We start from the raw sequence: 60,948 nt of genomic DNA on the forward strand, positions 1-60,948 counted from the left end.
GGAATTCCTCTCGAAGTTCATGCCCCTAGTATCGTCACTTAGGGTATAATTAGATGTCGACGATTCTTCAAAGTCCTTTCTACGAACTTCCTCTATGAGAATGGTGTCCTGAACATCATTAAAGAACAAATTCTTGTTGCCTACAGAAGTCTTCCGCAACTCTCATAGGCTCCCAACAATTAGGTAGAGACGCCAAAAGAATTAAAGCACGAACCTCATCATCAAATTTAATTTGAACGGATGTTAATTCCAACACTTTTATATTGAGGAGATTCCACTCATCATCTTTCATACCTTATGGTTTCATATCCAGAAGTGGTGTGTGCAGCTTTGTACGGTACAAATAATCTTAGATTTGTATCCTCTAGAACGCAAAATCCATACCAACAAACTTGTTGATCCCCAGTTTTGATCTTTCTCTGCTAACCATTGCTCTCAATCACGAACCAAAGATTTGATTCCAGTTGTTCCAAACTAATGAGAGTAATAGTAATAAATGCGAAAGAAGGGAAAAACAAGCATGGAAAAACACAACAAAATTTATACAGGTTCGCCTCAAGGTGAGACTACGTCTTGTCTTCTGTTGTTGTTGTAATTCAATATGAAGATGAAATACTGTACAAAAGAAATCACACACTTACAAGTGTTTCTCTCTAACCTCTCAGGTTGCAACTCGATATGCTCCTCGATTTAAGATCATAAAACCCTAATAACGGCGCCCTCCAATTTAAAGAGAAAGCTAGGGCAACCGCATGCCAATTCAACGTAGGGCATTAATTAGGCTCCACAACTTAACAAGTTGAAGTGTGGGTTTACAATCCAAAAGAAAAGAAGTTGAAGCCTAAGACTATTTGTACCTATTTTATTGGTTATATTGGAAAATTCAAGGGATATACATAATATTGTCCTTCCCATACCACTAGGTTTATCGAATCTAGAAATTCTGAATTCTTTGAGAATGATCGTGTGGATAGTGGGAGTGATCAATTTCAAAACATAGTTTTTGAGGAAGGTCAACTAGAATAAGAAAACCAGTCATTTATTGTGACTATATGGAGTAGCTTAAAATTTTTAAGTATGATATTGACATTGAAAATGATCTTGGAACATTTTCACAAGTTGTGAATAGTAATAAATCTAATGTATAGTATGATGCTATGAGGATTGAGATTATTTTTGTGGCAGAAAATCGAGTCTAGGACATTGTTGAGTTGCCTAATGGGGTGAGGACCGTTGGTTGTAAATGGGTTTATAAGATAAAAAAAGACTCATTAGGCAACACTTATCGATACAAGGCCCGACTCGTTACTAAAGGATTCACATAGAGGGGAATTGATTATCGAAAGACATTCTCTCATATTTCATAGAAAGATTCTTTCGGTGTCATCATGGCATTACTTGCCCATTTTCATTTACATTTACAACAAATGGATGTGAAAATAACATTCCTCAATGGAGATTAGAGGAAGAGGTTTGTATGAAACACCTGGAAGGTTTAATTTCTAAATTGAAGAAATCCATATATGGGTTAAAGCAAATTTCTCGTCAATGGAAATTGGAATTTTATGATGTCATCTCTTCATTTGGTTTGATGAAAATCTTATAGATCAATGCATATACCACAAAGTTAGTGGGAGTAAAATCATCTTTTTAGTTTTTCACGTGGATGATATTTTACTTACAACCAATGATATGGGTTTGCTACAAGAGGAAAAAGTTTTTCTCTCTTAACATTTTGATGTGGAAGATATGTGCAAGATATTTTATATCATTGACATTAAAATTTATAGACAAATTTCAGAATGTCTTAGACCTATATCAATAAGGTACTTGAGATATTCAAAATGTCAAATTGTTCACTGAATTTAACACCCATTGTAAAACAAGACTCGTTCAATTTGAACTGATGCCCATATAATGACCTAGAAAGGAATAGATGAAAGACATTCCTTATAATGCTTCAGCTGTTAGAAGCGTTATGTATTCCCAAATCTATACCAGATTGGACATTTTATTTGTAATTGGAATGTTGGACATGTATCAAAGTAACCTTGGTATGGATCATTGAAGAACTTCAGAGAAGATTATGTAATATCTTCAAGGGACCAAGAATTTCATTCCTACATATTGATGATTTGATAACTTGACATGACATAAAGTGTTTAGCCACCTAGCATGTCAAATCCAATGAAGTGCTCATGGAACATATGCATATATGCATAGTGAAGAATACTTGTAGATCTATTGATGAAAGACATGCCACCATAGTTTATTTGATAACTTGACATAACATAAAATATTTAATCATCAAGGAGCATGTAAAATCCAATGAAGTGATCATGGAACACATGCATACTGAATAGATACTTGCAGATCTATTGATGAAAGACATGCCACCATAGTTATTTAAGGATCATGAAACTCAAATGAGACTTTGTTTAGACTAGTCACTTTACGTTTGATCACAATAGTTTTATTTTATAATATCTTCCTCCATCCTGTTCCTCTTCTTCAATCAATATTTTGTCCTTAAATTGTATGTTTTTTGTTGTTATTTCCTATAAATATGTGTATATCCACCTATCTTCACCTTTGGATTGCTAGAAAGAGATATCTTGCAACCGGAATTAAGTATGGCTCAAGCTTCGAGAGTTTGCTCTTCAAGAAGATGTTTCTATTGGAAGAAGATCCCCTCCTGTAAGAAGAACTCTAGATGGTTCTCTTGCAGACCACCTCCACACATTGCAATCTTGCAAGGAGACACCAATTTCACCGTTGAGCATTTGGATCAAGAACCAAGGACACACTTGACTGTGATCCAGACGTGTTGAAGGAACTACTTTAGGCTAAGAAGAAGAAGAAAGAAACTTTCACTAGGAGTAATGAGCCAAGGAGAAACTCCTTTACACTTGTGTGTGAAACATAAACAGGTCGAGGCAGCTAAGTTTTTAATTAAAAAAACGAGGAGCTTGTGAACTTGCAGGTTGACAAAGGGAACACTGCTTTGCACCTAGTAGTGGTTAGGAAACAAACTTAGATGAAGTTTTTCTCTTTGGTTCATTACTTCTTATATTCGAGGTTTAACTTGGAAAATCAATAAAAAAAACAACAAACGGACTTGCAAAATACAACTAGAATTGATTACTGCAATATAGAATAACAACTGAAATATAAGTAGGTTAATTGAAGACCCATGACTAATTAAAACATGAAATTAAGCTCCTTAAACCACTCATTTACAACCAAAATACATGCACCACAAACAAACTACTAACTAATAACCCACTAACTAACAACCAATTAACCCACTCTCCTAAAAGTATGCATTCAATTTCTAACATCTCCCTTTGATGCAAACCCATCCATGCCACAAAAATTGCTTGACATGTAACCGATGTGGCAATAATGTGTTATGCTTTTGATGAAGACAGAGCAATAGTGGCTAACTTTTTTATGCCTAAGAGACAACACCGGATTGAAGACTAAAATAATAGTCTGATGTATTTTTCCTATCATTTATAGATCGTACCCAATCACTATCAGTATAACCAATCATGTTGATGTATCTAAAAACCCACTTGATTAATCTCATATGATACTTCGGAGGTTTATGTATGAATCTACATATCAAGCTCACAACAAACATTAGATTTGGACTAGTGTGGGTCAAATACATTAACCCTCTAACCATACTTTTGAAAATGTTTCTAATCAACCCCCTCAATCTCATAATTGAGTATAGTTTTCTTTTGTTGCATTCATAGGTGTGTTGGTAACCTTATAATTATCTATGTTAAAATTCTCAAGAAGATCAAAATCAAACTTCTCTTGAGAATTAAAAATACCCCCTTTTGCCTCTTTAATTGTATGCTCCAAAAAATAAGAACAAGCCCCAAATCAGTCATCTCCAACTCATGCATCATCATTTGTTCTTTAAACTCTGCAATCAACATATACTCTCATATATGTATTATATCTGCATATAGGGACAAATAAGAAAATATGAATTTCTTACCGTTGTATATAAAGTTGGTTCAGTTGCACTTCCTGAAATCTTTTTTTGAGAAAGTAGGCATCAATTCTGTTGTACCAAGATCTTTTTTTATTCAATTTTGTTGTCTTTTAATGATGTGGCATCTTATTTGGCTGTTGACGGTCGGAATGGTGATGTGGCAGTCGATGTATTTATCTACTCATGCAGTGCTGATGATGTGGCGACACATAATCAAACAAAGTTTAAGTGTTACATTTGACTGTACACATGTACAGTGGACCGGTCAAACTTGGGTATTTTTTAAAATAAGTTCAAAGTGACATCATTTATCCAAATAAGTTTTTAAAAATGGGTAATTTGGTAAAAAAAACCTTTTTTCTTTAAAAATAAAACAGAGGGATAAGTTTTTTGTCAAGTTCCTTTTAGTTTCTAAGATATATTGAAGATCTGTATATTTAAATCTTTGTTAATCTATTTATTAGGTACGTTCCGAGTGCAGTCGAAAGGAGAATTCTGACCGTAGTTCAGTATTCTTGTTCTCTTCTCAGAGCTAAAGCTTCTGCTGGCAGCGCCATTAATTAACTTGAATGCCAGGAATGGATGCAAATTGTCACCTCTCGATATCTCCAAGCAATTCAATGACGAAAACATCGGTACAATGCTTAGAGAAGCGGGAACCAGCTCCTGGACATGGAGAAGCCTGTTACCTCCAGGCAACTGGGATCTCTGGTACAAGAGGGACGACACCTGGTTAAGAGAGATGCATAACACACTGATGGTGGTGGCCACACTCATTGCGACAGTAACCTTCCAGGTGGGCCTCAACCCTCCCGGAGCCTTCTCGGACGGTTCGACTATGTCACTGCCTTCAATGCCTGATCCTTCAACAGGGAAGAGCACCGTACATGAACACATCAAGACAAAGTGCTTCGAGCTGTTCATGTACATCGACATGATCGGGGCTGGTGGCTTACTTAACCATAATCCTCTCTCTGGTAAGCGCAGCTACATGGCACCTGGTGATCACCGTGTGGTTTGCAGTCTCCTCCATGACCATGGCGTTTGTATTCGGCACCGAAGAGATTACAGTTTCTGATTCCATTTTGAGGAAGTGCTCGAAAATAATGTTTAGCTGGTTGGGACTAATGGTTGTAATTCTGTTATGCCATTGTGTGAATTTGATTGCTCGTCTCTGGTGCAAGCTAAAGCGGACCAGGGATCGGATGACAGTAAGGAGAGCAAAATCGAGACAAAAAGAAGAGGAGACCGGAGATCACGATAACAGTGCAAATATCGGATGGGACTCCGATTACAAAAAAGAGTGTTGCAAAAAAATATACAGAAAATTACATCACTCGCAACTAGCAAGTGTCTGGGTGGTTTCTCTGTAATTTCTTTTGCTGTACGTCTCTGCTTGCCAATGTGGAAGCTCTTAAAACGGTGCCAGTGCGCATCAAACATGGAGAATTCTAAGTCTAGCTGCAAAAGCAACAAAAAATCGGTAGAGACAGTGATCGGACAGGTAAAGGCATCCCATGCTCAAAGTCTGTATTAAATGACAGAATCAGTAAATAGATATTCTACATCTCTCATTTGTACCTCTCGAGAAAAAATAAAAAATATAATATATTAGAAAAAAAGAAATAGTTTATTGATAGTATAAAAATATTATTTAAACAATTACATAGTAAAACAAATATATTGTGATAATAGAACCCATGGTCATGTACAAGATGGTTGGGGTTGGATTTGAAGAATATTTGATCCAAACAATCTGCCCCTCCTATTCAATATTGCCTTCCTAATTTAAAATAATTTAAAGTAAAACAAAACCCATTTTATAAAGTAGATTGTATACTTATTTATACCTTGGGTTAAATTATACTTTAAGAGTAACCCCTTTTTCGTTTTAATATTGTAAGGTTTTTTAAAGAAACCATCTCTGGCCTCAAGGGGGTAAATGAAAAACCCATCCTTGTTTTAAGCAAGTTGGGTTCATTGAACCCCTTTGCTAGAGGTGGCACTAAACTAAATCAACTCACAAGTTGCTTGGGCTCGGCTAGAAAAGAGCTTGACTCAATTCAATTTTTATTTGAATTTGGCTTGAGCCCAAACTTTGGAATAAGGCTCGTTAAGTATAAAAAATCGAGTTCAAGATTTTTTAAGTTAAGCTTATCAACTAGTGAACTAACTCGTTATCATAAATTTTCTTATGAAAATACCCTTTGCATGAATTGCTTGGTTGATGATTACTTTTATTTACCCCAAACCTCAAAGATGATTGGCCAGCCCTTTCAGGATTCACAACATTCGATGTTGTTATATGCCAATAGAATAAACACTATTGATGGAGAAGTTTGCTCTTTCTATTAGGTCTATTAAGTTGGCTATTGTATATTAGTATGCTCCATTACAAAGTCTTGAACTCCTCTACAATAACATACAATTCAATGGTATCAAGTTTATCACCAAATGCTTTCTATTTATTTTTGTAGTTTTAAATGTTTATTAAGCTTGAACTTGGCTCAAGTTTGAACTTTTACTCATTTAAAAATTTCAAGTTCAAGCTTGAGTTCAATTTAAGGATCAATACTTAGCTCAAGCACGAGCTAGAAGAAGTCTTAAGGTCAAGCCAAGCTCAAACCTGCACAAGGGCTTGACCCGATGCCACCCCTACCCTTGCCATGCCAATATAGAAGTGCCACTCCCTTGTTGAGACATACAATGGAGGTCAAAGTGAAACTTAATTATTTCACACATTTAAATAGGTCACTAGTAATTGATCTACAACTACTTTGGTAAATCAGGTTATTCACAAAGAAAGGCTTAAAAGTTAAAACTCCAACAAATGCATGTTCTTCCCCAGCATGCAAGTAGGTCAAGGTTTAGCAACTTCCGACAATAGAAGTGGGACGTATGAAGAGGGTTCTAAAGAAAAAACTATCTTGACTCTGTAAACTAATCAGTTGAATCATCCATAAGAATATGACTCCTCTGACTCCTCTAAATCACCCTTATGTTTAGGTGATTTCTAGTCTAAAATTGTATATAAATACCACTCTAAATCAATATAAAATCGTGGTTCAGTTTAGTCTCTTATATGGTATCAAAGCATCCCGTTAAATCCTTTGTAATTACCTTTTTCTAAATTTTTATTTTTTTAAATTACTTCCTTTTCCTCTCCGCATGTAACACCCTCTCTGCAACAGCCACTGGCACCGGCACCGGTGCCTACAACTTGTGGTTCTTTAACAACCCGTTCAAACCTCTATCGCCATCAATTGTTCCTCCTCTATCGCATACACTTTCTTTCCCAGTATGACGAGAAGGCATCAACAATAAAAAAAAAGAGAAAATATGCCTCGACGAAACTTTTACCAACTGAGCTTTCGTGCACCTCCAACGACTCTGGCTAAACCTTTGGAATGGTGTTCCGACGTATCATAACAATCACCCAGGCACTAAAGTGCAACCGCCTTCCTGACTTTGTTAGCCCAAAGTTTAAGATGAAGCACACGAATGTAAGTGAGTCACACCTGCGGAGAAAAAAAACTCATAGTCGACGACTGCCTACTCATTGTTTCTTAGTTCCAACTCATTGTCCGCTTTATGTACGTCGATTCAACCAGATCGATCACCATGTCACTACAAACCAAGCTCCAAATGCTCTAGTGCACTCAATAGTGCTAAAAACCAAAAAAATTCATCTCATTACCATCAACATTTCTGCATAAGCTCCTCTCAAACTCACCTCTACCAACTATCTCTCATGTAAGCTTCAATTTGAAACTCTCTTTATCGGGTATGATCTCCTTGGGTACATTGATGGCTTCAAACCCTGTCCATCAAAGACCCTCAGTGTAAATCTCTCTCCAAATCCAACTTAAAATATTATGATCTGACAAGATCAACTGATTCTTAATGCCCTCATCGGCTCTCTGTATCCTACAACTATCTCATTCATTGCTCAAGCCACCACCTCTAGAGAAACATGGGCTATTCTTAAAAATACGTACACCAAACCATCTTGTGGTCGCATCAAACAAGTCAAGAATATTCTAAAAAAATCCCACCAAAGATACTATGAATATCATTGATTTTCATCAATACATTAAATTATATGCAAATGAGCTTGCCATATTCGGAGCACCAATGGATGAGGAAGATCTTAAAGAAAAGGTCTTGGATGGACTGGAGATAACTAAAAATAGCTTGTTCATGTTGTTCAAGTTCAAGACACACCCATCACCGTTGATGAGCTTCATGACAAACTTCTATCCTTTGAAGTAACCATTCATGCAAACATAACACCTGATGCACATCTTCCATCACTTCAAATCCAATGAATTGAACGAATATCATTTGGCGCCTACCAAAGTCCAACAACAACTGGCAACCACCCTCTCAATATCGTACTAGTCATGCGAGCTAGAACATGTCGCCTAACAACCTTGGCCGACCACCCATGGCTACCAACTCAGGTGCTCCAACTTACAATAGCCAACCTCAACCTCGTCCACAACTAGGGTTTTGTCAAATTTGTGGCATCCAAAAGCACTTAGCTAAGTGATGTCGATCATTTCAACTCGTACCAATCCAGTCAACCAACACATGATTTCCACCTTCTCATACTTCAACAACACCATGGCAGTCACAAGCTCATTATGCTGCTAATGGTACCTCCACCAATACCGCTTGGTTACTTGATAGTGGAACACCTCACCATGTCACAACAGACTTGAACAACTTATCTCTTCATGCGCCCTATACTAGCTCTGATAATGTTATGATTGGTGATGGCACTGTTCTCTCCATCACTCACACTAGTTCTATATCTCTTCCAACTCACACCACTACCTTTACTTTGAATGATGCCCTTTGCGTACCAACCATGCAAAAGAACTTAATCTCTATCTCACAATTTTGAGTACTAATAATGCTTCCATTGAATTTTTACCATCTTCCTTTCATGTCAAAGATCTTCACACGGGAGAAGTTCTTTTAACGAGAAGCACTAGAGATGGAGTGTATGAGTGGTCGGCTAGTAAAACCGTGTCATCTCCAATCCTTGCCTTCTCTCAAGTCAAAACCACATCATCCAATTGGCATCACCAATTAGGTAATCTCGCTCTTCCCATTTTGAAACACATTCTTTCTAGTTATCATTTAATGTTTTTCTTTTTATATGCCAAATGAGTTTTCATGTAATGCATATTTTAGCAATAAAAGTCATAAGATCTCTTTCTCTACTTCATCTCTTATCACTACACAACCACTTGAAAATATTTTTTCTGATGTATGAACTTCTCCTATTTTGTCACACGATGGTTTCAAATACTATGTCATTTTCGTTGATCACTTTACCAAATACATATGGTTTTACTCACTTAAAATAAATTTTGAAGTTTAGGAAGTTTTTCATCATTATAAAGCCATTGTGGAAAATTACTTCAAAAGAAAAATTATCACACTCTATTCAGACAATGGGGGAGAATATATAAGCCTCAAAGATTACTCCCCCCCCCCCCCCCCATACTCCTTGTTAGAAGGTGGGACCAAACCCACCATGCCCTCACGAGGTGGCATGATGAGTCATCACACGTGGTGGAAACCTCATCACATGAGGTGGAGGATTTAGTAAGCTACCCTGATTAATGTAATTGATTGATCTTCCTTTTATTTGTTTAATTTAGCTAATCATGATTGATGTAATTAGGGATCCTAATTGATTGAGGAGTTTCCCTAAATATGTAATGGAAATAGTATAAATAGGGTTCTTGGTTGAAGGCTTCAATCAAAATTTCCTCTTCTCAAATTCATGGAAGAATCTCTGTCCTAGCCTAAAGTCTCTATTCTCTCCTCACTACCCAAACTCTCTCTCTCTCTCTCTCTCTCTCTCTCTCTCTCTCTCTCTCTCTCTCTCTCTCTTTGCTTTTTTCTTCTCTTCTCCCTCTCATCTTATGCAAGGTTTCAAGCATGGGGTCCTAAAATCAACACTCATGAACACAATGGCTACTCAAAAAGACGACAATGTCACATAGTTAAAACTGGTTACACCTTACTTTCTCATGCCTCCCTTCCAATTACCTTTTGGTCCCATTCCTTTGCCACTATCGTCTATTTAATAAACAGGATCTGAACCACTATACTCAATCTATCATCTCCCTATGAATAAGTTTTTCACAAGATGCCAAATTATTCTAAACTAAAGATTTAGTTGTTTATGTTATCCTTGACTTCATCCATATACATCTCACAAACTTGATCAAAGGTCTAAAGCATGTGTATTTCTTGGATACTCGTTATCTCAAAGTGCTTACTTATGTTTTGAACCATCTACTTCAAAAATATTTGTTTCTCGTCATGCAAGTTTGTAGAGTCAGTCTTCCTATATAGCTCCATTAATAATCCCACCTCCACCACCATAGGTACTTGGATTCTGCCTGTGCTTACATTTCATCAACATCATCACCACAATTGACTTCTAACATTCCACCTCTAGGATGCCATCAAGCCATGCATCCTTCTAATGATAAGTCACAAACCTCTGAGACACCAACACATCAAACAGAAACTGAGCAGCAACCACGACCCATCCAACCATCACCAAATGTTATCCATCCATCCATCAAAACACAATCTACTAACCAACATCGCATGACCACTCGGGGCAAAAAAATTATTTATAAACCAATTCAAAAACTCAACCTTCACACTCATCTACATCCCAACCCAATATTGAACCTACTTCTATGACTCACAGTCTGACCTTGAACCTACTTCCATGACTCAAAGCCTTAAACATCATAATTGGCATTGAGCTATGTCTGAAGAGTAAGATGTTATTGCTTGTAATGGGACGTGGGAGCTAGTTCCTCCTGATGGTATCAATAATCTTGTTGGTTGTAAGTGGAGTTTCAAATCGAAAGGCACTTTGATGGATCTATTGACAGATTCAACATACGTCTTGTTGCCAAAGGATTTCATCAATGACCAGGTGTGGATTAATGTGAGACTTTTAGCCTGGTTTTTAAGCACACCACTGTGAGACTTGTACTTAGTATTGCAGTTAGCAATGGTTAGTCCCTTCGTCAACTCGATATCAACAATGCATTTCTTTAAGGCCAACTCTGAAAAAATATTTATATGGCACAACTTCCGGGCTTTGTTAATTTAGAACATCCAACTTATGTCTGCAAACTTCGTAAAACTATTTATGGTCTCAAACAGACTCCACAAGCTTGGTATCATGAATTGCGTCAATTTCCTTGTGGGTTCAAGTTTCAAGAATTCGCACTCTGATAATTCCCTATTTACTCTCAATACTGATAAACATATAGTGTATGTCGATGATATTATTATAACTAGTGTATGTCAATGTTATTATTATTAATGGTAATAGTGATGACCATATTTCTCAATTTTTTGATTGCCTCGTTCAACATTTCACTCTAAAAGATCTTGGCCCTCTTTCTATCATCTTGGAGTTGAGGTTGCTCCGAATTGCAATTGCATATTACTCTCTCAACACAGATACATCCAAGACTTGCTCAAAAGGACTCATATGGAAGAAGCTAAACTTATTCTCACCCTATTGTCGACGAACTTTTCATTACTCACCATGACCTCAAGCTCTTCTCTATCTGATTCATCTTAATTTTGTGAAGTAGTTGGCAGACTACAATAACTCTCTCATACTCAACCTGATATTTCCTTTGTTTTCAATAAGATATCCCAGTTTATGCATCAACAGATTGATGGGCATTGGGTTACTTGTTAAATGAATTTTATGGTATTTAAGTGGCACATTGAATAAAGGGTTTCTTCTACATCGTAAGTCTCCTATATTTCTGCATGGATTCTTGGAAGCCGTATGGGCTGACAATAAAGATAATTACTCTTCCACTAGTGCCTACCTTATCTATCTTGGGCATAATCTTATTTCCTGGAGTTCAAAGAAGTAACACACTGTTGTTCGTTCTTCTACTGAGGTTGAGTATCGATCAGTTGTTGATAGTACTACTGAACTTCGTGTAACTATACAATCTTCTCCTATTGTCTATTGTAATAATATTAGTGCCACTCAGGTAAGCTCCAATCTCGTGTTTTACTCCATAATGAAACATGTAGCAATTGATTATCACTTCATCTATGATCAGGTTTAATCTGGTCTACTTTATGTTGTTAAACCATTACCATGTTCAAAGTTTCAGTTGCTAAGAGACAAGAATGGCCTCTCCAATCGTGGCCTATCTTGAGGAAGCATGAAGAACATATTATCTTGACCTTGTAAACTAATCAACTAAGTTGTCCATCAAAATATAACTCCTCTAAATCGCCCTTCTATTTAAGTGATTTCTATTGTAAAATTGTATATAAATATCATTCTAAATCAATACAAAATCATGATTCATTTCAGTCTCTTATAGGTCCGACTTTGATTCGATGGTCTGAATCGCCTTAAGGGGGGTTAGTCCAAAATGAAGTGAGATGAATTACTCCTGTATTACTTAGTTCATTAGATTTAGGGGTTAGTGTCGAATGAATTTCAGTACAACTGAATCACATCAATTCATTCACTCAGGCAAAAAATGGGGAATTTACATTCAGATGTTTTCCGAATCAATCACTTGATGCGTGTTGCTCCCCCCCCATTGCGAAAAAATTTCCTCCCGATCGGCCAAGTACTCTTCTCCCTCCCCCTCCGTTGGCCTTCCTCCCTCTCCTCTCCCTCTCAACCTCCGTTCCAGAGCACGGCCAAGCCTCTCGGCCTCCCTCTCTTCTCCCTCTCGACGTACCGTCAGAGAACCACCTCCGTTGTCGTTGCCTGCTAGCCTGCTGTAGTCTCCCGCCACTAAGGAAGGCGATGTGCGCTGTGAGGAAGATGATGGTTTAATTTTTCCTAAGTTAGGAAAAATTTAAAATATCGTCAAAAAAATAATTTATATTTTTATTTATAAAATAATTATTTTTATTCATTTAATATATTCATTTTATATTTAATATATTAAATTAGTGATTTAATAGTCATAATTAAAATAATGTTAAAATAAATATTTGATAAATTCTTTTGTTTTAATTATCCCATTGGTATAATTAATTAAACCAATGGTTTTAAATTTTGTGACAATATATTATTAATTAATAATACATAAAAATATATATTATGTTATAGATAAATAAATTTATTTATTTATTATATTAATTGTTTTATTTATTATATTAATTGTTTTATTATTGTATTAAATTAGTTGTTTTTAATGTTAAAACATATCTTATGTTATTAAAAAATAATTTATTTATTTATTATATTCGCTTATGTTTTTTTATTAATTTATTCTAGTCACACGTAATTATTGTATTAATTTATAATAAACTATAATCGTTATAATATAGTTTTTCATTAATTAGGATATTAATATATTTTAATACTACACGTTAAATCACTTATAAGTGTAGTAACCATGTTTATTTTGGTTAATTATTTGTTTAGGTATATGTTTCATTTAATTATATTATAAAAGGTTACTCATTCTCTTGTTTATATCATACTTTTCATTCGGGGGCACTAACACTGGAATCTGTTGTCCAGTGCACTTGAACTCGTCTATACTTACACTCAAGGATGAGTTGAAGTTGAATCAATTCATTTAAGCTGAATTGAATTCTTCGCTTCATTTCAAGTTCATTGTGGACAAACCCCCGCCTTAGTGTTACCCAAAAATCAAGGCATTGAAACGATATTAGTTTCTCCTAAATCGGATGTCTTTCCTTACATGTGAGTAGGTGAAGGTTTAGCGATCTCAAACAATGGAAATGGGAGGTACGAAGAGGGTCCGTCTTGGATTTGATGATCAAAATCTCCCTAGAGTCATTTAGAAAATCGAGGATACAAAACGATGTTGGTTTCTCCTCAATCCGGACAATCTTGCAACCGAGCTCCTATCCCAATGGCGGCGTTCTCTTTGTAAGTACTCAACAATTAAAATATGAGGTTAAAGGATGACAACCAGAAGCCCTACGATCATCAAAAAATAAATAAATTGTCTTCAAACTCCAACATCATTATTTTGCTTCCATCTTATCCTGATTTATGCTACACTCTGATTCACTGCAATTGAGTTTAATTGAAATCCCTTCCAACTTGATTAAATCCAAACTAAATTCTCTATAGTCATTATCTCATCAAACCAATTCCCAATTCGATTAACTGATTTTGTTCTTATCTCATTCCTTTAGTTGAAGATCCAAAATCGATATAATTTTTTGTTATCTTTACTATTTTCACTCAACTCCCAATCGATATGATTTTTTATTATCTCAACTCCCGCTGCTAGGGGTGGCATCGAACCAAGCCGGTTTGTGAGGGCTCAAGCTCGGTTTAGTTCGATTCAGTTTATCTAGATCTCGAACCGAGTTCAAGATCCAAAAGAGGTTCATTTAAGTTATATACCCAAAATGACTAGCCACCTTAAGAAACCTCTTTTCCTACTAATAAACTCAAGATCTTTGATTTCATTAATCCATGTGGGATTATGCCTTAACACTCCCCTTCACATGTTGGCACGTGGATAATTTGGGTAGAGACCCACATACGAGTACTTGCTCTAATACCATGTTAAATTGAGTCCAAGGCCTATCCCAAAATGACTAGCCACCTTATGAAACCTCTTTTCACACTAATAAACTCAAGATGTTTGATCTCACTTATCCATGTCGGACTAATGCTTAACAAGTTAACGAGTCGAGCTCGACCGAACCATAGTTCGGTTCGAAAGCTTGCAAGCTGACTCTTTAACTTAACAAGCGGCCCAAGAGGCGCAGCCGGGAGCGGGAATCGTCTTCGACTTTGACCCTTCGTTCGAGTTCGATATTAAGTTATCAAACTCTTCGTCTTTCGTTTTGGCTTCTCAAGAATCAAGGGGAAGAGGGAAATGGAGTTCGGTAAGCGGCAATTGAGCAAAAATGTGGGGAATTACGTTTTTCAATTTTTCATTCTCCCTCTTCGATTTCTTACTCTCAATCTATCTTCTCCGATTTCTTCCTCCAAACTTCTTCCTTGCCGATGGAAGTAACAGAACAGAAGTAAGTTATTTTATTGTTGATCTTCTGGGTTTTTTTCGTTGTCGACATAGCAATGATTTTTTTTCATTTTTATCTTCTGTATTCCATTATTCATCTTCGATCGGCGCCTCATGTTGTTTTAGGAGTTCTTCCTACTCATTTCTCAGAGATAATGGCTCTCACCATATTATTGATTTTTACGTTTTTAGCTCTTACCATTCAGTTGTGTTTGATAAAAGGGGGTTTTAGTTTCAGTCATATATCAAATAAAAGGGGGTTTTAGTTTCAGTCACATATCAGATAAAAGGGGGTTTTAGTGTTTGATTTTTAGCAACGTGATAAGAGGTAGGGCTTCATTTGGCCTGGTATAAAACCTCCTGTTTGATTTTTATGCTCATTTGGCAGCTCTTTCTGTAGAGGATTCCTTTAAAAGCCTTTAGACTTGAAACATTATTTGTTACTAGGGGTGGCACAAATTATGGTTGTCAATGAACTTAATCAAAGGAATCTGGTTGTCGTTATTTGCAAATCTAATAGCCAAAGTATGGTTAGAATTAACTCCAAAGTAATAACTACATAATCGAAACACAAAATCAAAACAAGTGACCACAATAACAACATTCTGAAGCTTTTGTACAATTTTTAGTTTCAAAAATTTTGAGGAAATCAATGACCTTCTTCAAAATTATTTATTTCTATTTATTCACAGATGAATAATTAGTAAGGAAAACAAAACAAAAAAAAACCTCAAGGGTACCATTGAAATAGAACAACAATAAGAAATATACCTAAAGGGATTGTTAAAACAATCAATCCAGACCCTAACATTAGAATATATGCCATATTGTGGTAATGCCTAAAAAATAGTGATCAACCACTAAGGATGATTGAAAAAGTATTTAGGATAAGCTCACATGACTAAAAATAGGGAAATTGCCAAAGAGGAATTTATAATTTACTATTTGATTTGATGAATGCTCATGGCACAAAGTCCTGCCACAACATCGACAATGATATTGCATGGATAAAGGAAATCCATTTTAGAAACCTAAGCCATTTTTTTATGGCAATAACCCCCCCACAAAGACTCCTCCTGGCTCTCTCTTTCGATTGCATGTATGAAGGGAGTATCAGGCAGATCACCACCCCAAAATCGAATTGATTAGGGAGTACTAGACAGATTATTTTTTGGAATGCCTTGGTCCCCATGGAGAGGAGGTATTGAGGCCACTGATTTATTAACTACATTTTATTTTTATGTTTTAGGGCAAGCACCTGATTTGTCAATAAGTTGGTTTATTGGAAGAAAGGCAGGCAACCTATCGGATTTTTTGTTTTGCTGGTGGTGTTTTAGCATTGGAGATATCGGGGCAGAGGTGGCGGAAGGCGGAAGTTTTTGTATTCTTGAATTTGTTGGTTGAAGCTTCAAAGCTGAATTACCACTCGCATTACCTCGCTTGAAGGTACTGACTAAGATTTTGGATAGTGTGCACTTAGGAATTTAAACTAGGAAGAATAACTAGCAATTTTAGGTACTGATCGATTTTTTTATATCTATCCGGTGCAATTGGGGCTTAAATCAAGTTTGCATGGAACTACTAATGTTGTTTGAATTTATATTTGTTATTTGGATTGATTTTTTTTATGTTTTTAATATGTAATTTTTTTTTAGAAGTAAGAATATCAACACTCGTGCTAGTTGGAAGATGGGCCCAACTGCTCAATTGACATCAATAGTTAACACTAGTTCTAGTGTGGCCATAGATAGTAACTCAACTCCGCCAGAGTCATATCCCTCTAGAACTACTAATGTAATGGAAGTGAGCCTAGATGAAGGTACCCCAAATGAGGAAGAAGGTGACCCTACCCATAGTTCAAAAATACAAAAAATGTCTCATATGTAGTTGGTATTCAAAAAGTATCACTTATAGATGGTACAAAAAAGGCTCAATGTGTTCATTGTAAAACCAATTTGAGTGTTATTAGTAGAGTGATCACACATATGAATCGACATTTGAAATGTCGTCTTAGTAGAAAAGTGTCAATGAGAAAACAAAAATCCATAAACTTTTAACTAATGGGGTCTAATGTTGATCAGAGTCCATCTGGATTTTGGAGGCAAATATGATCAAGCTAAAATGAGAGTACTCATTGTTTATTGGATTCTTATGCATGAGCATCCATTCATGATAGTAGAAGAGAAAGGATTTAATTTTGTAATGAAAATGACAAATGTGAATTATGAAAAAATATCTTGTAAGACCATTAAGAAGGAGTGTATGGAGGTGTACGAGCTAGAGAAAAAAAATTAAAAATTATTTTTAAAGAGATTAACAAGATTAGTCATACTACAGATCTTTAGAAGTCCATAAATCAAAAGATTGAATACGTGGTAATTACTGGGCATTTTATAGATTGTAATTGGAAGCTATAAAAATGAGTCTTGAGTTTGTGCATGTTCCTCCTCCTCCTCATGGTCTTGACATAGCAGATGCTATTTACAAGTGTTTGAAAATTTAGAAAATAAAAAAATAAAGTATTTAGTATCTAAGTTGATAATGCTGCATCATTATGTTTGTCTGAGAGTTTTGAAAGAAGATTTTTCAAGAAAAAAGAAATTGATTCTTGGTGGGAAGTTATTTCGTGTGTATTATTGTGCTCATATTGTGAACTTATTAGTCCAAGATGATTTTGTTCAGATTAAGGATATCATTGAGAATGTGTGTGAGAGTGTCAAATTTATAAATCTGTCTGAGGTTAGACTTTGCATTTTTTTGAAATTCTAAACAACTACAACTAGGTGAAAATAGGCTGGTTATTGATTGTCCAACTCATTGGAACTCCACTTATGATATGTTGTCTTTTGCATTAAAATTCAAAGATGTATGTCTTAGATTTCAAGATAGAGAACCAACTTATGATTGTTTGACAAATTTTGATGAATGGTAAAAGGTTCAAATGGTATTTGAGATTATAGAAGTTTTTAATGTAGTCACTAATATAATTTCTGGGAGTGACTACCCTACTTCTAATTTGTACCTTAGTGAGGTATATAAGGTAAAAGAAGTTCTAAATTTTCATTCTACAAATGAAAATATTTTCATTAGGACAATGATTAGTAGAATGAAAGAGAAATTTGATAAGCACTAGGGTGAATGCAATTTGTTGATGGTTGTTGCTTCAGTTTGGGATCTAAGGGTCAAATTAAGTTTGATTGAAATGTGTTTTCCAAAGATATATTTTGAGGAGGAAGCTACGATGAATATAAACAAAGTTCGACGAACCTTATATGAGATTTACGATGAATATGTATCCATATATAATGTGGATATTAGTAATGAAGGGATTGGTTCAAATACTAGCTCTACGGGTGTTTACACTAGTTGTAGGTCACATTCTTCATCAAGTTCAGGTTGGTCAAAGTTAATGACTTATGTGAAACAAGTAGAAGTAGATAATTCACTAAGGTCAGAATTGGAAAATTATCTTGAAGAAGGTGTGTATATTTGTGAGGAAACTTAACAATATGATTTTGATGTTTTAAAATGGTGGAAAGTGAATCATATGAAATTTTGGGTATTATCTAAGATGACAGTAGACATCCTTATAATTCCCATATCCATAGCAACTTTAGAGTATACCTTTAGTGTTGGTGGTAGAGTAATAGACCCATATCGTTTTTCCTTGGCACCAAATACAGCTCAAGCTTTGATTTGTGATAGTGATTGGGTTCGGGCTCTTCACGGTATCAAGAAAAATCAAAAGGTAAACTTCTTTTGAATAATTATTTATTATGATATTTTTTAGTATTATTTATTAAAAAAAATTTTATGATTACAGCTTGAGAAGAAGATTGTGGAGATAATGCTACCAGTTACTTGATTTTTCATGTTTTTCTCATCTTAGTAATTTTAATATTTTAACTACAATAAGTAATTTTTAGTAGAAGGGTATTTTTTTATCAAACAATAATAAGTTTTTTTCTTTTGTTTTTGTCATAGGTGGAGATTTTGCTCATGCGAAGGGGACTTCGTATATTGTTTCCTTAGTTAAAAAAGAAAGAGCTAGAGTTTATAAATTTATATTGGATGTATAGTTTTTATTTGGGTGATTGAAAATTAATATTGATAATTCAATAATATTTTTGTGTTTTATTATTGAATAAATTTTATACATAATTATGCAGTTTTTATGAATACTTTTATGCAGAGTGTATAAATAATTTTATATACAATTTATTTGACATGTATTTTATGCAAAGTTTTAAATATAGGTAGAAGCTCAAACTCAGTTAAAATTATTGGTCTCAAGTTCAATTGCAATTTTAGGCTTGCGGCTAGGCTCGGCTCAAGCTCAAGTTCGAAATAGTTAAATCAACCCCGGCTCAAACATAGGCAGGTTCAGGCTCGGCTCGATTCGATACCACCCCTACCCGCCTACTATATTAAATGTATAATGGGAACCAACCTGAGTGTGATTCACACGAGAAAAAACATAAAGAAATAGTGTATTAGATATAAATATTTTATGATTATAGAACCGTTGCCGTATGTATAAGAGTTAGGATAACATAGGTTTAGTCCATTGAGGTTGGATTTGGGACAAATCTGATATGAGACAATCCGCCTCACTTATCTAATGTTGATTTTTCAGTTGAATAGAAGATCAAAAAACTCTCTTAGGGTATATATAGATTACAATATAGAAGATGACAATAAGAGTGATAGGATTTTTACCTAAGTGACCAGATGTTACATAAGGAATATTAGCTTGTAGCTCAAGCAATAAAGCAATCTGACAACGTCAATGGTGATTAAATTATGTTGCCTTACTCCCACAACTTTCCCCTGATTGATTGAGTAATCAAAATAAAAACTCTTTAAGAACATAGAACACTTGTACAAGAAACCCTTTTGAGGGAAGCCTAAAAAGGGCAGAAAGCCGAGCAGAGTCCACCATGCAAGGAGGGCCCGTCGTCCGCCCGCCGTATAAAACCCACAAGCAGAGCCGGCTCTCGCAAAATCAGTCAAGATGCTCGACACAGAAGAATCCAACTGCGTGGGATTCTAAAAGAACCCACGCCCCCTTCTACTCTGACCTTCCGATGAGTCTACTTCTCTTCTTCTTCCTTCTCCTATTCGTCTTGTTCGATGATGCCGCAGCTCAACCCAGCCAGGCCATCGCACCCGACGACCCTAAGTTGGATGTCCCCAGATCGTTCCGTCCGAGCATTGCGATTGTCATTGGTGTCCTCTCGATCATGTTTTCTTTGACCTTCCTCCTCCTCATGTACGCCAAGTTCTGCCACGCAGCCGCGGCCGAGCTCTTCAACAACGTCTCTGACCAGCAGAATCATGGGCTCGTTCACCCCAGAGCCAGATTCTCCGGTATCGACAAAACCATCATAGAGTCCCTCCCCTTCTTCCGATTCTCCTCTCTCAAAGGATCCAAAGAAGGCCTGGAGTGTGCGGTTTGTCTATCCAGATTCGAAGACACGGAGGTGCTTCGGCTGTTGCCCAAGTGCAAGCATGCCTTTCATATCAACTGCGTTGATCGGTGGCTGGAGAACCATTCCAGTTGTCCGCTCTGTCGGTACAAGGTTGATCCGGAAGACCTCACCATCTTCAAGTATTCCAACAGTCTGAGATTCTCCCGGGACCCGTCGGACTTGAGAGAGGACACGAATGTCGAGCTGTTCGTTCAGAGAGAGCCAGACGAGGGCGGTTCTTCGAGGTTCAGTGTTGGTGGGAGTTTTAGGAAGATCGACAAGGCAAAGAAGGACGAATTGTTGATTCCCGAAGGAGGTGAGAAGCAGCAATTCTTGCATAAACATAAACACAAGATCATAGTTTCGGATGTGATGTTCAAGAACAGGTGGAGCGATGTGAACTCTTCCGACCTCATGTTTCTGAATTCGGAGATGCTTAGTCTCGTTTCCAGCAAGAGGTTTTCTCTAGAATCAAGGAGCGAGAGGTTCACGGCTAAACCGGTGCCCATGGATTTCGAAACATCGAACGACGAGAAAAAAGAAGAGAAAGAGAAGAAAAGGCAGCTCGAGAGCAAGGTGATCAACCTCAGCAGAAGCAACTCTGCATCAGCTTCTGCAGGGCTGCCCTCGTCGTCTAATTTAGATGACAATTCCAGTAAAGCATCCACTAATTGGGATCCATCAGCCAAGCGATCGATGTCCGAAATTACGAACTTGGCTAGAATTCCAGATTTTAAGAGTAAAGTTAGAGAACCTGCAAGCGCTCCCAATGATTCTGAAGAGGAGAGGGTGCGGAAGCTGTGGTTGCCAATTGCAAGACGGACCCTTCAATGGTTGGCTGGTAGGGAAAGAAGATCACGACCTCCCCATTCGAGACAGGATTTGAATGTCTAAAGTTACAGGTCCGAAAGATGTAAAATTTTGCCCTTCATAGATCAAATAGATGTTCGCATCAACCTATAATTTGTTCTGATAAATCAAAGAAACTCGCTTATCTTATGCATGAGACTGAATCTCCATGTCCGCATAACTTACTAACAAACAAGTCTAATCAAAGTTAATGATTCATTGAATGCAGAACCAGACAGATATGCTCCAATATTTTTCTTCTGGGTACATCTCGGAATTCATTAAAGTACAGGCGAAGTTTCTATATATCTTCTCCGCACTTATGACATTGTCATGGTTCTTTTTGTGCCGTTGAATTTACCCTTTCTGGGTTGTGAAGTAGTATTATACCCAAATCCAAATGTCTGAAATCTGAACTAATCAAAGAATAAAAACAACCCAGAAACCAAAATTTCATAGCCCAACTTGTTCGTTAATCGAAGCAATGTCTGGACGAACCTTTCTGCCCTTAATCACGTGTAGTTTTCGTGCTCCCCATGATACTTCAGAAATGGTTTTTGGGGAAGCATCACGGAAATTCCCTGAATTACGTGGTTTTTAGAGGAGTTGTTACTTGTGGCAGATTCTGAATTTGTTGATTTTGCTTGTTTTGTGCAGGAAACTCTGCGTTTCGATGACTTTATTCCCGCTGGGTCCCCATCTTCCCCACCCCCACCGGAGGAATCCACTGATTTGTAGTTTCTATACCAGACTTCGCCTTCTCCGATTCGCTCTGTTTAATTTCGACCACAGAAGAGATCAAAAGGCACCTTTCCTCTTCCAAAGCACGAGAATATCGCTCTGGAGTTGCTTCTCAGGAGCCACCCATCAATATCCACAAAAAAAAAAAAAAAAAAATTCCGATGCTTGATCGATTCCGTGTATCAGATTTCAACTCCCTTGAAAGGGGTAATATATCGTTGAAAAAAGAGAAAGCTGGCGTTTTCACGTCGAGAAAAGTAACAAAATTGGACCGTTGCTCAACCTCCCCATCTGGATCTCTCTCCAGTCTCCCTCATTCATGATTCGCAGGTTCTCTTCTCCAACTTCCTTTTGAAATTAAAACCTCCAAATATTATTTAAGAAACTCAGGATCACATTCATGACGTTTAACACTTTTAAGGGTATATTATATTATCAACTCCTTGATTAGTTTAATCAGATGAGATGTTAATATCAAGGATTATGTATTTAATACTGAAATGAAACAGGAATAAAGACACATAACAAGTGTTAGGAGGTAGAGCCAACACCCTGCTTTTTTTTAAATATGTAACAGACATGTTTGTGGGAATACTGGGACCATCGATGACATGTTCATTCATGCTCCGGATTTCCCTTTTTTTATTCTCCAAATTAAGGAAGATGAAGATGAATCACGTTAATGAAAACATTGCAAGAAACTGCACACATCTGGTTTCACGGCATTTGTTTCACAGTCATGGGTGGCATTGCTTGTGGAAAACTAATTTGTATTAAGCATATTATTTTTTGGTTTGATTGTTGATCACATGAATATACACGTTTGAAGCTTCATAGTCGGGTTTACTATAATCCAATCCCTGACCTCGAAACCTGAATCTAAAGAAATATAATAAAAAAATAATTGCTTTAACATTTTTAAGAATGAATAATGAAGGCATATTAGATAGAAAACGAGCCATAATATTAATTAAAGGCAAAAAAATAAAATTGGTACAACAAACTAAAACGGACTTAAGTTTATGTTCTTTTTTGTTTGGTTGAGGTCATAAGGTATGATAATAATTTGAGCATAACAAACTATTATATATGTTTTTTTCACAATCATGACCACAATAATTATATTACTTCATCATAACAATTTAAATATGAGATTATATTTACTAATAATGCATAATAAATATGTGTAATAACTAAAATGCTTAGTCGAGCTTCACCTTAAGCTCTTGGTAGTGGTAGGAGGGTTAGAGAGTCCATTTGGTTATAAGTATTAGATTGATCAATGTTGACACTAATATCAATAAATTGAGATGGAAGGGGATCATGCATTCTCTGCAATCTAATAGGTGTTGTTAAATATTTTTCACATGCTATTGGTCTACGTTGTTTGAGTGGAATGTAACGACCCGTTTAAGAGTTGTAACATATTGTTTCAATTTTGTAAGATATTTGGACCTCCTTATTCCAACTAAAACAAACAATTGGATGGAATATAATCGTATAAGTCTTGAATTGTCCTTTTGGATAGTTTAGAAGTCTGTATGACATAATGTGTAACATTGTTGATGTTACGATTTGAGATTATTGTCAATACATTTTGGTTACATATTATTTATTTCCTCTATATTACATTGTATACAGTGTTGACTTATATGTATCATGCTTTAGAGACAAAGCACAATATCTACGTGTCAAAAAACTATTTATGTCAGCATGACATGTAGGGTGTAAAGAGATGTCAAAACTTTGACAATTGTCTTAAATTAAACCATACAATGTTAAACAATATTAGGTCCTGAATGGGTGATGAGGAGTCACAATTTCAAGTGATCAAAGAAGTTAGATGTGATTTGGGAGGTATAATTAGGGTATTTTCATGTAAACTTAGAGGGTTTTGCATGTTATCATCTATTTTCTAACCTAATTAGGTCTTAGGAAGTTACCGATGAATGGTGTTAAGCAAAAAATGGACAAGACATGGATGAAACTGTACAGTAGGTTCCATATAGTATATAAGAATGTGATAGATGCCTTTATTCACATGGCAAAATTTGTGGTTAGTAGATAACAAGATGGAGGGACAAAGAAGAACATAATCATCTAGATGAAGATGAAGATAAAAATGAATTTGAGGGCAACCAAAATTAATTTTCATATCTAAAAACAATGTCTAATATTTCTAATAAATTTATTTATTACAAATTAGTTCGTGTTACAATATATTAATCGATATCATGCTAATATCCTAAATAATTGAATAGGTAATTCCCATATCTATTTAGTATCACATCATGTCTCCACCTTGCACGCACATTGGTGAGAGAGAGAGAGAGAGAGAGAGCACAAAGCTACCTATCTAGCATGAAGTGGCATAGGCAGTTTGATGAGGCCTTGCATGAGATCAAGGGTAATAACGTTATTTTCCATTATAACAAAATTTTATTCCATAATCTTATAGATGCTTATAAACTGTTTTTTTTTTTTATATAAGTGAATCTTCATCCATACCCTTGCATAAGCAAGCTCATAATCCAACTAAGCATTTTATGTTGTTGATCATGGATATAGAAGCATGAATGTCCATGACCAATCACTGTATGTCATGGTCAGCGGAGGCCCACTGAGCTCTAAGTTGATTATTTGATTCACTTGTTAAGGAACCATTTAAGAAACAAATTGAAGAAGTTTAAGGCATGTATTATCGATTATTTTCTACCCTTGTGCCCTTACATCATGGTAAGTGATTCTTTTTTTTTTTTTTACATTTTCCTTTATTGATAATTTTGATTGCAATGTTTCATTTTTTTTTAAAGGAAACATGCAAAGTAGATGTATTTAATGATGAGAATGCACAAAGTGAGGAGGGAGTGTTCAAATCTCTCAAGGGTGATCTTGAAGAGACAAAGTGTTGGAATGAAGTCTCAAGATCCATCCATTTGTCCTTACTTGGATGATATCAAATCTAGATGACTAACCATGGTATGCCCATTTAATTTTTTATGCTAAGAAGGGCAATTTGGTAAAATATGGAAAAAGAATTGAGCACATACAAAGGAGTCAACCACATTAGTAGGAGAAATGAAGAAACAAAGTTAGAAAGGAGTCGACTACAAGAAATAGTAAGTTTTTAATTTTTTTCAATAGTCACCCGCACTCACAAATCAAAATAGAAAGAAGTTGACAACATTAAGAAATATAACCTTTTCAAATTTAAAGAGTAGTCGACCACATCACAAAAATAGAAGAGCATAAGGAGTTAATCACTTAGAAGCAATCAGCTAGAAGGAGTCGGCAAATGTCCATGTAGTAGACCACGCACTACAGTAAATTCAAATCATCATATTTCCAAGCCTTGATCCATGAGTTGTAGATCTCCAAAAACTGTAAATGACCTACCATTGTGTTTGACAACAAAAATAGGATCTAACATATTTTATAGAATTTTTAACCTATTTTGATCTTGTTTTGCTAAATTACAAAAAGTCATTTTTGGATAACAATGGGTAGTTTTTTTTAATATTAGAAAGTTTCTATTTAACCAAAATTCTATGTACCTAATTTTTTATTGTAATTCTATGTGAGGATGTGCATTGTTGTTAAAAGACACCCATGTGTGTAGGGGTGTCATGGCAAGTAAATAAGAAGAACTTTCATAGAGATGGCAAAGAATTATAATTATGCAAGCTGCTATATATTTTTTTATATATTTTTTCTTTTAAAGGATGTAGCCTTAAGGGCATTGTAATCATTGTAAATACCTTCTCGAAACTATAAATACAGCCTCAAGGCATGGGGTAGACTATTCAAACCTCTTCCTCTTAACTCAAATTCGTCCATACACCTCTCTCTCTTTTCTTCTTCTTTCTCTCCCTTGGTTTCTTCTCCTCTCTTCCAAGAGGTGAGTTCCTCTCTTCTCCCCTTCCCTTGAGATCTCTTGGGTTTATGTATTAGCCCTAAAACATAACATGGTATCAAAGCAGGCAAAGATATGAGATAGAAAAGGAGAAAAAGATGGAGAAAAAAGTGAGGAACAAGAAAGAAAGAAAAAAAGGAATTTCTTGTTTTTCGTTTTAGTCTTATTTACCAATTCTTGTTTTTCATTAAATTTTTATTCTCTTAACATGACTTTCATATAGAAAATTATATATCATTGGAAATATCTTTGAGTCTACTTTTCAATTCGAAAAGAATTTTTGCAATCGCATTTTTCTAGAGAGAAAAATCGACATCTGAATCAGAGAAGGTGAAAGTACAAAAAAGTTTCGAGTAGTAGCACGAAGCCTCATCTTTATGAATATTTTTTACCAATATTACTAAGAATTTATATTGAGAATTATATCTCAAAATAAATATATGTGGGTCTACTTTCAATCCCAATAAACCGTTTCTCAATCTTATCTTTCCAGAGAAAGATATTCGCATTGGAAGAATCAAAGGTCATGTTGATATCCTATTACATGTGAAGATCCGAATTTAAGCCGATTTTTTTGGCTTCACTTTTTGAGTTGCTAATGTTGGTTAAGTTTCCTATTTGTTTTCTAATTCTGGTCAATATTTTACTAATTTCAATATCTTTCTTTCCATAAATTTTTTTCTTTCTTTGATCTCACATCACATTAATTTCCTAAAGGGGTATCTTTCCCTATATGAGTTTAGTTTCCTTTTTAACAAAGTTTGAATTTTTTTATTTAGAAAGTCGTGTTTCCTCATTCTAAATTTCAAATAGTAGTGTCCTAAATCTCCCTTATTCCAGAATTTATCTCTTGAATAATTTCTTTCCAAATTGGTCAAGTTGTGTTAAAAAATTAATTGCCTGATATGATTAGTCTATTTTTAGAAAGTTTCTATTATTGTGTTCCATCTCACTACTTTCTAAATGGAGGTTTTTTTTAAGTTTCCTTAATCATCATGTTTATAGAGGAATGATGTTTTATCTCTCTCTTGGGTTATACTTGGTCAAATTTGTTAAGTTATTTCAATACTACCATTACAGTCTCTTTCTTATTACAATGGTAGTTATTTTCTCTTGGTTTAACCCCCCACTACCATTTTACTCGATGACTTTCTCCTATCATCCTTTTTTTACTCTCATTTACCCTCTTAGGCCAACCCCTTAGTGTGTTGCTTTGGTTGGTGCTCGTTTTTTTTTTATATATATATGGTTGTTTTTAAATCCATTGAGACTTTTTTATAGGTACCCTTGGATTTTTATCACCATCTTTTGAGTGATAGGTATTACCCTCTTTAGTGATTATTATCACAATTTTGTTCAAAATCCTTTGAGGTTGGTTTTGACTCCTGCTTTATCACCCATATTTTTTACTTTTTGAGAATTTGTATCCGATTGAGTACTTGTCTTTGGAACACCTTGATGGAGAATATAATTATTATAACTTTTTTTGTGTTTCAAGATGGGATCATTACCATTACCTCCCAACTTGAGGGGAAGAATAGAATGAGAAGTGTGAAGGATTGGGTAGGTGACAAAATCTACCATGAAAGATTATACAAGCTTAATCAAGTCATGTCACATTCATTACTCTATTGATATGATGTACATCCTCTTCTAATTTTCTATACGTGTAATAATTCAAATTGGAAGTTGAGTGTTGTAGTGGTTGCACCTCCTCCCAAATTCCACATTTAAGAAGAACAAGAGGTATAATCTACAACGAAAAATTCCACGTGCCATGGTAATCAAATTTTATGTGACTTGATTATTCAAGTAAGGGGGAGAACAAGATGAAGATTACAAGCAAGATGTGAACAAGAACAAAATGAATCAAAGTAAGGCAATCAAAATTTCTTTTTCAAACACGCAAGTTTCTTGACATAGATTATTTTCAAAGTGAAGTTACAAATACCAGTTTGAGGGGGAATGTTAAAAGACACCCATGTGTGTAGGGGATACATGCCTAGTAAATAAGGAGAACTTCTATAGAGATGACATAGAATTATAATTATGCAAGTTGGTGTATATCTTCTTAAGTCTTTGTCCTTTTGAAGAATGTAGTCGTAAGGGTATTGTAGTCATTGTAAACACTTTCCCATAACTATAAATCCATTCTCAAGGCATGGGGTAGACTATTCAAGTTTTTTCCTCTTGGCACCAATTCATCCATACACCTCTCTCTTTGACGTAGTTTTGCTAAATGACAAAAAGTCTTTTTTGGGCAACAGTGGTTAGTTTTTTAATATTGGAAAGATTTCTATTTAACTAAAATTCTATGTACCTAGTTTGTGTATTGTAATTCTATGTGAGGATGTGCATTATAAATTGGTTGTAATGGTCAATTAAGTAGTGTAAGTCTCTATGTGGACAGCACTATAATTAGTTGTAGAGACAATTTAACATAAGTATCATTTGCCAACCTGGATATAATGAATTAACTCTAAGGTCCAAAATACCTTGGAAGCGGAATAGTAACTCATAGAAATGATTGTAAACCACTACAAATCTGGTGTTTTCCTCATGTGATTTCTTGTTTGTATTTGATCTTTGCTTTTGAAATTATTCATGCATATTAGAATTAATTAAAAGTTGTGAACATACACAAGTCTAAGTAAAAGAAATCTAAAATTGTAATAAAAGCTAATACACCTATTCGGCTCTCCTCTAGGTTTCTTTTTCACTAGACTTAACAAGATGAAGCCTTATCATGGGGTTTATATGGAGGATTGGGGGTGTCTATGCAACCACTTTATGCGCAAGGATTTTCATGTAAAACTTTTGAGATAGTATGTATATTGACTTCGAAGGGGTAAAGAAATGAATGAGGTTGATTTCTTTATACACACATAATATCAAGAGACATGCAAATGGGCTTTGAAGGGGGATGAGGTTGAAAAAAAAGTATAATTACTATTTTGGCCTAATATTTATTATAAATAATATTTTATTAAAATATTGATATTAAATATTGATCAATTGTAACATGATAATATGCAAAGAAAAAGGTGGCGGACACAAAGGTGGCTGGTATTCCTATGGATAATGAAAGAGATAAGTGTCCTGGGTACTAGATATCAGATTGGGCTAAGTAAAGGCGATAAGTCAAAAAACACCACCTTCCCCTAGTACTCCAAGTTCTACTTTAGACAAATGCAGCCCTCGTGAACAAGTTAAACCAAACCAAAGAAAAACTACAGTTGAATTTGGATGAAATGAAGGTAATGAAGTAGAGTGACTAGGAGATGGAAGTGCAAGTGTAGATTCCTACATCTTAGTTGACTCAAATGCATATGTGAAGATGTTTCCACAAGGACATAAACGCTCACAGATCCCCCCACGTAGGACCTTGATAATTGTTTTATTTATTTTATATATTATATACATTTCAAATTTTATGAATCAATTATTTTATTAAAAATTATTTGTTTTGTTAAGATTTACTTTAAAATATCTGTGATTAATACAATAATTGTATTTTAATTTTTTTATAAAGGAAATTGAAAATATAAAAATAAACTAAAAATTAAAAAACCTTGTCGCTACAAATTTTAATTTTTTGTTGGCATAAGAATTTGATTTCTACGTGTGAAATAGTTTTCAGTCAGTAGAAGTTTGCCTTTTCAAATCAGTTAAATTTATTTTTTAAAATTTTATGACTCCTATTGACAAAAATAGTTTTCCTTCAATAGAAGTTGAAGATCTTCTGATGCATTTGAGATTCCATCAGTAAAAGTTAAACTTCTACTAGTGGAATAATACTTTTACACTTACCAAATGAAAACTTATGCCAATAGAAACTTGAATTTTGGAGGCAGATATTTTAAACTCTTGTCAGTCAAATTTTCTTCCAACAAACTTTCAATCTCTATCAACAAAATGTTCATTTTGGGAACAAAAGATCTGCCCATGAAAATCTTATCATAAACTTTGTCGGTGGAGTCAGAAGTTTTGTTGACAAATTTTTTGCATTCAATCAATAAAAAATTTCATCGAAAAAGGTCTTCTTTAATTTGTTGACGTGTGAGTATTGGGCACTTTGTTAGGTCCGAATTTAGGCTACACAAGTCAATCCACCTTAATTTTTGGCTATACAAGCCAAAAAAAAAGCTAAAGGCAACAAATGCCTTACCCCAAGCGAGTAAATAACTCATTTCAACCAAATTCATAGTTCATCGATAGCCACATAGGCTTAGAATGGTTGTAAGATGGATTTTGGACTTGCTTACACAAAACTTGTCCAAGAACAATGCAATGGTTACTTGCTTTAAAATTTTAACAAATTAAATTGCCTCATAAATAGGTTGATACAACAAATGAAGCTAAAATAATTACACTAAACCTAATTATGGTTACCAAAATGAGGATTTTAAATCTAATTGAAATGATTTGGAAATTAGACACTCTTTTGGAAGCTTAAAAAATTTAATCTTTTGTATAATCAGCTCAAATAATAGTAATATTTAAAAATTAAGGTACAAAGAAGGATGGTGAAAGGGAATATGACTCAACAATCAAGGAAAGCAAGTCCAACAAGAAAACAAGTTAAGATGACCAAAGATTTAAACATAATAGTATTGGTATACTTAGTTGTTTTGGAAAGAACATTGAACTCAAGGTTGGGATTCAAAATACAAATTCCATAGATGATATAACAATCAAACAATGTTTTAGAAGTGAGTTGGATTATTGTCGCAGGTATTCTTATACAAGAAACATTTACATAAGCACGAACCCAATATTCAAAAATAGAGTTGTTTGATTCTTTTTTCTAAATCTTAATGAAAAATAAATTAAAATTTTCAAATAAATATTTTGAGTTCAAGTCTTGGCTGCTAACACAATAGTAGGTCACTTACATGATTTGAAGACATAACATGAATAATTCAAGCTTAAAATCTTATTTAGGTTCATAGTTCAACAATTGTTCGAGTAGTCTCCCTTCTATTATGCGTATTGTTCAAACGCTTGATGGTTACTATTTCAAAGGTACTTTTCTTCTAGTGCTTCTATTAGCTTCTCTTTAGTGCACCATTCAAATATTAAACATATTGTTCGAGTGGTTTATCCACTTTATTTTATGTTTGCATCAATATTCGTTCAAATGATGTTTTCCTTCCAATTTTTATGTTAGCCTCTATTCAATTCATCGTTCGAATACTACAACACTTTATTAAAATGGTTTGGCTTCTTCACTCTCTATTTATAGCACTATTCAAATTCAAAAAACATTATTCAAATGGTTTGGACTTCTTCACTCTCTATTTATATCAGACATCAAATGGTTGTCCTACAGTTTGAACACTCTATGTTTCTAATACATTTATTTCTCATCCATTTAACTAGACTGTTTGAATGATCTACTATACTCTACTAATAATCATTAATGTATGAACTTGAGTATGATTTAAAAAAACTATTCAAAGCTTTCTAAACTAAAGTATATGATTAATTCCCAATTATTTGTTATTATCAAAATTAGGTTGAATGAAAAATTTGAGACAAAATAGTCTCCCAACACAATTCAAGCTAGATAGATGAGATAGTCGATGGTCAATCTTTACCTTCTATCCATCACTTTCAAGCCAATGAAGAAAAGTTTGCCTAAACAAAGGAAGAGTTAAGATGACCAAGAGTCGGCTAGCTGAGGTTCAAGGTGAGCTACAGGAAACTTGTTGGCATGAGCTGTTCCAGAGGAAGAATTCTTTCGTAAAATCAAGAGGAAAAAGTCTTAAATTTTATCTAAGAAATCAGAGATCCGAAAAATCAAAGGAAATCCGGTTATAATTCTATGTATAAATAAGAATATTGTAAATGTATAAAAAAATGAAATACAACAAAAAGAAAGCTTTCTCCGGTGAAAGCTTACAAAAAGAGAGATGTTGAGTCTCAAGGAGTCGATTGCATATTTGAGGTCTCAACCCTACATATCTATTTCTGCCAATTTAGTTCATGTGTATGTACAACTTTCAAAATACATTATGGGCCACAACCCGACTCGGTTCGTTTGATGACCCAGATTTAACTCAAGCACGGAAGGACTATTGTGCAGCACCAACCCTTGAGCACTGGTAAGGAGATGTTGTAAAAACTAGTATTGCTCAGCATTGTCGCTCTTGCTAGAATCTAAGGCCCTGTTAGTGCGCAGCGTAAGTGAAATGTGTTTCACTTACGCTGGGGAAATTGAGGCAAAACCCGTTAGTGTGCAGCGTAAGTGACGGGGGAAAGTGAAATACAAATGAATTTCAATTCCCCCTGTTTTAGGAAAAAAGTGATGGTAAGTGAATTCAAAGGGAACTCTGAATTCACTTACCATCGCTCAATTACATCTCGGGCTAGGAAAGGAAGCTCTGTCGAACGAGGTTTCAGAGAAAAAAAAATTTCTCTCTCGCTCGCTCGACGCCTTCGGCTTCTCTTCTCTCTTGGCCTCCCTCTCCTCTCCCTCTCGACCTCCGTCGTAGAGCACGGGAGGCCGAGCCTTTGCTGCAGAGCCTCTCGACCTCCCTCTCTTCTCCCTCTCGGCGTACCGTTGGAACGCCACCTCCGTCGCAGTTGCCCGCTGGCCCGCCGCTGAGGAAGACGACGCGCGCCATGAGGAAGATGATGGTTTAATTTTTTCTAACTTAGGAAAAATTAAACCATCGTCGTAAAAATAATAATTTATATTTTTTTATAAAATAATTATTTTTTATTTAATATATTTATTTTATAAATAATTAAAATATTCTTAAAATAAATATTTGATAAATTATGTTTTAATGCCACTAAATATTTTTTGTGTTGTACTTCTGTATGAACAGATATAATTTTTTTATATTAAAAAGTTGATTGAGTTATATTTGTAATATTTTTATTTTTATTATTACGATATTTGTGTAGTATGCTATGTAGTACGATTTTATACTTAGATATTGCAAAATTAAAATTTGATTACAATTTTAATAACATAAAAGTAAGTATTTGTTTAATTATTATATTTTATTTATTAATTAATATTAATTTAATTTTCTAATAGTCAGATATATCAAAATATTTTATTTAATAAATAATTTATATACACTTTACACCACACTTTCCCTTGTGTACACTAACACAAACAAGTACTTTACACTGCTCTTTTCATTGCGCATACTAACACAAACAAGTACTTTACACTGCATTTTTCATTGCGCACACTAACACAAACAAGTACTTTACATTCCCTTTCACTTTCCCCAGGGAAAGAACTTTTCATTGTAATACACTTTCCCTCCGCACTTACATTGTGCACTAACCCCCCTAAAGGGCTTACAGACGAAAGTACCGTGAAATCCATATGGCACTCTACCAGGCAACGGTATTTTGGCCACTGCTTCTCCTCCAAAATTCTTTGCGTCTATTATATGAACCTGCAACATCCTCACTTAAGCATATTAGAATGCCAAAACGGAGATCAGTAGCCTTTGCCAAGTTATTAAGCTCAATCGGAAATAAGACTATAGTGCTTTGCTTGCCTGAGATAAGTTAGTTTCTTCATTATGGATGAAGGAGATCATCCAACCATCGTCCTCCTCTCCACCACCATGTTTAGCAACAAAGGCTGCTCCTGAGCAAAACTCGCTCTGCGCCAAATTATGATACTCCACTTTGACAAGATCCTCCTTCTGGTTCATAACCAACTTATATTAGCTTGCTTGGCCATTGAAGCTTCCGTAAACTACATGATGGAGAAGAAGAATGGCTAGTATACGGTGTATAGAAGCAATAACCTCGGGCATTCGATTGCTGTGTTGTTCAAAGTATAACTTTGCTAGTTTCCCATACTTGGCATGACCTGACCAGAATGTTTTTAGGAAATGTATGGAAGTTATATAAGAAGGAAACAATCTACGCAATGGAATGAGATTTCTTCTATTACCACAGGCGGAGCTCGCAGAGGAATCCACTACTTGGGTGTACCCGTAATTGTTCCTCAAACCGATGTAGCTGTTATTAATCGCGGGAAAGTCCATTGAGGAATCGGTTCCAGTGAGAACTCTCTCCTTCACTTCCCCAGATTTCATGTTTAATTTCCATTCGTAAGTACAGGTGAAAAGCAATCCATCTTCAGTGGGACAACCGATGGTTTCATCACTTGTAGCGATCGGTTTAAGACCTCTCGAGAACCATTCAAATTTATTGAGACCAAAGTCTGGGCCTGGAATGATCGACGCCCGAGCTCGACACCCCCGCACAATGACCTGTTTCAGAAGAGTTGAATCGTACTTGTTTTACTGGTTATAGACAAAGAATGCAATCAAATATTTTTAGCATCATTTACCTCGTCTTCATCTTCAAAGCAATTAAGAATATGAAAAGTGCAGTGTGGCTCTACTTCAAACCATTTAATGGATTTTGCATCTCCATACCGGGGCATAACTCCAATTCTTGCATACCCTTTTTCATCGTATTTAATCAACCTGCCCTTAGTAATTACCTCGTTATGCAGAGTTCATCCTGTCTGAAAACCACAATCGATTCCATGTAAAAAAAAAAAAAAAAAAAACTCACGGGCCGCCTTGGATGAGCCTGTAAGCGTCCACAGTAAGTGGGAAATCCAGGATTACGTTGTATCTGAGAGCACAGACGGAAGATCAACATGCAATTAACATCATCTGCTTTCAATTTAATACGAATAAGCAAGAAAATTAGTACTGAAAACATACTGTTCTGTAACACCTATTTCATGAGTGAGGATGTTTCTGTTGAGTTCGAGATCAGCTTTATGTTTCAGTTTCTTTCCGTCAGCTGACAAAGAACAAACACCCATCAGAATAGCTAACCAATTAATAAGAGTGAAATATTTATTTGATGAAAGTACCAGAGATGACGCCTAAGACAAGGTAAGGTTGCTTGATGTTCAAACCCACAATGACAAGCTCACCGGTTCCCGGAGCTCGCTGTTCGGTATAACATAATATATCAGATCCATCAAAATAAACAGTTTGTGTGAGATCTCCACTATCAGATTTGGTGAAGTTTGAAGAATTAAAAGTAGAACAAGGACCTTCGGGTGGCTAATGAAAGGGCGATCCCAGGTTCCATTGACGTCCCAGTCATTCAGTGTATTAAGGCTGAAGATGTCTATTTCTTGCGGTATGTAATTCTCTGCAATGCTGTAGCATTTCCCAGAATGCTCGAAGACGTTAGTATTGCTTATACACTTGTTTACTTCGCCGAAACGTAGCTGGAAAATCAGAGAACTGTATTAAAACATGGATGTAACTCTCTTACACCATTAAACTTGGTTAGAAAATGGGATTGCTTGGCCAACCTGGTTCAGTAAATACGCTGCAAGAACCGCTGAAGAATCTCCCTCCACGGCTGGAAGAAAAGAAGGCTTACTTCTTTCTTTCTCTATCTTGTATGTCCGTGATTCGACGTATTTGTTCTTATAAGAGACCCTCCACTTTCGCTGATGATCCCTGGCAAAATATACAGCATGAAGCATGCCCTCACCCTCAAACCAGGCGTGACTTGATCTTCCAAATACTGATACCGTCGACTGTAGAGCCCCAAAAAGGGGATTTGATCCTGCAAGTCATACTGGGTCAAATTCTAAAACAGTTTGTGGTACAAGTAAAACGAGCAAAACGTAATTTTTTTACCTCTCGTTTGCAAAAGATTACTTATCGGATTGCACAATGAAGGGCTCATAATAAAAAAAAAAACAAGGCGTCGTTATGTACAACCTCAACAAGAAACAAGGTTCAGTGCTTACCATTTCTTATGTAGACACCCTCTGGAAAATCAGGAGGAATCTCTCCTTCTATGCATGAAATCTCAACTGCTTCTCCGATCTCATCCACTGGTGCGAAGTTGAGCTACCAGTTTGCACAGTCATGGAATTAATAGATGGTAAACAAGTTTATCACAACCATGATGGCCTAAAGGTTGCAATCTGCGTTACCTGAGTTGGCAGAAAGGGTTGATCCTCGAACCGAAACACAGAATCGACAAAAGCGTCGAGTAACTTCCGAGCATTGTTCTCGATGGTAGCAGCAACATCAATTCTTATGGGAATCTGCCGTAGAGCTCTCAAACCTTGCTGCTTTTCAGATAAAAATTATTCAAAATCACGATGAAAGAGGAAGAGATCAGAGTAATTAATCTTGGAAAAACAGGAGAGTCGGAGGTTTATCGATTACCGTTACGGTGGAAGAAAAGGATATTTTCAAGCAATCAATTCCCCGAGGAAAAGAAGGCCTATCCACAGAGCTGTAGATGTGGAAAGCCGTGGAGGAGGTAGACGACATGGATGGGTCTGGGTGATGGTCTTCTCTGTCTGATGCACCATGGAATAAATAGAAATGCTGTTCCAACGCGTGGAGATGTTCGTAATCCTCTGAGAAGACAGAAAAGGGAAGATGCTTGTCCACGGCCTTTGTCCTCTCTACTCGTCGTAATCTGCCATTAAACAAAATAAAACAATGAGAGAGACAATGTTCCGGAAGCGATCCTCCCGTTCTTAGACAAGGAAAAAGACGAGAGTCCTCTCGAGTCTGATCGATGAAGTGCAAATAACATAAATCTTACGCCAGATTATTTTAAGCTCAGTATAAGCTAAGGAACTTACACTAACAGCAGTTAACCATTCGATTGTATATGGAGACAGTCCTGCCATCTCATTCTTCCAATCTTTTTCCAAGTTTTCCCCTTACTAAACCACTTCCTTGACATAGATTAATGAGTACAAATATCTAGAGTTTATTAATTGAAAAAAAACATTTAAATGACAGTTTTAAAGAATAGTCCCATATGGATAAATGAGTACAAAGATCTTGAGTTTATTAGTTGGAAAATAAACTCTATTTTGGATGGGGATGTGATTTTTATACTACCTATAACTAGGGGTAGCTTCGAACCGAGCCGGCTCGCGAGCCGCTTGAGTTCAGCCAGGTTCCGGCTGGGTTCGATTCGTTATATAACGAGCTTGAGCCGAGCTCGAGCTCAAAAATAGGTTCGTTTAGATTAACGAGCAGAGCCAGGTTCAGCTCGTCGGCTCACTAACCCGCTTGTTTTAATGATGATTCGGGAATCGGGGGGAGTTCTAGAGTTCTAAAGAGAGTCCCGTCTCTTCTCTTCCGTCCTACTGTCTGGGAACCCATACTTCTCTGCCATTTCCATGCCGTTTCAGCATGATTTTCTTGTAGAAATCACTGTCCGCCGACGGGTATTCATGGGAAACGGGGGATTTTGGTATTCAAATCCCTCGTTCTCCTTCTCCCTCTCCGATTTCTCAATCTCTGTCAAAGACTTCGATTTTTTTGTCTTCTTTTGCGATTTCTTCCTCTTCTATCTTCTTCCTCTTCGATTTCTTCATCCGAAGTTCTTCCTCACCGACAAACAAAAGCCACAGTCTGACAGGAGGTAAGATTTTTATTTAATGTTTTTTTTTTGCGTCGCCGACTAACCCTACAAAATCTCTAACTCCCGCTTCGTTTCAGTAGTGATCCTTCATTCTTTGAAAGGTTTTGGAGATATCCCCGAACGGCGAACACTCTCTTTTTTAGTAAGTGTTGATTTTTTTTTTTTCATTTTTATCTTCTGTATGTTTTCTTCCTCTGTGATTTTGGAGTTGATATTTGTTTTCCATTTTTTTCTTTTGTACGCTTTCTTCCTCAGCGATTTCGGTGTTGATTTTTGTTTTTCATTTTTATCTTTTGTACGTTTTCTTCCTCAGCGATTTCGGTGTTGATTTTTTTTTTCATTTTTATCTTCTGTACGTTTTCTTCCTCTGTGATTTCAGTGTTGATTTTTTTTTTCATTTTTATCTTTTGTAAGTCTAGTTAGCCTTTGGTTGACAGGACTCTGGGGTTCGTTGTATATGTTCCAGATAAAGTTAAATACATCATTTTAATCATTTTTTTACCTTTTTTCCTCCATCAATAAGTTTATCTCGTATCCGTTTTCTATCATGTGATTTTTTTTAAGCCCGAAGAGAATTTAGCAGACCATGTAGTTGATTATTATCTTATTACTCACAGGCCTAAACTTTGACCTTCCAATTTCCACTTATATTGCTATCAGCGGTATTGGTTTTAAATGCATAAAACTTTTGTTCTCTCTTAAGAATTTGTTTAAGCTGAAAAGGATCATTCATCCTTTGCTCGGCATTGCTTTATGTACTGTCGTCATTCATATTTTGTCCTACATTTGGTATCCTATACGATTTTCCTATGGACAAAGTCTCAAAGCCCTTCTTCTAGTCACAATATGTGGATTATCAACATTTTCAATGTACAGTGCACATCTACTTTTGCTAGTTCACTACTTATATTGATCTCTGTTCATATAGATTGTGTCCATATTAATTATATTTTATCTGGTAGTGGACTTTTTTATCCAAAATGCAATGATTAGTCTTTATCTTTTTTCTACAGCTTCTATTGTGACTTGGTTCTGTTTTTTTTTTTTTTCAATAACTTGAGAGAATTAAAATTACGATAACATGCTCTTTGAAGCAATTGTGTAGACAAAAATCATGTCCTAACTGCAAAACTATAAAAAAAAAACTATCTGGTGTGATCAGAGCTTGTTCTTTCTTCATGTGTATTCTTATTCCTATGGAACTCTTCCTATTCCTAAATATAATATTGTGGTCCATAAAACAACCATAATAATTAAATTATTGTTCACCAAAACAAAACTTTTTTATGCATATGGAACTCAATCCCATCCTGTTATGTTAGACTAGTAACAAGTCTAGTAAGCATGTATTCATCATACATATTAGATCAGAACATTTCGGTATACAGTACATAATTTTTATTTTTAGACCCAATATTTCGTTGAATTGATACGTTAGATACAGACAGATGTAAATTATCTCTTTATTTTGCAATCGATTTTTATCCTTCCTCATCGATTTCTTCATCTGAAGTTCTTCCTCACTGACGAGAAGAAAGCGATGGTCCGACGGGAGGTAAGATTTTTATTTAATGTTCTATTTTTTTCGACGCCGACCTAACCCTAAAAAATTTCTAACTCTCGTTTCGTTTCAACAGTGCTCCTTCATTCTTAGAAAGGCTTTTGGAGATATCCCTAAACGGTGAACACACTTTCTGTTTCTGTAAGGTTTGAATTTTTTTTTTATTTTTATCATTAATTTCTTGGTATTAAGGTTGAATTTCATCAGAATATTAGAAGATGGTGTGCTTATTTCCTTCTCTTAGAAGTTTTTAAATTTATATATAAAAAAAGATCGATATATTGGACCGAAAACTATTGGGTGCAAGGCTACAGGCTCAAAGAGACCCTGCTGCATTGAAAGACAAGGGTCGTTCCCTATTGTCACAACGTCACGTACTTCCTCTAAGAATAGACAAGTATCTTAAATTATGTGTAGGATCTTTGTTGTTTGGATAGTTTTCTTTTTTCTATGTTTTTAATTTGTAATTTTGTTTTTTTTGTAGAAGTAAGAATGTCAACACCTCCTCAATTGACAATAATTAACAGTATTTCTAGTGTGGCCATAAATATTGACTCAACTCCACCAGAGTCACTACCCTCTGTCATAGAAGTGGGCCCAAATGAAATTACCATAAATGAGGATGAAGGTGACTCTACCCATACTTCAAAAAGACAAAAAAAATCTCATGTGTGGTTGGAATTCAAAGAAGTATCACTTAATGGTACAAAAAAGGTTCAATGTGTTCATTGTAAAATCAATTTGAGTGTTATTAGTAGTGGAGTGACCACACATATGAGTCGACATTTGAAACATTACATTAGTAGAAAAGTGGCAATGAGAAAACAAAAAACATTAAACTTTCAACCAGTGGAGTGGGGTCTAATGTTGATCAAAGTCCATCTGGACTTCCTTTTATGGATTTTGGAGGAAAATATGATTAAGCTAAAATGAGAGTACTCATTGCTAATTGGATTCTTATGCATGAGCATCCATTCATGATAGTAGAAGAGGAGGGATTTAATTTTGTAATGAAGATGGCAAATATGAATTATGAGAAAATATCCCGTAAGACCATTAAGAAAGAGTGTATGGAGGTGTATGAGGCAGAGAAAAAGAAATTGAAAATTTTGTTAAAAGATATTAACAAGATTAGTCTTACCACAGATCTTTGGAAGTCCCAAAATCAAAAGATTGAATGCATGGTTATTATTGGGCATTTTATTGACAGTAATTGGAAGCTACAAAAATGAATCTTGAGTTTTGTGTATATTCCTCCTCTTCCTCGTGGCGTTGATATAGCAGATGTTATTTACAAGTGTTTGAAAGAGAGGGAGATCGAAAATAAAGTTTTTAGTATTTTAGTTGATAATGCTACATATAATGATGTTTGTATCAGAGTTTTGAAACAAGATTTTTCAAGGAAAAAAAATTTGGTGTGTGGTGGAAAGTTGTTTCATGTGCGTTGTTGTGCTCATATTTTGAACTTATTAGTCCAAGATGGTATTGTTCAGATTAAGGATATCATTGATAATGTGCGTGAAAGTGTCAAATTCATAAATTTGTCTGAGGCTAGACTTCGCACTTTTTCTGAAATTGTACAACAATTAGAACTTGGTGAAAAGAGGTTGGTTATTGATTTTCCAACTCGTTGAAATGCCACTTATGACATGTTATCTTCTGCATTAAAATTCATAGATGCATTCTCTAGATTTAAAGTTAGAGAACCAATTTATGATTGTTTGCCAAGTTTTGATGAATGGGAAAAAGTTGACATGGTGTGTGAGATTTTAGAAGTTTTTAATACAGTTGCTAATATAATTTCTGGGAGTGACTACCCTACTTCTAATTTGTACCTTAGTAAGGTATATAGGGTAAAAGCAGTTCTGGATTTTCATTCTACAAATGAAAATATTTTCATTAGGACAATGGTTAGTAGAATGAAAGAGAAATTTGAGAAGTACTGGGGTGAATGCAATTTATTGATGGATGTTGCTTCAGTTTTGGATCCAATGGTCAAATTAAAGTTGATCGAAATGTGTTTTCGAGTGATATATTCTAAGGAGGAAGCTACAATGAATATAAATTTAGTTCGACACACCTTATATGATATCTATGATGAATATGTATCCTTATATAATGTGGATATTAGAAATGAAGAGATTGTTTCAAGTACTAACTCTATGGGTGTTTCCACAAGTCGTAGGCCTTCATCAAGTTCAGGTTGGTCAAAGTTAATGAGTTATATGAAACAAAAGGATGTAATTAATTCACCAAGGTCAGAATTGGAAATTTATCTTGAAGAAGGTGTATATAGTTGTGAAGAAACTTCACAATATGATTTTGATGTTTTAGAATGGTGGAAAATGAATCATATGAAATTTCGGGTATTATCTAAGATGGCAGCAAACATCCTTGTAATTCCCATATCCACAGTAGCTTCAGAGTCTACATTTAGTGTTAGTGGTAGAGTAATAGATTTATATCGTTCGTCCTTGGTACCAAATACAGTTCAAGCTTTGATTTGTGGCAGTGATTGGGTTCAGGTTCTTCACGGTGTAAAGAAAAAATCAAAAGGAGAATTTCTTTGATTAATTATTTATTATGATATTTTTTAGTATATTTTTTAGTTTTATTTATTAGAAATTTGTTTTATGATTACAGCTTGAGAAGAAGAGTGTAGAGATAATGCTACCAGCTACATGATTTTTCATATTTCTCTCATCATGGAAATTTTAATATTTTTAACAACATTAAGTAACTAGTAGTTGAAGAGTATTTTTTTATCAGATAATAACTTTTTTTATTTTTTTATTTTTATCATAAGTGGAGATTTTGCTCATGCAGGGACGTATATTATTTTCTAGCATTAAGAGAAACAACTATAGTTTTTAATTTTATAATGAATTTATAGTTTTTATTTGGGTGATTGTAAATTGATAGTGATATTTCATTTAATTTTGTTATGTTTGATTATTGTATGGAGTTTATTTATAATGTTATGCAGTGTATAGAGTGTTTAAACTATTTTATGGAGTGTATAAACAATTTCATATAGTGTTTATGGAATGTATAGATAATTTTATGAAGTGTTTATGTAGGTATTATGTATATTGATTATGCCCAATTTTAAGTAGAGGTCATGCCAAAATTTATATAGGTATTATATACATAGACTATGCTTAATTTTAAGAAGAGATTATGCCCAATCTTATACATGTATTATATATATAGGTTATGCCTAATTTTATTTGGAGGTCATATATATTTTTTGTAAATTTTTTAATGTATATTGAGACTCGAGTTCAGCTCGAAACTCGGCTCGAGCTAAGTTAAAATTTTTGGGCTCGAGCTCAATAACAATTTTAGGCGCTTCGTCTCGAAACTCGACTCGAAATATTTAAATCAAGCTCGGCTCGAACATAGGCAGGTTCGAGCTCGGCTCGGCTCGGACAATGCCACCCCTACCTATAACCATTTTGTGCTCTCATTCTCTGAGTTGAATCGGGAAAATTTTGCACTAGATAAGGGGATTGGTTGGAAAAATCCATTTCTCTCAAGGTATCAGTAGCATTGTTGGTCTTTAGATGCTTTTTTGTCGATCGTGCACAGGTTCACGCCTATGAATTATAGATATTTGATCGGTTTAACGTCATGGGAATCTCCAAATAAAATTAGGCAATTGAAGCTTGAATCAGGTACGCAAAACACCAAACATATTTTGTTTTCTGTGTCGGCAACCACTCCCTTGTGATGGGCGGAGAGTGGGAGAGCGACAAAAGGAAAGCTAAAAAGACAGTACAGTAAAATACAACAATAAACATGACGCTGAACGCAAGTCTCATACATGGGAAACAACTGGTCTGATCAAAAGATGTCTATAAATATTAAACAATATCAAGATTTAACAGTCCAGTAAGAACGACTTTGGGAGGAAGCATCAGCTCTGAGCTGCCGATGCAGCTGGGTTGCTACTGTGGAATGAAGACAGAATTGTATTGTTTTCTGGATCAGGAGCATCGGTACTAGCATGCTGAACAAACTCATCGGAAGACATATGGGTCCCGTGACAAGCACAAACTATTCTGATCATGTTCTTACCATACCTGTAAGTGACCCCTGAAATTGTCTTACCATGAGGACCTGTTCCAGTGGTAGACACCCACGGGAGATCAGGGTATGAACCACATCCACCAAATTTCACACCAGCAGCGATTCCTGGCCTTATAGCAGAGCCTTCATAAGGAACGCCGTCATGGGATGATTGATCCGAAATCTCCTTTGCCCAGAAGATTGCATGCATCCCATTTGATTCACCTTCTGCATGGGATGAGGAACAGGTGGCAGTTTCCTCCTTGTTCCGTTGTTTTCCAGCAGCTTTTGCTATTTCTGAGACCAACCTTCCTTCACTAGGGAAAGCTTCCACTGATGTATAAGGTACCTCAACGGTAGCTGCATCCACAAATGATTTAAGCAGCCATAATCACAATCAAACAATATACAAGTCATGGTTATCGAAAAATGGAAACAATTTCTTTAACAAAACAAAGGGTCTGTTAAAAGACACCCACATGTGTCAGGTGGGATTATGATAAATAGAACAAGTCTTCAATAAGAGGTAGCATGACTTTGTAATTATACAAGTTAGTGTATGTCATCTTATATCTTTCTTCTCTTAAGAAGTATAACCCTAAAGGTATTATTGACATTGTAAACATCTCTCTGCAACTACAAATACAACCCAATAGGCACAGGGAAGAACATCAAGCTCTAGCCTCTTCAGCCTCATTCCCCTCTTGGAATTCGTCCCTTCTCTCTCTCTCTCTCTATATCTCCCTCACAAGTTCTTCTCTTCTCTCTCCGAATAACTAGAGTTCCTCTCTTCTCTCCTCTTCCTTTCCTTCTTCCCTGATCTCCTTCCTTTGAGATCTCTTGTGTTTATGTAAAAGCCTTAGAAATCAATAGGGTCATCAGGTGTTTTTGGAATATTGATTACAGATACCCAGCATCCATGACTCTGAGAGACATGAACCCAAGACACCAAATCAGAAACATGCCGACTTATTTGCTGTAAATGTGACACATATTGCCCATACCAGAACCCACCATTCAAAGAGGCTCACTGCAAACAGGCACAATCCAAAAATCTATCCAGCTTCTACCCTATCAAATAAGACTAGCAAATTGGATTGCAGAAAGAAAACCGCTGAATGCCCGACATTGACGCCCTCATGGTCATCAAATGGCCATTGCCATTCAACTATTTAATTTTTCTTACAGGACCATCTAGTGAGACCTTTGAAATGTGAGCATCATACCACTCTTATTACTTTGTAAAGGCCCATACACTCAACGCAACCCCATTCTGAAATTAGTTCATTTCCTTGGAAGAATCAATATGAACACAAGTAAACCTCTGTGTGTGTGTGTGTGTGTGTGTGAGAGAGAGAGAGAGGGAGAGAGTCAAAGGTTTTCATATCATGAACTTTTGAAGGAAGGAAAATTGAAGATGTCTTCAACAACCACCCAAGATCTCGTATCATCCTAGGTTTCTTTTCTTCATATAGGAGAACACTGTAAATCTGAGAGTATGACAATGTTCTGTAAAATTCAACACACCATGACGATCTGCATTTGGAATTCCACTGCCCAGACCTTGACTGGCATAGGCAGAGAAGTGCTCCAAAGTTGGAAGCTGGACAGCTGGATATCCAAAAGGTCGAGGGAAGTTGCTCAACTTCATGGACTGAATTATAGGTGTCTCACCGTTGGAAGATGGCACCAGAGGCACAAAAGAAGAGTTGGCAGGAGTTGGTGGAGCCTTCACAGGTAGTGTATAAGGTGTACCAATTACTGAAGTTGGTTGAAGAGAAAACTGGGACACCCCATAAGGCACATTTGCCCGTTCATTTCCCGTGACACTGAACTGCTTTAATCCTTGCGAATCTGTATCATTGGCATCAACAAAACCCTCCTGATCCTTGAACTTGGAGCCATTGGGTCCCACAATCGTATACTGTTTGGTGATCTCCTCGTGTTGCAAGACCACCCTTGAGTTTGAACCTTCAGCTTCTGATTCTGCTACAACCTCATTTTCAGCAGACAGACCATCTTCTATTGCTACAGAAACATGAGAAGGTTTCACAGGAATACCAATATATTCAACCTCTTCTTCATGCTTTTTTTTCTGTTGGTTTTCCTCGTATAGGAATTTACGCTTGTTAGATGAAGCCTCTTGCCACAAGTCCTGGTGGAATCTACTCAATTTTGACCTCATTTCATGCTGATCAATAGAAGCATCTCCCCCTTGACTAGGCAGCTTTAAAAGGTCTGTCCAGAAATTATCTTGTGAATCACCTCTTGGTGCGCTTGGATCCTGCTTCTCAGATGAAGAGCTGAAGAAATTTTTGAACGTGCCTTCTCCACCTTTCAGGTTGCCACTTGCCTGTTTGTTGCCACCTCCATCCTCTGACTTGGGATCCAAAGACCCATCCTTATGTTTTGCTTTTCCAGCAGAACCACCGCATGAAAGACCTAAGCTTAGCTCAATTCCATTCTCATCCTCCATAAAAACGGAATAGAAAATTCACTGAGAAAGGTCAATTCCAATATTCTGTTCTTCAAAAGAGAGCCCCTAATTGCTGGCCACCATTATAACAAGAACCCAACCTGAAATAGATCCATGCAGACAAAATTAAACCAATGTCTTCGTTTAGACCACTTGACATGGAGAAACCAAAAGACTACAGGTTAAATCCACAAATCTTATCAATAATGAAATATGACAATCAAATCCTTTAAAATTTACTGTTAAGGAATAGTCCCACATAGATTAATAAGAACAAATATATTGAGTTTATTAGTTGGGAAAGAGGTTTCCTAAGATGGCTAGTCATTTTTTTGTGAAGTTGGGTCCAAGACTTATCCCAGTTGGGTCCAAGACTTATCCCCAAATGACAAGTCACTTAGGAAACCTCTTTTGCCAACTAATAAAATCAAGATATTTGATCTCACTAATCCATGTGGGACTATTCCTTAACATTTACATTATCATTTAGAAGTCTATAAAAATGTCGAAGAGCCAGAAATGACAGAACCCAAGCACTCAAAATAATTCATAATATAAAGTCATAAGCCCCTCTGTCATGTTAGTAAATGTTGAAACCTTTTTTAGCCATTTAAGAAGAAAAAGTTTCAACATTTCAGATCATGGAAAAAGAGCTCAGAATCGGATCTTTAAAAACCATTTTCTGCCTTTTTTCCTGAAATTCAAATTTTAAAACTTGAAACTTTTGTGGTAAGATGGAAAATGCGTTATTGCTACCTTTTCTGCTAAAAACGTTTTACTCTTAAACCTTGAATTTCGAAATATAAGTCAGATCATGAAGTAAGAATATGTTGACAGTAACCAAAGAGCTTCCCAAAAGACTAACAAAAATAAAATAGAAGATGATAGTCATAGTCACTTCACTTGTATGGTATCTGAAGAAAGTCAATTAAAGCAAACAGTTATAAATACTCAACGAGATTTGTACGAGCACTAAAAGTTCGTCCTTGAAATTACTAACCATTAACACTTAATCAGCGACCATGAAAAGAAATATACTTATTGAATTTGCAAAACAGGCTACACGACGTGCTTAGAACTTCTGCTAGAAATTTCTAATATCCGGAAAACAATCCCCATTGCGGCAGAAATTATCTGGAGAAAATCTAGAAAACAAAAAGAAAAATCCAATCCATGAATCAATGATAAAAATAAAAATAAAAAATAAAAAATAACTCTTTGAACAGAAACGAACCGCCAAAAAAACTTTACACCTAGCACCCCGTGTCCCAAAACCCACATGAAGATCGTCCGAACTCTTAACCATATGAATCCAGAAATTAAGAAGCAAATAGATATACGAAGCATAACCTACCCGAATTAGGTTCGCTAAGAACCTGTCCCAAATTGTCAACTTTCTAGCTGAAGTCCTGATTGGTGTGGAAAAATTGTCCCGGAAAAAAAACATAAGCCACCGAACAAATACACAGACGTATAAAACAAAAAATCGTCGAATTGACCAGGAAACTCCTTAACTCAAATAGCTAATGACAAGTTTCCTATTTTCCATTTAAATTCAAAAAATGGAATGAATATAAGATCCGAGAAGAGAGATCCCTCACTTGAATCACCAACCGACCAAGCAATAGCGGGAAGATCTGTAATTCCGGATAGAGAGAGAAGGATGGCGCTGTGAAAACCAAAGACTATTTTCCTTTTCTCGTTGGAGAGAGAAAATGGAGTGAAGATATAGAGTCACAGAAGAGTTGGGCGCTTTGCTGATATCTTCTTTCCCTAATTTTCCTTTTGGGCATGTGATACTCATGGGATCGATTGACCTCGTGTGTTCTCCCTGTCCTCCCCGTGAAAAATATTCAATTACTCACGTCTGTCGGCTGTTATTACTAGAGAAAAGGAAAAAAAAATTAAATATTTTTCACGGGTTAAAAATGGCCGTGGACTGTAATAAACTTGATCTAATCTTGATTGTGAACCCCACTGTTTGGACCGGTCCTGTTTGATAAAAGTGTTAATACTTTGCGTTAAAAGTTGATAAATAATTACCATATATATTACATGGCTGCCATTTGGTGGGCGAAACATGTGAAACGGCTATCTCAACCATCCAATCATGATCCTATAGCTGAGATAATCGTTGATTTTATGAATCAAACTATTCTATACAAAGAATCAAGTATCTCTTCGAGTGTAGAGCATTTCGGAAAGGATTCATGAAACAATATTAAAGGAATGTGTGAGAGCCTAATAGCATTTGTTAATTGCATAAGATACTTTTTTCTTAATTACAAAGAGGAAGGTTGCAATTCCATTTCCTTCGTTCTATGCAGTCAAGGCGTGTTGAAGAATAAGGACAAGGAATCTATTTGTCAAGCACAATGAAATCTTAGCAAATGACTGATATCCAGAATGTGATTTGAACAGGATAAAGTTTTGTATGAATTACCAGGGATGGTGTATACTTTTTAATTGCAGCCAAGATAGTAGCATGACCAACTGTCCATAACTGGCAACACAAGAGCAGTAACCTTACTAGTTATAGTCTAAAACATCATGCGATTGTTGGCACTAACCTTGTTGGCATTTCTTTTCTTTCTGGAAGTTTACTCTGCCCGAAATAAAGCTCTGCCTTCCTTGCAGCGATTCCAATTGTTGTTAAGTTGTTGTTTACGATTTGATTCCACCATTCCAATCACTGAGCTTGCTTCGTTGCTTATTGATTCAGCCCAATCAAGGATCATTGCCGATCTTCTATTTTTAGAAGATCTCTCCTCAATCTTGGTCCAACCTAGTATCTCTTCCATCTTGAGCGTTGTTTCATTGTTGCATTGTTGTCTCATAGCTACTTGAGTTGATTAATAGTCATCTATCTTTGAAAATTATGCTTGGTCAAGTTCTCCAACATTCCATCTTGATTCTTGCTGCTATTTTGTGGAAATTCCTCTGGTACGTCTCTTTTGTTGGTGTGAGAATTTTTTTGCTAAAAGTTGTCGTTCCTACTGCCTATCAGTTATCTCCCGAGTGAACCAGGCAATAAACTACAACACAGTGAACCAAGCAACAAACCAGTGAACCAACACACAACTTATTAATGTTGTTTTGAGACCGAGTCAACTCGATCGACTTGCTCTTTGCCTATGGTATACTAGTCCCGATCCCGAGTTGTTGAGATAGTTTATCTTGAGTTGGCTTGTCATACATACCGGTCTGATAATTACATTTTGGTATTGACTCAGGCTACATTGGTTTGAAAACCGACTGAACTCTTGACTCGACTTGACTCATTTTTTTACTCAGATTATTATCTTGGATTATCTCTAACTTATTACTTGGTACACAACTTCCTTATTCAAATATGGACTGGCTATAGATTATTTCATGTGTCTTTATTACTCTTAAGGACTTTCATTATTTACCGGTTATCCGCTACTATATAATTGCATATTTGGTACAAGTTATTTTGCCATTGGCTCATTTTCGTAGATACTATTGCGTCACTTTGATTGAGATATTATTATTGAAGAAGAAATCCTCGGTTGATTGCCATGGGTTCATTATTTGCTGACTATTGTCAGCATTGGTTATTGGTTCATATGATGAAGAATAAAGCACATAATGACCCTGACTTCTTCATCTTTTCTTCCTCATTACCCATTACCCTTTTACTATTGGGTAGTCTTTCTCTTATCATCTTTTATCTGACTCTCACTTATCCTTTTTGGCCAACACTTTTGGAGCGTTGCTTTGGTTGGTCCCTTTAACATATATGGGTGTGTTTTAAGTCCTTTGAAATTTTTTATTGGTACCATTGGGTTTTTAATCGTCTTGTGAATTACAGACATTACCAACTCTGGTGATTACTATCACTATATTTGTTTGAAATAATTTGAGATTGGTTTCGACGTATGTTTTATCTCCCATTTCTACCATTTGAGAGTCTATGGTTGGTGTCATACTTATCCTTGGGACACCATGACGAAGGAGATTATTACTACATCTATGTTATTTGTTTCAAACTGAGATCATTGTCATGACCTCCCAGCTTAAGGGGGAGTGTTAGAATATATGGTGTAATTAAAATGTCATTTATGTAATTAGTTTATGTTTCTTGTTTCTTATTCACTCTTACTAGGGTGAAGGGTATAATTATAATATTATATTTTTATCATCTATAAATATAGCTTAAGGGGGAGGATTTGGACCAAGTCCATAACCCCATTCTTTCTCCTCTTTTCTCCCCAATGTGTTCTCTTTTTTACCCAAAATATAATCCATGGAGTCCTGAAAATCAACAGGATTCTTATGCATTAGCATTCGTTCATGATAGTAGAAGAAGAGAGATTTATCTTTGTAATGAAGATGGAAAATATGAATTATGAAAAAATATCTCGTAAGAGCATTAAGGAGTGTAATGAGGTGTATGAGGCAGAGAAAAAGAAATTGAAAACTTTACTACAAGAGATTAACAAGTTTAGTCTTACCACGAATCTTTGGAAGTCTCAAAATTAAAAGATTGAATACATGGTTATTATTGGGTTTCATTGATAGTAATTGGAAGCTACAAAAACTAGTCTTGAGTTTTTTGCATGTTCCTCCTGCTCGTCATGGCGTTGACATAGCATATGCTATTTACAAGTGTTTGAAAGATTTAAAAATAAAAAATAAAGTATTTAGTATCTTAGTTAATAATGTTACATATAATGATGTTGGTATGAGAGTTTTGAAAGATGATTTTTCAAGAAATATGAAATTGGTTTGTGGTGGGAAATTATTTCATGTGCGTTGTTGTGCTCATATTTTAAACTTATTAGTCCAATATGGTCTTGTTGAAATTTATCATTGAAAATGTGTGTGAGAGTGTCAAATTCATTTACCAATATAAAGCTAGAGTTCACACTTTTTTGAAATTGTGCAACAATTAGAACTAAGGGCAGAAAGGTTGGCTATTGATTGTCTAACTCGTTGGAACTTTACTTATGATGTATTGTCTTCTGCATTAAAATTCAAAGATATTTTTTCTAGATTTCAATATAGAGAGCCAACTTATGATTATTTGTCAAGTCTTGATGAATGGAAAAAGGTTGAAATGGTCTGTGAGATTTTGGGAGTCTTTAATACAGTCACTAATATCATTTCTGGGAGTGACTATTCTACTTCTAATTTATACTTTACTGAGGTATATAGGGTAAAGAAAGTTTTGAATTTTCATTCTACAAATGAACATGTTTTCAATAGGACAATGATTAGTAAAAGGAAATAGAAATTTAAGAAGTATCGTTGATGGTTCTCGCTTCAATTTTGGATCAAATGGTTAAATTAAGATCGATTGAAATGTGTTTTTAGATATATATTCTAAGGTGGAAGCTAAAATTTTAATATAAACTTAGTTTAACTGACCTTATTTGAGATCTATGATGAATATACAGTCATGAGTAATGTGAAAATTAGTAATGAAAAGATTGTTTCAAGTATTAGCTCTATGTGCGTTTTCATAAGTAGTAGGTCACATTTTCCATCAAGTTCAAGTTGGTCAAAATTAATGACTTATGTGAAACAAGTGGAATTAGTGAATTCACCAAAGTGGAAAATTATCTTGAATAAGGTGTGTATATTTGTGAGAAAACTTCACAATATGATTTTGATTTATTAGAATGATGAAAAGTAATAATTTGAAATTTCAGGTATTATCTAAGATAGCAGTAGACATCATTGTAATTCTCATATATATAGTAGCCTCAGAGTTTACCTTTAGTGTTGGTGGTAGAGTAATAGACTCATATCATTCTTCCTTGGCACCAAATACAATTCAAATTTTGATTTGTGGTGATAATTGGGCTTGGGCTCTTCACGGTGTCAAGAAAAATCAAAAGTTGAACTACTTTTAAATAATTATTTATTATTATATTTTTAAATTTTTTGTTTGATGATTGGAGCCTGAGAAGAAGCTTGTGGAGATAATGCTACCAATTAATTTTTATTTCATCTTTTTTCTCGTATTTGTAATTTTAATATTTTTACTATATTAAATAATTAGTAGTGGAAGAGTATTTTTCTATCAAACAATAATAAGTTTTATTCTTTTTTTTTGTCATAGGTAGAGATTTCGCTTAATGGAATGGGAACTAAACATAATGTTTTCTAGCACTAAGAGAAATTTATAAATTTATATTGGATTTATAGTTTTTGTTTGGGTGATTATAAAATCGATATAGATATTTCATTTGAATTATTGAACACATTTTATGCACAATTTTAAAAGTGTTTATGAGCTATTTTTTGTGCAGAGTGTGTGTACAATTTAAAACAAAATTTATGTATAATTTTATACAGAGGTCATGTATAATTTTCTATAGAATTTACATATATTTTATTTGATATATATTTTATATAAAATTTTAAATTTAGGTTGGAACTTGAACCTGGTTCAAATTCAAAGTATTCAGATCAAAACCAAGCTCAAACATATTCAAATTAGAGTTTTCAGCTCATACGTGCGCTGAAAGGGGATACATGTGGACAAGGGTAACATATTTGGATAGAGGCTGACATATTATATTGCTGGAGCCTGGATGGATAGGTACAGATTCGGCCATGCATGTGGACTACGCTAAGCAAGTGGGCTCGCCAGTCCAAATCCAAACCCTGGTATGATCTACCCCAAGTCAAAGTCAACACCAGATACTTATATTATAATATTTCATTAGGCCACCTCAGAGATACTTATCATCTCCCCCAAAGAAAAATATTTCTCGTCATCATTGTGGAATAAATTGACGGATATGAGTTGTTTTCTTCTTGCTTCCTGGTCCCACCACGCCAACGGCTGAGATCACGCTCCAGGGCTTCCCCGCAAGTTGGAAACGGCCAATGCGACCATTTCGTTATCCTTTCAGCTTACACCGAATTATCCAAACTACCCTTCCGTTTTTATCACCCCGGCAATGCGTCCAGTTGTTCTTTCCTTGTTTTTGTCTTTTCCGTTTTTTCCACACTTCAAATTCAAATTAGACTTAGGCAGTTCGGATTACGTAATCTAATCCCAAGTTGCAGACTTTTCAAACGGAGTTAGAAAATAATTCAATTAGTTACTAAATTACCCTTTTAATCTATGAACCGGTTCATCCGGAAGCGTCTAACTCGGGTCTCACCAACGGCTCTTCTATTTTAATTGAAAGGAATCTCGTGAACCGACGACAGCTCGGAATCTGTTGTATATTGAAGGGTATCAAAATGTTTTTTTTTTTTTTTCTTGGATTCCTCTTGGTACCAGTCTTGGAGATATTCTTTATGTTGATAAAGGAAAAAAACGGCAAATCGGGTTATTTTGCTTGGTTGATCTTCTTTGTAACAAAATTTCTCTCTTTTGGGACGCCATTATCATATCCCTCTGATTCTTTAACCCTTTTTGTGGAGTTTGTTATAGGATATGACCAGTTTTTGGGCCTGAAATCAAGTTCCATTATCTTATCCAATTATTTTCTAAATCGTCTTACTATAAAACAGGCTGAGATTTTACATTTTCTTGACGGGAGTTTTTAGCTCTTCTCTTGTTCGACTCAGCCGACGTAATTGGTTGACTGCAACACGCTTGTCTGTTTTCCCCTCTCTTGCTCTTTGACTCTATTTCGCACTCTGTTTGTTCGATTCTATTAGGAATTGTCCTTTCGATCAGTGATAAAAAGTACTGATTCGAAAAAGCTTGGGGGAGTGTAACAATGGCGGGTGGCTTTGTGGGTAGTGACAAGGGCAAAAGAGCTGCGCAGTATGAGGGGAGAATTACAAGGTATTTCGTATTAACTGTTATCGTTGCTTCCTTGGGAGGTTCTCTCTTCGGATATGATCTTGGAGTCTCCGGTAATTTTCTTCTCTGTGTTTCTCTAATTTTTTGGAGTTCGTCCTGTTATTTCGTTGCTTGTCTGTTTTCATTATCCTGCTTTCTGATCGAGCCATCACTGACTTGGTTTTTGGTGTGAACTCGATCTCAAAGGTAACCGTGATTCGTGAGATTTTCCGAGTTTGGGGGAATATCCGGTATTTGCTTTTTCTTTTTCGTAACGGATTTCTTTGATGCCAATGCAACCTTCAAATTTGCAATTTCAATCTCTTCGTCCGTGAAGCGATTGCTGGCACGGTTGTGTTTTACCGATCTTGGTACATGGCCCGTCCTTGATTAGATAGAGGAAGAAACTGGGCTTTCTGTTCTTTCTTTCGTTTTTTTGAAACTGATAGAGATACCCGGCTTTGTTTTTCTCTCTCCACGAACGATATCGGAACTTTGGTTTATAGAAGAAACCATTGAATTTTTGCAATATTTTCAGGTGGAGTGACTTCCATGGATGACTTTTTGAAAGAATTTTTCCCAAAAGTACTCAAAAGGAAGAATCAGCATCTCCACGAAACAGATTACTGCAAATATGATAACCAGCTGCTAACCCTTTTCACATCTTCGCTCTACTTTGCCGCACTTTTATCCACATTTGGAGCTTCACATTTGACCAGAGCTAAGGGCAGAAGAGCTAGTATTCTGTTTGCTGCAACTAGCTTTTTCGTGGGTGCAGTCGTTAATGCTGCTGCTGTTAACATTGCCATGCTTATCATCGGCCGTATCTTTCTTGGTATAGGCATTGGATTTGGAAATCAAGTAAGTAATCCAAAACATTGAGAAATCAAATCGATATCCAACATATTGCTCTCAATGTAACCACAAATTTTCTCTTGATTTTGCAGTCTGTTCCTCTTTATCTCTCTGAAATGGCACCAGCAAGACACAGAGGAGCAGTAAATCAGCTGTTCCAGTTCACAACGTGCTTCAGCATCGTGGTAGCGAACATCATCAACTATTTTACCGCGGAATTGCACCCGTGGGGATGGAGATTATCTCTTGGTTTAGCGGTGGTGCCAGCATCGCTGATGTTTTTGGGGGGTCTAATGGTTCCTGAGACTCCCAACAGTCTCGTGGAACAGGGGAGACTGCAGGAAGCAGAAGCTGTTCTTAAGAAAATTAGAGGCACTGACAACATAGCTGCAGAATTCGCTGACCTCGTTGAGGCTAGCGAGGCAGCTCATGCAGTAAAGCATCCATTCCGCAACCTATTCAAGAGGAAAAACCGCCCCCAGCTGATCATTGGCGCCTTCGGAATCCCTGCGTTCCAACAACTAACAGGCAACAACTCTATTCTGTTTTACGCTCCAGTTATCTTCCAAAGCTTGGGTTTTGGATCTGGCGCGTCTCTCTACTCCTCCATTTTAACTAGTGGGATGCTTGCTATTGCACCATTTGTTTCAATGATGTTGGTTGACAGAGTTGGACGGAGGGCTATGTTCATCGAAGCCGGTTGTCAAATGATAATAGCAATGGTAAGTATCTCTCTTCCACCCTTCTTTTTAAAGCATCCGCGTACAGCAACAGAGCAGCTCTCTGAATATTTTCTTAATTGATGTGTGCAGTCGATTGTGGCCGGAGTACTGGCAGCTAAGTTCGGTCACGGGCAAATGCTCCCCAGAGCTGACGGCATCGTGCTAGTGATCATGACTTGCTTGTTCTGCCTTGCCTATGGGTGGTCATGGGGGCCTCTTGGGTGGTTGGTTCCCAGTGAAATCTTCCCTCTGGAGACCAGATCCGCTGGGCAGAGTATAGTGGTCTGCGTCAATATGTTTTTCACAGCCGCGATTGCTCAGTGTTTCCTCGCTGCTCTCTGTCACCTCCGATATGGGATCTTTATCCTTTTCGTTTGCTTGATTATAATTATGACGCTGTTCATCATCTTCCTGCTGCCCGAGACAAAGCGAGTTCCAATAGAGGAGATGCATTTCCTGTGGGAGTCTCATCCAATATGGAAGAATGTTGTGCTAACAGAGCAAGAACGACTGGAACGAGGCCAGCAACAAGACTGAGATACTTAGGCCTAGGATACCCACTACTTAAACCAACATTGTTACAGTCCTATAATTATTTGGCTTCTAATATACAGAGGGAAATCTGTTATTTCTGGCTGCTGCCAGAATCAAGAATTTAAACAGTTTTCTCTCTATCATTCAATGCAAGAAAATTATCTAGTTTCATTTTGTTACCAAATTTGCATTTCTGCAGGCTTTTATTTTGATTCTAATGCCAAAATGATTCTTTCTGCGATGATCCACCTAGACATGGTCAAGATTCAAGTTTGGTGCAAGATCTTGAAAACTGGTCACCGCAAAACATGCCTGAAATCCCCACCCTATCTCCGCCTCAGCCCTGCAAATCCAACCATATTTATTCTAATTTCCTCTTGAAACATAAAAGTATCAGGTTCCATTTAATTGTTAAGCTGAAATTCTAAGATAAAAGCACTTATCCCAGCTGAGGCCACAGGTTATGAAACAACTTTTGTTATGGAATTCACTTTGATCAATAACTTGGGAAGAGAATCATTGCAAGACCTCTTTGTGAAGGGAAATTAATTGTATTATGCTAAGAGTTTGGCCAGTTCGTCTACTCGCAAGCCCACACGAGGGGTTACATCAAGAAAGCCAATGTTCGCCATTTTTCTTCTTTCAACCTTAGGAATTTTCTTTTCAAAACTAATATCCTCCAACGGAGTTACAGCATCCTCTTCCTCTTCCTCCTTCAAGTTGCTACCATCCCTCTGTTTTCTCTCTTCTTTTCGAGGCACAACTTTCCGATTTTTGTGCCTGAAAACAGGTCCCGGTGGAGCAGTCTTGCCAAATGCAACAGCCCTTTTATAAATAATGTTAGCATCAAGTGCATCAGCATCATCCAAAACCAGTGCTTGTCCACCCTCAACAGCCTGCCTCTGAAGTAAAAGAATGCCCTCCATACATCTCTCCTTTGACCGTTTGAGAATCTCAGAACTTTCTTCTGACTGCTGCCCATCTGTTGGCATCAATTCATTGACGTTCTGCAAATTATCCATTTTAGTGGAGTGTTCATTGATGTTCATGCTCTTGAAGCTTTCTTTGCTTGGTTCTGGAGGTTGACTAGAAGACATAATATCTTCCTTTTCCTTGCTGATAAATTCTGTACCCACTCGAGCTGTTTTAGGAAATTCAGAAGCAACAGCATCGGATGTTTCAGTGCATTCTGAAAGTTTAGACTCAGGAATATCAAGAGCGTTGTCAATTACACCATCTGAGGTAGATTCTGCACCATCAATCTGGTTGCCTTCAACTTTTGCCATAGAGGATTTCCAGTCTCGTCCTCTCCACATGAGTATGTGCTCATGTTCAAATGAGATGAGCACACAAGGTACAAGATCCTGCATGTCCAGTTAGGAAATTAATAATCAAGTTCTATCACTGTATTTGATTTGCTCTTATTCAATAGCAGGTTCCATGACAGTCGACTAAACCAACAAACCTTGAGCTTGGCACCTATTTTCTTGTAATCACTTTTGTTCATCCCCACACAGTTTACCCGGACCAATTCACACTCCTCAAAAGCCTCCCGGACATTTTTTACAAGGTCAGAGTAGACACCATTTTTTCCTGTTTAGCATAAAATACAGGTCTAATAATCTGAAGACACCTGCAAACTATATTTAGAAAACAGAAAGGGCATACGAGTCAGAGGGACTACCAAGCTTGCAAATTGGAGGCAACATCCGTCCTTGCTTCCGCATGGTACCTGCTTCTTCTAGTGTTAATCCCTCTGGGGCTCTCTTAACCAGCTTTGGTAGTACTGGAGTTGCAGGTTTCCAGAGCATCAGAGGATATCTAGGTCTACTCCTGTAGTTATAATTCCGACCACGGAAAAGAAATATTACGCCTCCTTTGTTGTAGATAACCTTCCCTCCGGTTTTTTCCTGCAAGAACATTTAATATCACTGACGCATTATCATATTTCCAATTGTGTAGAGAAGTGGTAGAAGGGTTGTATAGGAAACAGTAAACTTGGTTGACTTGATTGTTCTCTGTATGTTGCAACCAAAATGGACAGCGATCTGTTAGAGTATTACTTGTTTAATGATTGATACAATTTCTGGCTACATGATTAGGTATGCAGTTGCCAAAATATAGGTAGTGGTAGCTATTTGCATTGTGCTCCATGAGACTTCCTTAAATGCACATAGGGGAGAACACTGAATTGCTTAAGCGAATTCACACTACTAGACTACCAGATGCCCAATTTATACTGATACATAATTTAGGTTAACAGTCAGCCGTATAAGTGTGAAGAAAGAACATTAGTTGCTAGTCTAGTAAATAAATGCAAGTCTGCTAGTCTAGTAAATAAATGCAAGTCCTATATATTGCAATCCACTGATGTACTCAAACTCCATGCATACATTTTTTTATCCAACAATACATTTGCTACACAACTAGTTAAACCCGGCCGTCAACTATAGCAACCTATCCATATAATATTGCAAAACTCACTTTTACTTTTTGGAAGCAAAAGAACACAGATTTGAAAAACTGATTTTCAGCCAAAAACAAGCAGTGAATATGGACTCAGAAGTGATTTGACAGCCAATAACTAGAAGTTGGTTGCAGAAAGGATCTGACGGCTAGCACTACCTCACTCATGGCTATCAAAAGGCCTTGGTAACAGTAATGGTGCAGCAGAAAATATACACATAAACACACATAGAGAGAGCTACTTTCACGAATACAAACATATCAAGAACCGAGGAAGATCTCTAAAACCCTGTCTACAGTGTTTCAATCTTTTTCAAAATCATACGTGCACACACAGAACTCCATATGAGAAAGATCTTTTAAACCCTTTCTACAATGTTTCAATCCTTTTCAAAATCATATGTGCACACACATCACTCCTCTGTGATAAATGCAAGCTTATCAAGATCTGGTAACAATATCTGTAAATTTTCCCACAGATGTTGTACCTTTTTCAAAGTAAAATCAGTTTTAGCCAATGCCACTGAGGGGAGAAGATGCTAAATCAGAATGTCAATTCAAGTAAGAAAATCATGTCCTGACTGACTTCCTCAGGACTGTGCAGTTGGAAGCCCTTATTGTAATATTTCCAAGTCATGTTTAACACATATAAGGTTTTAAGTTAACAATTGGAAATTTGTGATTCTGACTCTACAAATCAGAATCACATTCCAACACTGGCCTGAGCAAGCACGCCGACAAACTGCAAACACCAATCACATTCTTAGGTTCTAACCTCTAACTGTTGACGAACATTGTCCATATCAACAGTGCAGACTCCTTTGCATTTGATTTTGCACACCCTTCGCCGTTTCCAATGAGCACTAATGTTGTCCAACATGTTATGTGTCAAACCATCCCTGCCTGCAGAAAGACAAGGAGTTAGGCAGAGTCCATCCTTCCAGTGCATTACTCTTAAGAATCATTGAGGAATCAATCAAGAGAGAGAAAATAAGATAGGTACACAACCCATACACGCTCAGTTCAATAAAATTTTATGCAAGTGCTCGTGAACATAAAAAAAATAGCGACTTTTAGAAGAAATTTGGTTCATGTTGTACCAGCGATCACCAACTCAATTTGGATGAGACATGTACGCCAAATCAATAAAAATATAAAAAATCAAAATTCGATTGAACAACTGCAATGCAAAATCCCGGAGAAAAAAAAATGAAAAAAATACAACAAATAATTCTCCAACTAACCCATATTCAACTGCCTTCTATTTTTTAAGCAACTCTGGATAAGGCCTTTAATCTCTTCCTCCGTCAATGGCTCTCCCAAAATCTCTTCTCTTGATAGCACATACTTGGGACCGGAGCCGGCCAAAAATGGACCGGGTGACTGAACTGGCTTCACTCCCTTCTTATGAGGCGGCGGCAGCTTGAAGGAGTCAAATTCCGGAAGCTTCTTTTTACTCGACGGCAAGGGCCTCCGGCCGGTCCAGGGGCGTGGCATAGTGCCCGGTCCGAACGGCGTAATCATTGGCTCGCGTAGAGCGAGAGGCCTGACTTTAGGGGTTTCCGTGTAACTGTACTGAAACTCGAAAGGCGCCTCGGCTAGCCTATATGAGACTCCATTTTCTCCAACTGATATCGTAGGCCTGGAATTATCCTTCGACAAGGAATTTGGCGTGTCGAAGACTTTGGTAGATATCTTGCGAACACGACGGAAGGCAGGGTGGGAGGAATGAGGGTGGGAGGAATGAGGGTGGGAGGAATGACGTTCTTGAGTTGCCCTTGAATACTTAGAACGCCTTGCGGGTATGGAGGACCGAGAGGGAGAAGAAGGGGTACCCAGAGACCTAAACTGCGGTGGTTGGGTGTCAGTGGAAGCGGTGGCGCTCTCGCCATCTTCGGCAATGATGGTAGCACCTCGGAACCGGCGTTCACGGCGGATTTCGTCTTCGATTTCCTTTTGATCGCGCTCACGGCGGACGAATTTCTGCGCGTTCTGGTTGTTCCAGCGGGAGAAACGGATGTCGGTGGGGCGGCGGAGAGGCGGGGATTTTGGAGCAAAGATGGAGAATGAAGCGGGAGGAGCGGCAGAGTTGAGCGGCATTTGATGCCCAGGAGGATAACCCGTCGCGCAGAGAGATGGGATACCAAGAAGCAAGCGAATAGAAGACGGCTGGTGGGTAGCTCCTCTTTGCCGCGGCTCTATGTTATCCTGATGGGCGATGGCTAGTATGACTATGACTGAGCTAAAGAGTGGAATGGAGGCGAAGAGAGGGTTAATGTACCTTATCCCCTTCCCTGGACCTTGTTAGTGCCCCTTGTTAGAAATATATATATATATTTGCAAGAGACCTTTAATATGAAATTCTATTAGCCCCTTATTACCCCAGGTTGGAAATTTATATCCCATGAAAAATTAGAAATATTTTTTTTCTAAAATACACATTTTAAGAAACTTTCATATCAAATCCTATTAGTGCCTTCCTTACTAGGAAATAACATGAAATTTTTTAAAATTTTATAAGGAAAATTAAATGGACATGTTAGTGTCTTATCCAAGTAAATAAATGAAAATTAATAATCAATCTCATACATTACCGTACTTATTTGATAAATTTTTAGTAAAATAAATTATCAAATACATAATTGCTTCGTGCTGAAAACATTACAGCATTAATTGTCAAATACTTATTCACAAAAATGTCTATATGAAAATCTTATCTGAAAAATTATATGATTTTCTTAGGAAGAATTTTTAGTTAGAAATGTATTTCCAAGAAACACTAATGGTCCCTAAAAACGTATTTCTACTAAAAATATTTTTCCAACAACATTTACTAGGAAATTACATGAAATTTTTTAATTTTTCTTTATATACTATGTTAGTGTATTTTTCAAGGAAATAAATAAAAATTATTAATCAATCTCATACATTATTAGCATACTTATCTAATATTTTTTTAGTAAAAAAAAATTAAAATTTTTTTTTTATCTAAATACGAATTGGAGTGATGTTA

General features: G+C 36.1%; 5 protein-coding genes across 8 annotated transcripts; 2 read left to right on the forward strand and 3 right to left on the reverse strand.

Annotated features, from left to right (window-relative positions):
- The first annotated feature begins 20,162 nt into the window (after positions 1 to 20,162).
- On the forward strand, positions 20,163 to 21,440 carry LOC137935861 (E3 ubiquitin-protein ligase ATL42-like). The gene has a single exon (XM_068780245.1). It carries the CDS (start codon positions 20,163 to 20,165, stop codon positions 21,438 to 21,440), a length of 1,278 nt encoding a protein of 425 aa, XP_068636346.1.
- Positions 21,441 to 33,146: 11,706 nt separating this feature from the next.
- LOC137937357 (carotenoid 9,10(9',10')-cleavage dioxygenase 1-like) lies at positions 33,147 to 37,230 on the reverse strand. Its single transcript, XM_068782426.1, has 15 exons — positions 37,214 to 37,230; positions 36,252 to 36,510; positions 36,014 to 36,151; positions 35,825 to 35,927; positions 35,378 to 35,637; positions 35,111 to 35,290; positions 34,925 to 35,003; positions 34,770 to 34,851; positions 34,615 to 34,677; positions 34,385 to 34,523; positions 33,983 to 34,304; positions 33,834 to 33,898; positions 33,579 to 33,728; positions 33,360 to 33,473; positions 33,147 to 33,239 (listed from the first exon to the last, which is right to left on the reverse strand). Exons 1-15 carry the CDS (start codon positions 37,228 to 37,230, stop codon positions 33,147 to 33,149), a joined length of 2,064 nt encoding a protein of 687 aa, XP_068638527.1.
- Positions 37,231 to 42,796: 5,566 nt separating this feature from the next.
- LOC137937669 (protein NINJA homolog 1-like) lies at positions 42,797 to 47,393 on the reverse strand. Of its 3 annotated transcripts, XM_068782782.1 has the most exons (4): positions 47,183 to 47,393; positions 46,936 to 46,990; positions 44,633 to 45,682; positions 42,797 to 43,465 (listed from the first exon to the last, which is right to left on the reverse strand). In XM_068782782.1, the coding sequence occupies exons 3-4, from the start codon at positions 45,579 to 45,581 to the stop codon at positions 42,954 to 42,956; spliced, it is 1,461 nt and encodes a 486-aa protein (XP_068638883.1). In that variant the 5' UTR covers positions 45,582 to 45,682; positions 46,936 to 46,990; positions 47,183 to 47,393; the 3' UTR covers positions 42,797 to 42,953. The 3 variants fall into 3 exon arrangements, with proteins under 3 accessions (XP_068638883.1, XP_068638884.1, XP_068638882.1); XM_068782783.1 differs by lacking the exon at positions 46,936 to 46,990 and having other exon boundaries at positions 44,780 to 45,682; XM_068782781.1 differs by lacking the exon at positions 46,936 to 46,990.
- Positions 47,394 to 52,970: 5,577 nt separating this feature from the next.
- Positions 52,971 to 55,668, forward strand: LOC137936661 (sugar transport protein 14-like). Of its 2 annotated transcripts, none has more exons than XM_068781474.1 (4): positions 52,971 to 53,432; positions 53,897 to 54,219; positions 54,306 to 54,935; positions 55,026 to 55,668. In XM_068781474.1, exons 1-4 carry the CDS (start codon positions 53,294 to 53,296, stop codon positions 55,470 to 55,472), a joined length of 1,539 nt encoding a protein of 512 aa, XP_068637575.1. In that variant the 5' UTR covers positions 52,971 to 53,293; the 3' UTR covers positions 55,473 to 55,668. The 2 variants fall into 2 exon arrangements, with proteins under 2 accessions (XP_068637575.1, XP_068637576.1); XM_068781475.1 differs by having other exon boundaries at positions 52,971 to 53,361.
- A 167-nt stretch (positions 55,669 to 55,835) lies between these two features.
- On the reverse strand, positions 55,836 to 60,159 carry LOC137936466 (CRS2-associated factor 1, chloroplastic). The gene is made up of 5 exons (XM_068781169.1): positions 59,180 to 60,159; positions 58,711 to 58,838; positions 57,154 to 57,379; positions 56,935 to 57,062; positions 55,836 to 56,833 (listed from the first exon to the last, which is right to left on the reverse strand). Exons 1-5 carry the CDS (start codon positions 60,033 to 60,035, stop codon positions 56,024 to 56,026), a joined length of 2,148 nt encoding a protein of 715 aa, XP_068637270.1. The 5' UTR covers positions 60,036 to 60,159; the 3' UTR covers positions 55,836 to 56,023.
- Between the last annotated feature and the right edge of the window lie 789 nt (positions 60,160 to 60,948).

Source organism: Aristolochia californica, unplaced genomic scaffold (genome assembly GCF_029961685.1).
Source record: "Aristolochia californica isolate CCGP_79_NKW_82.1479 unplaced genomic scaffold, dmAriCali1.0.hap1 SCAF_7, whole genome shotgun sequence".
NCBI classification, from domain to species: Eukaryota; Viridiplantae; Streptophyta; class Magnoliopsida; order Piperales; family Aristolochiaceae; genus Aristolochia; species Aristolochia californica.

Bases quoted from the DNA above. Each gene is read 5' to 3' on its own strand.
- LOC137935861 (XM_068780245.1), top strand. From the start codon at position 20,163: ATGAGTCTACTTCTCTTCTTCTTCCTTCTCCTATTCGTCTTGTTCGAT.
- LOC137937357 (XM_068782426.1), bottom strand. The intron at 33,729-33,833 runs GTTATTGCTTCT...GTTATGAACCAG, and splicing joins ACAGCAATCGAATGCCCGAG to AAGGAGGATCTTGTCAAAGT. The intron at 33,474-33,578 runs GCAAGCAAAGCA...AGGATGTTGCAG, and splicing joins AAGAAACTAACTTATCTCAG to GTTCATATAATAGACGCAAA.
- LOC137936466 (XM_068781169.1), bottom strand. From the start codon at position 60,035: ATGCCGCTCAACTCTGCCGCTCCTCCCGCTTCATTCTCCATCTTTGCT. The intron at 58,839-59,179 runs GTTAGTTGGAGA...GTCTTTCTGCAG, and splicing joins TAGAAGGCAGTTGAATATGG to GCAGGGATGGTTTGACACAT. The intron at 57,063-57,153 runs GTAGTCCCTCTG...TATGCTAAACAG, and splicing joins GCCTCCAATTTGCAAGCTTG to GAAAAAATGGTGTCTACTCT.
- LOC137937669 (XM_068782781.1), bottom strand. From the start codon at position 45,581: ATGGAGGATGAGAATGGAATTGAGCTAAGCTTAGGTCTTTCATGCGGT. The intron at 43,466-44,632 runs GTGTGTTGAATT...TTGTGGATGCAG, and splicing joins TCCAAATGCAGATCGTCATG to CTACCGTTGAGGTACCTTAT.
- LOC137936661 (XM_068781474.1), top strand. From the start codon at position 53,294: ATGGCGGGTGGCTTTGTGGGTAGTGACAAGGGCAAAAGAGCTGCGCAG. The intron at 53,433-53,896 runs GTAATTTTCTTC...CAATATTTTCAG, and splicing joins ATATGATCTTGGAGTCTCCG to GTGGAGTGACTTCCATGGAT. The intron at 54,936-55,025 runs GTAAGTATCTCT...TGATGTGTGCAG, and splicing joins GTCAAATGATAATAGCAATG to TCGATTGTGGCCGGAGTACT.